This window comes from Anolis sagrei, chromosome 5 (assembly GCF_037176765.1).
Source record: "Anolis sagrei isolate rAnoSag1 chromosome 5, rAnoSag1.mat, whole genome shotgun sequence".
Lineage (NCBI taxonomy): Eukaryota > Metazoa > Chordata > Lepidosauria > Squamata > Dactyloidae > Anolis > Anolis sagrei.
The window spans coordinates 63,265,551-63,337,639 of record NC_090025.1 but is presented as its reverse complement, the minus strand read 5'-3'; positions in this window follow the sequence as shown (position 1 = coordinate 63,337,639).

The following is a 72,089-nucleotide window of genomic DNA, read 5'->3' as shown; positions in this document are numbered from 1 at the left end:
GAGGGCACATAAGTTTTTTTTAGTTTTCTAAGGGGTCTGGGGGCTTGGGGGAGGGGGTAAGGGTCTTCACATGTTCTCTCAGGCTAGTCCTGAGAGAACATGTAGAAAATCCATCGCAGAAAGCGCACGGTTTCTGGGGTGGGTATGGACAGGCCCCCAGAAACATTCATGTTATTTTAAAGTTGATGCTTCTGGGACAAGGGCATGTCTGGATCCAGCCTTAATAGCGTCACAGAGCTGTCATATCCCATGAGACCACTAAGGGATCACTCCCAGATATTAGTGGAAAGTCCACATTGAGGACATATCTATCTTTCTATGTTTGTGTGTCCCAATGGATATGAATGAATAAATAATTGTGTATGTGTGTGTGTGCGCTCGTGATGACTGAATGTGGATAACTATTTGATTATGAGCTCTCCTCTTTTAGTCGCCCTCCCACCTCCATTCCTTCTTAATAAAAAGGTCTGTTGTGGAAGTTTTGCTTTTCTTGGGTTAAAAAGAATCCTGCACTCTTGCTATATACAAAATCACCTGTTCTATGGAACATGCCCAAGCCTGATATAAATAGAAAGATGTTTAAGGAAGCAACTCTAGACAATATGTAAAAATTCAAAATGTAAAACAATATGTATATTTGAAAACACACAAACACTCCTGAACAAATGTTTATGCTTATGATAACTTTGTGAGACATCATACTCATAACATTATATTATAGATGGGCTTTGTTTTGTCTAAAGAGGATGGATCTGGTTCTTTTAGACAGGTCAAACAGATTATGAAGCCATGGGGAGGGCATGCTCTTCCTAACCATATTAGTGCTAGTAAGAACATGGGAGAACATTGTGGTAACAGAGCAATAGACTACCTTAACCACTCTCCTACTTTGTCTCCCAAGTGGGACTGAGAAAAATGCACTTGTACAAAGTAATAGTAGAACCATTGGATATTAAAGGAAAAGAAGAAGCAAGATCAGTCATAAGGTTGGTGGCAATTAGCAAACAAGTTATGAAATGAACAATGATATCTCATGAATTAATAGTCACTAATAAGACCATAAAGACAATGTTTTTTTCATGGAGGAGGTAGTTGTTCTGAAGAAAAAAACAACCATTAAAATGCAATTGGCAGCTGATTATTAATCCATCAGTGCAATGCAGCATGCTAGCTAATACCTGGCTGATCAACAAATGCTCATGGCTGCATTAACAAAATATATAAAATCAACTCTTAAACCTCAACATTAACTCAATAGCATAATTAATGATTACCTTAAATAAGTTATAGAATTCAAATGTTTTGGGTAAGAGTGCATAGAATACATAATCCTAGAAATAACACTTTATTTCGTACTCAAAAACTGGGAGGGAAGCAAGAACACATTACTCAGCCCCAGAACTATGAATGTGACTAAAAATCTGGCAGAAGTCTATTACTGGACATTGAAGAGTTAGCCTTGCAAGATTTACTATTCCATAGGAGCCAGCTGTAATAAAAATACTCTCACTAATTAATCACCGCATGACTCAATGAACTGCTCTAGTGCTTTGCCATCTCTTAACAACATGGCTTGACTTGATCTCTTTGGGACTAGTTACTAAAGGATAAGTCACTGAAGTGCATAAAAATACTATATTACCAAGGCCAGTTGGGTAATATAACTACCTATATGACTTTGTTCAAGAAAAACCAAGAACTGGAATCCGAGTGATAGTAGCACTTGTCATATTAGCTAATGTATATAGTAAAATGAGTGTTGATTCAGGTGCATGAAACTGAAATGCCTTTTCTTCCCCACATTGTTATCCTTAAAATAAAGACCAGCAAATCCACTAATTTTGATTATGCTACATTCATTAAACATTAACATAGAGTTGGAGAAACCCCAAACAACAGGATATTTTGCTGTGCCAGGGTTGTTGTTTTTTTGTTTGTTTGTTTGTTTTGCAATACTGAGTTGTTTCCTCACCCTGTTCTTATCAATACACAGAGTGTATGCAAGCTGCCATGAAAAATTTGGAGTTCCAGTAGCTGGATGACTTTTCCATTGCTACTTAATAAGCAAGTAGTAATGGATAGCCAATACTCCAGAGGACAGGAGCAGAATTCAAAACGATCTTGACAGATTAGAGAGATGGGCCAAAACTAACAAAATGAAGTTAACAGTGACAAATGCAAGATACTCCATTTCAGCAGAAAAAACAAAACGCAAAGATACAGAATGGGGGATGCCTGGCTCAAGAGCAGTACCTGTGAAAAAGATATTGGAGCCCTCATGAACAGCAAGTTAAACATGAGCCAACAATGTGATGTGGCAGCAAAAAAAGCCAATGAGATTTTGGCCTGCATCAATAGGAGTGTAGTGTCTAGATCTAGGGAAGTAATGCTACCCTTCTATTCTGCCTTGGTTAGACCACACCTGGAATATTGTGTCCAATTCTGGGCACTACAATTGAAGAGAGATATTGACAAGCTGGAATGTGTCCAGAGGAGGGCAACTAAAATGATCAAGAGTCTGGAGAACAAGCCCTATGAAGAGCAGCTTAAAGAGCTGGGCATGTTTAGCCTGAAGAAGAGAAGTCTGAAAGGCGATATGATAGCCATGTATAAATATGTGAAAAGAAGTCACAGGGAGGAGGAAGCAAGCTTGTTTTCTGCTTCCCTGGACACGGAACAATGGCTTCAAACTACAATAAAGGAGATTCCATCTGAACATTAGGAAGAACTTCCTGATTGTGAGAGCCGTTCAGCATGGAACTCTCTGCCCTGGAGTGTGGTGGAGGCTCCTTCTTTGGAAGCTTTTAAACAGAAGCTGGATGGCCATCTGTCAGGGGTGCTTTGAATGCAATATTCCTGCTTCTTGGCAGGGGTTTGGACTGGATGGCCCATGAGGTCTCTTCCAACTCTATGATTCTATGATTCTAAGTGTGATCCATAAAAAAATGGTTCAAAAGTCATTACAAAACTGGGGAGCATAGGTGTTTCATTTCTAAAATGTTTCTAAAGTATAGTTAGTAAAACCTTCATTACTATAATGAGAGTAATGAAATGTTTTTACTATTTCGTTATAATAATTGCACGTAATGGCTATAATTGGGAAAACTTCAAGGGCTCCCTTCTCCCTCATTTTTACAGCTATTGGGGTGAAACTTGCTACAATGGGAGAGCATATTTCACCACGTAGCCCACCAAATTTCAGAACGTGTCACTTATCCACAGAGTTTTGGGGAGTTTACAAAGTTTTTTATAAACAACATTTTTAATAATAAAGTGTCTCCATTTTGCACCTCATCCTCATTGATCACATCAGGTTCACTACCCAAGTCAGACCCAGAAACATTAGAAGGGGAAAACACAATCACAGATTCAGGCTCAAACACAGGCTGAGTCCCAACAGTTGCATCCCGAAGTTCACAGGGTCTATGTTCTGGGAGGATCTATGTTATTTAGACTACTGCTTCTTGGACTGTGAGTTTCAACCCCAAATGGAGTCCCCTTAGTTTAATGTTGGTATCATAACAAAATTGGGTAATGGTAAAATGTTTTCACAAATTTGTTAGCAACAACATATTGTGTTCACAGTAGATTGTAGAAAATGCTTTGATTGTACACACAAAAAGAAAAATCAGTCTATTGTCGAAGGCTTTCATGGCGGGAATCACTCAGTTCTTGTGGGTTTTTTCGGGCTATATGGCCATGTTCTAGTGGCATTTCTCCTGACGTTTCGCCTGCATCTATGGCAAGCATCCTCAGAGGTGAGGTCCTCAGACCTCACCTCTGAGGATGCTTGCCATAGTTGCAGGCGAAACATCAGGAGAAATGCCTCTAGAACATGGCCATATAGCCTGAAAAAACCCACAAGAACTGAAAAATCAGTCTGTTTAGCAAACCCTGCAAATGCTAATTTATTATCAATAAATGTTTGATTTTTATTTTATTTTATTTTATTTTATATACATGCATACCTGTGGTCATGTAAACATTTACCAGGCAGAAAGGGGTCACAAGTGGGAAAAGTTGAAGAAGTCATGATTTAGACCAAACTTATAGTGTTATGGATCAAGATTTTATGTTCCCTGTCACAAGATAATTGCAGAGAAATAGAGGAGGCAGAGATGAAGAAACTTTATTACATGAGACATCAAACCAGCATTGCAGCTGGACCGTCACCTTTGCTGACAGTCCCCATCACATGATGATGTGTGCATCTCACTGTCAAGTTGCATCCTCCCTGTGATTTTCCTCTCTCTATTAACATGAAAAACACACAAATAACTCTCAATCTCAAAATGTTCCCATCATCTAGCTTGATGCAATGGGTTGCAATGCTTTCACTTCTGTGCTGGCATGCCAGAAGTAATTTATGTCAGGGGGTGGGATTATCCTCCTCCTCCTCCTCCTCCTCCTTCTCTCTCTCTCTCTCTCTCTCTCTCTCTCTCTCTTTTCCCAGGTTGGCTGTTTTATTTTATATTTTATATTTGTATTGTCTTTTTTGTTTTTAAAATCTGAAATTATAGGATTGCACCAAAAATAAAGATTACAATAAAAATGAAGGAACAGGAAAGCAGGCCTATGAGAGTGTGTAGAAATGTGATTGCAAGACCAAGAATTGCACTAATGAAGACAAGTGTGATATCTAAGGTGTTCAACCTGATAAGTATAGAGTCATAGAATCATAGAATCAAAGAGTTGGAAGAGACCACATGGGTCATCCAGTCCAACCCCCTGCCAAGAAGCAGGAATATTGCTATTTATGATAATATGACTGTAATGTAATAGCAGGTTTGTGCAATGTATTCTTATTATAAGAGTAAATGCCAGATATGGGTAGGAAAACATTTCCAGTTTTAATTTTAATTACATGTATAAATAGATATATTTTCCAGATGTTAAGTGCATGTATATATATCAATTTGTGATATTATTATTATTATTATTATTATTATTATTATTATTATTATTAGAAACACAACAAGATGAGGCCACAGCAAACAAGATCACTCTGCTGGCTGTTGTATTAAATCACTCGTCAGACACTTCCCAAGTATCTAAGACTGTGTGATGTATTGGTGAATGATGCGTGCAGATCCCAGTAAGGTGGCCTTTTGCAGCTGGCAGATTGTGTTTAAGTGCAGGCCAAGGTCTTTAGGCACTGCACCCAGTGTGCTGATCACCACTGGGACCACCTTGACTGGCTTGTCTTTGCAGTTCGATCTTTAAATCCTCATATTGTGTCAGCTTTTCTAGTTGTTTCTCTTCAATCCTGCTGTCACCTGGGATTGGAACATCGACAATCCATACTTTGTTTTTTAACATGATTTTGAGGTCAGGAGTATTGTGCTCCAATATTATTATTATTTAGATCCACATGAAAATGTGTTCATATTTTTGTGCAATTTCTCAACTATATGTATTTTGTATACTGATTTGCCTATTAACTGCATTTTACAAAGTTCTATAATGCTATTTTGTACATCATGTTGCATTATTTGCACATCATATGTATACTTTTGTATTAATTTTCAACTGCAGAGCTGCTTTGCAAAATTTCATGCAATCTGAATTCCAAAAGATACGCATATTTCGAATTAAAACTGGAAAAGTTAGCTGGACAGTACATATCACAGTGCTATACTCTTCTTTCTTGAGGTCTGAAACTGCCATGATTGCTATAGATGCAGAAAGCAGCTTACTTCCTCTAGCTGTTGCATGCTTGGCTATGTTGACATTTAGCACAGATGAATGGTGGAGATTTTATGCTGTTAATTTTTCTTCTTCTTTCCTAGGTTCAAAATGTAATTTTTCCACTTCCTACATTCTAATTTTAAGACAATGTTTTATACATCTGGTGTGGGGAGTATTATACATTTGAATATTTGACAGCACAGTGTTCTATCAGACAATTGCCAGATATTTTCAGTGCTGGTGCTGTATATTGACTAGCATTAACCTAGCTTTATTTCATAGATTGCTGAAACGTGCTGTGCTTCTACCTAAAAATAATTAAATTGATTCCATTGACATATCATGCTTCTTTATTTTGGCATGTGAATCAAACCAAGCATGCAGCCTTCCAAGGGATGGCTATAGATATGACAACAATTACTATAGCCTCAAAATGACACAATGCTTTTTTTCCCTTTCTCTATGGCTTTGCTTAGATTTTACAAACTCTTTAAAGTTTGACAACTGCAGAATTCATAGCAAGTGTGAGCAAAGCTATTTTTGTTTCTCTACTACCACATACCTTGTTTGTCTTAATGATGTAATAGGAAATAATAATGCCCACTGCAATGAACCAGTCATTTGTACGCATACACATATGCTAGATTTTTGTATGCTTTTTACTCTGTCATTTATATATTGATCCAGTAAGCTGGATGGTTGACATGTTCCAGATATCACTGCCATATAGCCATTTAAAATAAATATTAACATCCTGTATTTTTGTCACCTATGTTTTTATAATTATCTCTTGCTTAGATGATGTAAGTACTTTACATCTTTAATGAAGCCTAGGAAGACATCAGTACTGACTTATTGGTGAGTCTCCAATTTTTCTGCAATCTGCAGCAAAATAAGGAAATACTTTTCTTCCTCGATTTTATTTACAATTGGGTCTGAATATGTACACTTATCCTACATGTTTCCTGAACAAGATTAGTAAATAAAAGCCCAGAAACTAGCCAAGGATGCAATACAATGCCTATTTATTTTGGAGAAAGAACCATAAAATTCAGTGAGTAGGCATGTGCACAGTTGACCATAAATAGGCTATCTATCTATCATCTATCTATCTATCTATCTATCTATCTATCTATCTATCTCTCTATCTCTCTATCTCTCTATCTCTCTATCTCTCTATCTCTCTATCTCTCTATCTATCGATCTATAACTACATAATCTCCAAATTAAATTTAATTGTATTGATGTTTGCATAATAAAGTTGGTCTTGGTTGCCATCATTTATCTGCTAGCCAGCTCATAGCAATCATAATATCTTTTGACAATAGTTCAGTGTTAATCTGAGAGGAAGCCACAGGGAGGAGGGAGCAAGCTTGTTTTCTGCTTCCTTGGAGACTAGGACGCGGAACAACGGCTTCAATCTACAAGAGAGGAAATTCCATCTGAACATTAGGAAGAACTTCCTGACTGTGAGAGCCGTTCAGCAGTGGAACTCTCTGCCCCGGAGTGTGGTGGAGGCTCCTTCTTTGGAAGCTTTTAAGCAGAGGCTGGATGGCCATTTGTCAGGGGTGATTTGAATGCAATATTCCTGCTTCTTGGCAGGGGGTTGGACTGGATGGCCCATGAGGTCTCTTCCAACTCTTTGATTCTATGATTCTATGATTCTATGATTTACCAAGTAAACAATGCTATGTCTTGAATAATCCAGAATCAGTTCATCAATTCTAAGATGTATTTCCCCCCATATAATCTCTAAAATAGGGTGCATTTTTGAATCATGAGTGCTTATATATTTAACTTTTTTGTTGGTATTTATTTATTTAATGTGTTAGATGTGAATTGAGAATACAGCTGTTATGTATTTTTAGGACCCACAAAGTTAAAAACTTGGCATTATATTGTCAGTGTTGGGAGTGGAATTGTGACAAAGGTTGCAAACTAGGGCTGGGCGGTTTCGTTTCGTTAATTCGTAATTCATTAATAATTCGTTAATTTTGTTGATTTCGAAGCGATAACGAACCATTCTGGAGCAATTTTTTTTAAAAAAACGAATTTTTAAAGACGTTTTGAAAATGCTTCGTATTTCGTTATTGTATTCGTTTCGTTATTGTTCTGAGGTCGTTTCGTTATTATTTCCGCATGTCTGGGCCAGTTTTATGGTTTAATTAGTGAAAAAAAATTATAATATCACACCAACAGTCAACAACAGAGGGAGAGGGAAGCTTCAGAAGTTTTTGGAGGTTTTTTAGCGTATTTCGCGGTCGCGTCCGCCATTAACGAATCGATTCGTTATTGTTTCGGAAATCAATTAGTTATTTTTTTTACCATTTACGAAATTTTGTAAATATCGAACTTTTTAAAAGGAAAATTTTGTAATTATTTTAAATATCGAAACGCAAAAAGCCCAAAAAAACGAATCGATTTTAGAAACATTTTTTTCCGTTGTTACGCAGGCCTATTGCAAACCATTCTCTCTTTTTTCTGGACTTTCTGCCTATTCTGTTTTGCGAAAGCATATATATATATATATATATATATAGCAACCAAGTTCACTTAAATTGTGGATGCAATCCTATTGCTAATTAGTGATGTTCATACCGATTTTTCTGCATGTATTCCCCCTCCCCCCATTGTACATATTTTTGTACATTTTTCAATTGTCTAAACCAGTGGTTCTCAACCTCGGGTCCCCAGATGTTGTTGGCCTTCAACTCCCAGAAATCCTAACAGCTGGTAAAGTGGCTGGGATTTCTGGGAATTGTAGGCCAAAAACATCTGGGGACCCCAGGTTGAGAACCACTGGTCTAAACCATCTTCAAGTGAGCTCTTCCAAATACAATTTTATTTCTATAGCCTCCTGGTGGTGCAGCCTCCTAGCAGTGCAATGGGTTAAACCACTGAGCTGCTGAACTTGATGACTGAAAGGTTGGTGATTTGAATCCAGGGAATGGGTTGAGCTCTCACTCTTAGGCCCAGCTTCTGCCAAACTAGCAGTTCAAAAACATACAAATGTGAGTAAATCAATAGGTACCACTTATGTGGGAAGGTAATGGTGCTCCATGCAGTCATGCTGGCCATATGACCTTACTGTCTACAGACAATGCCAGATCTTTGGTTTAGAAATGGAGATCAGCATCACCCCCCAGAGTAGGACATGATTAGACTTAATGTCAAGGGGAAACCTTTACCTATCTATAGACAGTGTAATATTGATTTTCCAAACTTTTTGCTTTCTTCTGAAACATCCCAGATGCTTCCTGGACACAGTAAGTGCCATTTTAATATCTAGTCAGGGGGTGCTGTGTTTCTTTAACTTTGAATATGTTTTTGATTATTTTAACTGATTTTTAGTGCTGTTTGTGTTTAATTCTGTTTTAATGTTTGTATATTTGCATATTTTAAACTGTCAGCTAATACTTTTTATCTGCTTTGAGTCCCTTTTGGGGAGATAAAGCAGGGTATAAATGATGATGATGATGATGATGATGATGATGATGATGATCATGATAGTTTCAGTCAGATAGAGAAGAACCCTACATGGAAGACTGTCCTATGATAATCATAGGTGAGTTAAATCCAGTAGTTTATCCTATTCTACTATTTCTGAAATCTAGAGAAATTATCTTCAGTTTTCTGTGAGTGGGGAATAGAAAACAAAGATATAGCTCTTTTTATGACCCCCCCCCCCCAGCATTTTTTCCAGAAAAATGAAAAAAACACAATGATGGGATATTTTATTTTAGAAGATTTAAAAAATGTTTAAGGCAAGGTATTCACTCACTGCCCTGAAATCATTAATAGGTTTGTTAAGAGTATCACATCATCACAATTCCAGTTCCTAGTTCTTTTTATGAGAATTTATGTGTTATGCCTACTTAGCATTTTGAAAAACTAGTGGAAAACAAAATAGTTTCCCCTTTTTACTAAAATTTATTTTTTTGCTTGTTTGTTTGTTTGTTGTAGGGAAGATTGCCAGTCCTCATCTTCACATTTACTGGAAATCCATAATGGAAAAAAAATTAATGAATGTGTGCTGATATCTATTTTCTGCTTTACCAAGCAAACAATGTTACATCTTAAATAATCCAAAAAAACCCTGCAAAACTATCTAATGCCTATTTTTAAATGAACAATAATGGAGAAAGGAATACAAAAATGATTGAAAAGACTAGAACGACCCGAGTAAGCCCGATACAAACAAGCAATGCACTGGTTGTAGTAACAGATGGAGAATTAAAGTGGCTCCGAATACCTAGATACACGCACACTAGCCTTCACTCCTAAAATAAATGTATGGCTAGGAATAATACCAAAAGCTTTCTCCTAACACAGGCACGCACACACACCCAGAAGGAGATGGTGGAGTGAGAACAGTTGAATAAATTTAAGTCTAAGAAAAATGAGAGCAAAAACCCCTTTCCTATTCTAAGCTATTTTTCAAAACCAAACACAGAAATGTCCCTGGGGAGGTGAATGAAGTTTTAAACCTAATGAGAAAAATACCTTGCCTTCCAACTTCTCTAAGTTAACAACAAACAAATAAATGTATGAGTGTGCATGCACACACACTCACACACATCGGAATGTTCTCAATCTGTTCCTAGTCCCACAGCAATCTGTAAAATACGTAATGGGGGAAAACAAGTACCAGGGAAACACATAATTTCAGAAACATCTCGTACAAGCTTTAAAATGTTAATGAGACAATTTTCATGGATTGGAACTAGACCTGTCACTCTATTTCTATTCCAGTCCATATACCATTGAACCAAGAACAATGCAGTTTGCTAGACATTTCCATACATTCCTATTATTCTGAAGTGCTTCAGAAAGCATTGGAGGGGCAGTACAATCAACTCCAGAATCCATCTCTTGACTTATTTCAATTTGTAGAATATCAAGTAAATCTACTCCTGAATTCAGCTTCAGCCAAACTGCACACACAGTATATACAATCTTACTGCAGTCTATCTGTCTGCTGTCCATCCGTCTGTCTTATCTATCCATCCCAATACATTTAAACAGCAGTGGCTCTGGATCTTTACTTCTCTATATTATTGGGCACAGTGGGTGCAGTTATTATGAAAAACAAATTTAATTTTTGATGTGTCTATATATCATTTCACTCTTTAATGCTTATCATAACCTACAACCTCATCTGACAGGGGAAGCATCGGCAGCATGCTCCACTTTGCCTCCCCTTTAAGCACAGAGCCTGCCAACTCCCATTACATATTGCACAATTACTTCCGGTGGGACTCTGTGCTTAAAGGGGCAGCAAAGTAGAGTATGCTGCCATGGTGGCAACATGAGAGTTTCCTATGTTCCACTAGGAACGATAGGGGTAAGCTGGACAGTTGATGCCCCCTCCTGGTGGGATACTGGATGCTCAGTTGGTCTATGTGGGGTGTGAGGCAACAGGTTCCCCACACACCCCGCTGTGCACCTCCAAATTTGCCACAATGCATGGCAATTCCGGCAGCCTTTATGATGAGGTCCCTAAACTCTACAGTCCTAGGAATCCAGCACCAAGGACCTAGATTCTGAGAAATTTCTGTCTGCAGACAATACCCTCCTTAAAATTGAGAAGCTTCTAGTTGAAGCAGTTTAGGAGCTCCCTCCACAGCAGGACTTGACAATCACTGGGAAAACACACCACCATTTGAAGTCTGAAGAAAACTTTGCTAAAACTCTCTGTTAAATAGCACATGGTGACTCATCAAGCATCTGATGTCCAGAGGCATCCAGCTATACATTTCTTAGCAATTGTATGTGATCCTTTTTGTTTGCAACTGTTCAAACTCTGTGGCTCTTGATGTTCCTGTCTCTGTGACTCTTGATGTTCCTGGATTTTTTTGGCCTCTGGGATGGCTGCATTTAATGATTTTTGAAGGGCATACTAGACAGACTTGACTTTAGGATGACAAATTGTAGCTCAGAAGGTTGTAAAGATTACTCCCTCATTCCTCCTAGTCACACAGGTGCCCCATTTAACATCAGCAGAGCTGTCCATGATAGCAATTGTCTCAGATGGAGAACCATGGCTGGTTGGGAGTGACAGTGACAACACAGAGTTTCCAGATGGTTCTAGGGTTTACAATTTAATCATCCATTCAATAAAACCACATTCTTCAGTACTGATTTCAAACTGACTTATGTGGTCAATGTTCATGTGCCCTATCTGCTTAATAGGCTTGGGTAACAACGGAAAAAATTGTTTCTAAACTTGTTTCGTTTTTAGGGGTCCATCGCGTTTCGTTTTTTTAAAGAATTCAGAAATTTTCCTTTTAAAAATTTTGAAATTTACGAAATTTCGTATAATTATGAATCGATTCGTTAATGGCGGACGCGATTGCGCAATATGCTAAAAAAAAACTCCAAATGGGACAGGGGGAACTTCTGAAGCTTCCCTCTCCCTCTGCTGTTGACTGTTGGTGTGATAAAACAAACAACAACTATAAAACTTGCACCAGACATGCGAAAATAATTACGAAATAATTTCGAAATAATTTTGAAATAATAACGAAATAATTACGAAATAAATTGAAAAAAATGTTTCGAATCTAATTTACTCCTCACACTATTCCTGCATGGCTCAATATTGGATCGTAAGCTAATTTAAATACAAATTAATAACGAATTACGAAATTAACGAACGAAACCGCCCAAGCCTACTGCTTAAAGCCTTCTGACAGTTTTATCCTTAATTTCAGTGCATCATGCTAACATCACTTCCTTCCCTCCCTCCCTCTCTCTGGTAATCACCGCTTACATGCAAATGTATTTGATCAATCATTCCATACTTGTTAACCAATATCCTGACCATGATTTACTTACTTACTTACTTACTGTACTTAAGGGTTTGTTGTTTTGTTTTTTCATTTGTCTCTGCAAATATTTTTTCAGTATGCCACTTGTGTATGATCATCTTGTAATGGTAATAAGTAGCTAGCAGTTTTCCTTAAACTCATAATTATGTGAGTTTCTAGTAATACTTTAGAGCTAGCATGGTTTAATAATTTTAGTGTTGGACCAGAAAGGGTCCAAATCCCCACTCAGCCACAGAAACCACTTGGTAGCCTTGGGCAAATCACATTATCTCACCCTGGGTGGAAGGCAGTGGTAAATTGCCTCGGAACAAACTTTGCCAAGAAAAACCTATCATAAGGCCATTTGATAGTCACCATAAGTTTGAAATGACTTGAAGGCATACAACAGCAACAATAATGCTCCAAAGCAATATGAATGGAACTGCATTTCTCTGAAAATTATTTGACAGTTCAGAATGAAACTGAGTTTCACCAACATGCTTTTAGTCCATGATGTAGAACCCAAATATTGTTCACATAAAGATGACCTTAGGAAAAGAAGGATTTTCAAATATATCAAGAACTACTGGAAAAATACAGTGATACTCATAAGCCCTGTTGCAAAAATGCCAAACTTTGTATAATCACGCTTTGAGAAGCATCCAAGCCTGGCCAAATGAGCAAGGTGAAAGTTGGTTCTTTATTCCTGACTCTTTATTTGTGAGAAACTAAAACACAACAAGAACATCCAGCTGAATAAATACATGTTTAAATATTATTGCATCCCAAATCTAGCTTTTATATGCCCATTTGCCATACCAAGCCATTTTTGTAAATTACACCAATGGAATGATGAAAAAAATAGTATTTGTTTGTTTGTTTTTTAAAAAAACCTTTATGTACTCCAAAATAAACAGCAGCTCTCTCAAATCTTCATATACTTTCATGTCTAGTGGAGCATTTATTAGTGAAATGGGACTTATTTCAGACTGACTGAATAAGTTCAGATATTTCTGAGTCAGGTTGCACCTCTCCCTCCAGTTCCCCTTTCACGCTGCAGATCAAGAATAAATATTTAAATAGATAATTTTAAATAAAAGTTTTCCATAATCCTCCATTGTTATATGGTTTATTATTTTGTTGATTGGTCAGCAATTCCCATCACAGTCTACATTTGTAAAGAAATCAACCTAGTTTATACTCTTGGATCACTACACAGTAGGCTTAGTTGATTAAAAAAATGGTTCAAAACTTGTTTTGGATGTAGGGGATGCTGGTGTTTTGATTCTAAAGTCATTTCTGTTTTTGTTTTTTTTAATCAAAACTTTCCAAAACTTCTGTATTGCTTTGCAGTAGGAAAAAAATAGCACTGGCACTGGGGAAATTCAGGGGATTCTCCCTCACTCATTTTTAGACCAATCCTGATGAAACTTGCTATAGTGGTAGAAAACATGGACCACTGTTAGCTCACCAAATTTCATAACTTTTGACTTATACATGGATATTTTATGCATGAGATATGTAGTTTCCCAAAGTACCTTAGCAAGCCAGACTCTCCAACACATCAATCCTAGGGGACTCTAAAGGGAGGGATGAAGGAAGGAATGTCTTCAAGTTTTGGGAGAATCTGGTCTGGAATGATCCCCACTAGAGGGAAAAGAAGAACTGGCTTCCTGCTGGGAAGTGAATAAGTATAAGTTCTGAATCACTATTGCTACAGAACAGTTGGTGGCTCCCTGAGAGAGCGCACCACCCCAGAACTGGGAGGTCACAAGTTCAATCCCTGTCAGGTAAAAAAATTCAAAGTTTTTATAAAAAACTTTTTTAAGAATAAACAAAATCTGTTCCTGGTTTGAAAGTGTTATTTCCTGTTTCATTGGGTGGTCTTTACTTAGAAAGTAGTAGTTCTACTCCAGAAACTTGTGGCAGAAACTGTGTTAAATTGGTGGAAAACAGAAATCATATACAGAGAGACCCCCATCAAGGGACATCTAGAATGAATAAATATAAGTTCCAAATTGCTATTGCCACAGAGCTGTCAGTGGCTCCCTGAGAGAGCACACTGCCCCAGAACTGGGAGGTCATGAGTTCGATCCCTGCCAGGGAAAAAGGGCAACAAGGAAAAATCATGCTTAATGTTTTACTGCCTTCTCTTTAGACATTTTGTAGATTCAATCAGTTTATGACTTTTAGGCTCTTCTGAGCGAACCTATCCAACCCAACTACACAGTCCAGAATACAGTTATTCATTAAGTGTATATTTGATTAAAATGCGTAGAGCACTTTTGGTTCTAATTTTTTTTAAAAAAACAACAATTGTATTTGGATGTATATATACTGTATACACTGAAATGTTTATTTCATATAAAATATGAACTTAAATCATACAAAGCAAGTACAAATATTCGTACTTTAAAAAAAAACACCAAAAAAACCCCACTGAATTGGCACCTTGAAGGCATCAACATGACTTGTTAATAGTACAATATACAAAAATGAACTTTACAGTTACACATGCCCTTCAGTTGCACATAAACTGTCTAGGATTACAGCTATAGTCTTTTGCAACCAGAGAAACACCACGACAAAATGGCATGGCCTGACTTACCAGGCCGTGGAGGTTGCGGTGTGGGGTGTTCCCCCCCCCGCCATTTGGCCTGAGGGGGGCTTCTTCTTCCCAGAAGCCCCCTCACCCAGCGGGAAAGTTCCCGCTGTTTTGATAAGGTGGCCCTATCAGCTGCCGGCCACGCCTCCTGGCAGGAGAGCCCACAGCTGGCCTCTCCTCCCTCGTGGGCACCCTACTTAAGGCTGCCCTTGTGCCCACCATCAGTCTCTGGGCCGGCAGCAGCTGATCGGAGAGGAGGAACAGCAGCGGAGGCAGGAGCAGCAGCGACAGCGGCAACAGCAGAGGCAGCGAGTTCTCCAGGCATTCTTGCAGCAAAACGGTTGGACTATTTACCTTTGCTTCCCTGCCCCAGCTGGGCTCCTGCTGTGCCCACCTCCTCGCCTTGCTCCTCGCCTTGCTCCAGGCACCTCAGTGCCTGCGCCGTCGGCGGCCTTGCTCCCCCCGCTCCTTTTTGGTCCGCGACCGCTGCCTGCTGCCGCCGCGGGCGCCGGGCCTGCGCCCCCCCCCCAGCTCGGAAGGGGGGGGACCCAGCAAGAAGCCCCAGCGGCCTGGGGGACCCTCGCCCGGCCTCGCCGCGGGACCGGAAGCGGCTGCGGCCTGCTTCCGGTGCGGCCGCTGGGCTTGCGGCCTGCCACCGCCCCCCCCCCCCGCTCAGCGCAGGGGGAGGCCTTCCTCAGGCACCCCGGAGCCTGCCTCTGGGCAGGCCCGAGTGCCTCGCGGGCCCCTCGCCCGGCCTCGCCGCGGGACCGGAAGTGGCTGCGGCCTACTTCCGGTGCGGACGCCGGGCTTGCGGCCTGCCGCCGCCCCCCCCCTGCTCGGCAGGGGGGGGGCTTCCCCAGGCACCCTGGAGCCTGCTTCAGGGCAGGCCCGAGTGCCCGTGGGGCCCTCGCCCGGCCTTGCCGCGGCACCGGAAGCGGCTGCGGCCTACTTCCGGTGCGGGCGCCGGGCTCACGGCCTGCTGCCGCCCCCCCCCCTGCTCGGCGGGGGGGAGGCCTTCCTCAGGCACCAACCAGCCGGTCTCAGGGCAGGCCCGAGTGCCCCGTGGGCCCTCGCCCGGCCGCGCCGCAGGACCGGAAGTGGCTGCGGCCTACTTCCGGTGCGGACGCCGGGCTTGCGGCCTGCCGCCGCCCCCCCCCCCTGCTCGGCAGGGGGGGGGCTTCCCCAGGCACCCTGGAGCCCGCTTCAGGGCAGGCCCGAGTGCCCGTGGGGCCCTCGCCCGCCCTTGCCGCGGCACCGGAAGCGGCTGCGGCCTACTTCCGGTGCGGGCGCCGGGCTCTCGGCCTGCCGCCACCCCCCCCCCCCCCGCTCGCAGGGGGGGTGGCCTTCCTCAGGCACCAACCAGCCGGTCTCAGGGCAGGCCCGAGCGCCCCGTGGGCCCTCGCCCGGCCGCGCCGCAGGACCGGAAGTGGCTGCGGCCTACTTCCGGCGCTGGCCTGGCCGAGCCCCCGGGCAGCGCCCCCCGTCCTTCCAAGCCTGCCCACCCCCGGGAGGGTGTTCCCCCCCCCCGGGGTGTGGCTTCTCCCTGCAGCCCGCCGGCAGCCCTCCGGGGGCCGCGCGCCCGCGCCGGAAGTGCTTCGGCCTACTTCCGGCGAAGGCCTCCCCTCGGCCCAGGCTGCGCCCCTGCCCCCCCCCCGGGGGTTCAGACCCCCGGGGGGGGGGTCAGCTTAGATCCGCCATTACCAGAAGTCCTAAATATGGAATTGCTTAGGCTCTGCTCCATCTCCTTCCCATCTGGCAGATGCCGGTTGGCCCCACTCTTTGTCATCTGCCATTCAGAGCATCAGGGAGACTCAGTTGGATCTCTGCTTGCATCAGCGGGAGTTGGGTTCGGAGCAACCCCCCCCCCCTTAAGGAGGATCAGCTGGCTGGCACAAGGTGGTCTTCTCACCAAACCGGGCATACGGAGAAAAGTCTGGATTGACTCACCCCCAATATACTCCCATGTGCCCCCCCCCTTGGCTCGCATAGCGCGCACCATGCTCGTCGCCCCACCCCCCCCTTCCAGAAGTTTCCGTTGGTCATGAGAGTTTTGTGTGCCACCCCTGGTCCAACTCCATCCTTCATGGGGTTCACATGCCGTGGGAGTATAGGTGAACAAAAATCCCTAAAGCAGCGTCTTTTTATGCAGTTCTCTCACTTAGGGCTTCATCCACATGGCTCCACAGAGGAAGTCGGCCAGGAAGGCAGCGGAAACCTGGACAGCGGCGTTGAATCCAGTGCGTGGCAACAGGAGAAGCAGTAATAATGCCCCCGCGGGAGAGCAGCCGGAGCCAGCCCAACCATCGCCCAGCCAGGCTGCGTCCACGCGCACGGCCAACCAGGAGGCCAGCGTGTTGGAGGGGATATCCCAAAACATGGAGGGGATCTCCCAGAACATTGCCACCATTGTGGACAGGCTGGGTAAGCTGGAATCCAAAGTTTATTCCCACCCAGGCACGGCATCAACTTCCCCCCTCGAAAGGGAGCACCAGCGGGAAAAGAGGAGGAGGCCTAGGGAAAGCGACGAAAGCAACTCAGCCGAGTTGGAGCCCAGCGACCAGGCATCCTGTGTAGAAATATCCATATCCAGCGACGAGGGGGAGGAGGTCTCGCCAGGACCCTGCCGCTGCAGTCACAGGAGCAAACCAAAACCTAAGAGGTGCAGGTCGTCAAAATGCTGTCGCCACTACTCATCCGACAGCGACTCTTCGGAGGGTGAGTATGCCCTAGCAGACTCGGTGGACAGGGAGAATTATTGGAGGACGGAGGCCCTCGTGCCAGGCCTCCCTGAGTGGGCTCTCAAGTGCAGGTCCGAGACAAGGGCCATCTCTGACCCTCCATGCAGGACGTGGGAGCGGGGCAAGCCCTCCTCCCCAGCCCTCCCCCCCGTTTTTCAGGACAACGAGGACCCCCCCGGCACCCACCTCTCCCCTCGCCTCAGGAGTAAGATCCTGAAAGGCTACTATGTCGACATTTTCACCCTGCTGAAGCCCCAAGGGGAGGAGGGCCGGGAACACCCTTCCAAGGGCAGGCATCAGAAGAGGGACAGGAGCAGGCCAGCCGAGTGGACTTTCGCCAACTGGGTGGCTGGTTATACAGAGTTTGCGGGAGTGGTGACAGCGGCTTTTCCCGAGCGGGGGTGGCACCTGCTCAATCATCAGAAGCACGTCTCGAGGGCCAGAGAGCTAGCGGGCGACGCGGCAGCCATTGCCTATGACTCAGCCTTCAGAAAGAGGGCATCCCAGAGTGCCAGAGCCAGATGGGACCTTATCAATCACGATATCTGGCTCACCGAGGTGGGGCCCAGCATCAAGGGTAAGCCAGGGTCAGGAAGGTCAGACAGGGCCTGGGGAAGGCGTGACTCCAAGAGGGCCATCTGCTGGGAGTTCAACATGGGGAAGTGCCAGCGGGCACGTTGCCGTTTCGAGCATGTCTGTGAGTATTGCTCGGGAGGGCACACCAAGATGACTTGCAGTAAACAGCCGGGCACCTTGCAGCCCTTTCGATCAGGCCGGGCTGGCGCACAGCCCGGCAACAGGAAGGAGCCTGGAGGAGCCAACGCAGGACAGGGTAAGTGAATCTCTTCCCAGTCCCTTTGCCCTAGCCAGCACCCCCGTTTGTCTCCCACCCATGGTTCCCTGGCTCAGGGCTTATCCCGACAGGGCTGCCGCGTCCCTCCTCGAGGAGGGTTTCTCTTCCGGTTTCCGCATCCCGGCTATGGGACCTAGGAGGTCCTACACCTCAGGCAACTTAAAATCGGTGGCCCAGATGCCTGAGGTGCTCAGTGGCAAGATCGCTAAGGAGCTTGCCGCAGGCAGAATTGCTGGTCCTTTCCTCGCCCCCCCTCTGGATAATTTCAGGGTCTCCCCTCTGGGAGTGGTCCCCAAGAAGGCCCCAGGCGAATTCCGACTCATCCACCACCTCTCATACCCTAGAGGGGCCTCTGTTAACGACGCCATCCCTCCCGAGCTCTGCTCAGTAAAGTACGCCTCCTTCGACCATGCGGTCAGCTTGGTGCAGGCCAAGGGACCTGGGGCCCTTATGGCAAAATGTGACATCCAGTCGGCTTTCCGGCTCCTCCCTGTCCACCCAGATGATTTCAACCTTCTGGGATTCAAATTCAATGGCCTGTGGTACTTCGACAAGGCCATGCCCATGGGCTGCGCAATCAGTTGCGCAGCTTTTGAGACCTTTAGCTCCTTCTTGGAATGGGTAGCCAGGACCATTTCCCAATCCAGCTCCATCACTCACTACTTGGACGACTTCCTTTTTGTGGGAAAGCAGGGCGGCGGTGAGTGCGCTCGCCTGCTCAGCACGTTCATGGCCTTGGCTAAGGTATTTGGCATCCCCTTAGCTCAGGAAAAAACCGAGGGACCCTCCACTTCCATAGTCATCCTGGGGATCCAGCTGGATTCCGTCAGGGGTCTATCTTGCTTGCCAGCGGACAAGCTCTCCGCCCTCCGGGCCCGCATCGAAGAGGCAGCTGCAAAAAGGAAGGTAACATTGAGGGAGCTGCAGGCCCTCCTGGGCCACCTCAACTTCGCCTGTAAGGTGGTGTCCCCAGGTAGACCCTTCTGCGCTCGGCTGGCGCGGGCTACGGCTGGGGCACGTGCCCCCCACCACAGGATCCGAGTGACCCAAGGTATGCGCGAAGATCTCAGGGTGTGGATCCAGTTTCTGCGGAGGTACAACGGGGTTTCCATGTGGCAGACCAGGTGGGAGCTGGGGAGTGAGTTGCAGGTCCAGTCAGACGCGTCAGGGAGTATTGGTTTTGGGGGTTTCCTGCAGGGTCATTGGTGTGCAGCCAAATGGCCAGACAGCTGGAAAAAAGGTAACCTGCTTAGGGATCTAACATTCCTTGAATTCTTCCCTATCTTGGTGGCAGTGCGAATATGGACCAACTTATTTAGAAACAAGAGGGTGCGCTTCTGGTGTGACAACCAGGCGGTGGTCCGGGTGGTCAACCGGCAGTCCTCCAAGTCGGCCAGGGTCATGCGATTAGTCAGGCTTTTTGTATTGACATGTTTGGAAGCTAACATCACCTTTTCAGCAAGGTACATTCCAGGGGTGAACAACGAGATAGCCGATGCGTTATCCCGTTTCCAGGAGGACAGGTTTCACTCTCTAGCTCCAGGTGCAGACCTACTGCCCGCCAGCTTCCCCCCAGACCTGTGGACCCTTGAAGACGGGAGGCTTGGGCAGGACTGATGGATTCCATCGCACCGGCTACGCAGAAGGCATACTGAGCGGCTATAGTGAAATTCAACAGGTTCAGGCTGGAGGTCGGATACGGCGGCAGATGGCCAGTTTCGGAGGACGAGGTTCTGCACTTCCTCATACACCAGAGGAGAAACGGGGTGACTGTGCATGCAATGCGTCTCCAGCTGGCGGGGATCGCCTTCTTTAGCAAGGCAGCCGGGTGCGGTGACCCCTGCCAGTCATTCAGAATCAGGAAGCTCCTCAGGAGTTGGACTAAGCAAGCGCCCAGGCAGCAGGACACCAGGCGCCCCTTGTCGTACAAGATCCTCAGTCAGATCATCCCAGCGCTCAAGAGGATCTGCTCATCTTGCTACGAGGTGAAGTTATTCACTGCAGCCTTTACAACGGCTTTCTTTGGGGCCCTTCACCTGGGGGAGGTGGTGGCTAACTCTAAGAGGGACCTCTCAGACAGGGCCCTGCAGCTCAGGGATGTGTCCATCCAGGCCAAGGTCCTGGCCCTCAGGGTACGCAATTCCAAAACAGACCAGGGGGGAAAGGGGGTCACCCTGTCCATCCAAGGCTTGGATCCAGGGCAACTTTGCCCTGTGAGGGCTCTTGCTAGGTTCCTAAGGACTCGCGACCCATCCCCGGGCTTCCTTTTCATCCACCGGGATGGGAGCCCACTCACCCGCTTTCAATTCATGGCTGTTTTCCGGGCGGCCCTCCGGCACCTGGGCCTTCCCCAAGCGGAATTCGGTGGGCACTCCTTTAGAATTGGGGCAGCTACCGTAGCGGCCAATGGTGGTGTCCCCGTTGACATTATCAAGGCCATGGGGCGCTGGAAATCCTCTGCCTATTCTTCCTATATCAGGCCGGGCCTTCTCCTCGAAGGAACCCGCACTGCCGGTTGTTCTTTTTCTTGCACCCACAGAGCAAGCAAGCGCAAGAAAGGAGATGTGAAAGGCTCGCGGAGCAGCTGTGTCCAGCAGCGGCCAGGTGCCAGCACGCGGAGGAAGCAAGCGGAGGCATGGAAGGGCAGATAACAAGAGATTTGACATTCTGCCTACCCCTGCATTGTCAACTATGAAGGCGCGTTGAAAGGACACGGAGCCAGCATAGGACTGTACTAGGGAGGGTTGAGCCCGGGGGAGTGTTTTTCCCCTTTATTGGAAGCAGCAACCAGGGTTGGCGGCAAAGGGGAGTGGGGTCCACCCCCCTTTTTGTGGCGTGGGCATGGGCCCTGGATCCGGTTTGGTATCCCCCCCTCAGCGGTGAAGGGGGAACGCCTGGTGTCTCAGGGGTGCCGAGTGCATTGGGCCCGGTATTGTGCCGGTGGCACCCCTGTGTGGCTTGCGGTATCGGACAGCAGTGGGCTGCCCGATCTTGATCCAGGACCCATGCATGGCTGCCAACCCTTGTTCCTGTTATCAATAAATGAGTTGTGGCCATTATTTATCCCAATACCTTGTGTGAGTGGTTTTTCTTGGGTTGGCGGGGGGAGGTGTATCGCCCGTGCACACGCAAATGGCATGGCCTGACTTACCAGGCCGTGGAGGTTGCGGTGTGGGGTGTTCCCCCCGCCATTTGGCCTGAGGGGGGCTTCTTCTTCCCAGAAGCCCCCTCACCCAGCGGGAAAGTTCCCGCTGTTTTGATAAGGTGGCCCTATCAGCTGCCGGCCACGCCTCCTGGCAGGAGAGCCCACAGCTGGCCTCTCCTCCCTCGTGGGCACCCTACTTAAGGCTGCCCTTGTGCCCACCATCAGTCTCTGGGCCGGCAGCAGCTGATCCACCTACCCACCCTGCATGGTTCCGGGAACTGTTTATTGTTAGTTTGTTTTGTCAGTTGTCACAGTTACCTGTTCTTGCTGTTGTTCATGCATTTCGTCACAACTCTGGTTGGCGTGGGCATGGGCCCTGGATCCGGTTTGGTATCCCCCCCTCAGCGGTGAAGGGGGAACGCCTGGTGTCTCAGGGGTGCCGAGTGCATTGGGCCCGGTATTGTGCCGGTGGCACCCCTGTGTGGCTTGCGGTATCGGACAGCAGTGGGCTGCCCGATCTTGATCCAGGACCCATGCATGGCTGCCAACCCTTGTTCCTGTTATCAATAAATGAGTTGTGGCCATTATTTATCCCAATACCTTGTGTGAGTGGTTTTTCTTGGGTTGGCGGGGGGAGGTGTATCACCCGTGCACACGCAACCGATACAGCATACATTTCTCATAAACTCAAAACATTTCTTTTAAAATGAAGAAAAACTATGTCTTAGGTCTATATTCAAGCCCAAATATTTTGCGCTCTCTCTGTGTCTAGATACATGTCAAAGTTTAATGGGTTGCAGCCTTCAAATAATAACACTGAAAGGCAAGATTATGGGATATAAATGGCATATTACTGGCATTATTTTTGCATCACAGTTCTCACGACCTTTGCAAACCTTTCTGCCTGCCTATTTATTTAGTGCATAGGCTTTCCAGCTATTATTGATCTGCAAGTCCCAGATGCACTGACCAACACATGCTAAAGTGAGGAATGCAGGGACTTGAAGTCCCACAACATATGAAGGATCACATGATTCCCAGTTCAATTTAGAGTGACATTTGCACTGGTGGCAATTTAAGAATGCAATGAACTCAGCATGACTAAATATATACATCCCAATTTCCCTGCTTAATTGGGTTAGGAAGTGGCCTGTATGCCATCATCATTTCTGGAGTAAACAATTTTATCATAGTTAACAACTGTGCTTTTCCAAATTTTACACTAAATTGTTTTTCTAAAATGACCTCCACTTCGTGATGATAGGTAGGATCTATATCAGGGTGTGTGTGTAACCACAAGCAGTATAGTCCTGACAAGGTCACATTTTTGCTGTTAATGCTGTTCAGATTTAGAAGGAGAGAGGGGCCATATTGCAGTGGAACAGTAGCATGCAATTATATCTGCATTATTCTATATCATAATAAGCCCCTGAATGTGTAAAGAGAGAGGGAGAGGGAGGGTCAATATTATAATGCTAAATAGTGTGCGTTATTCTTCCCAGAAAAATAGAGTGTAAGAAAAATAAAGTTAAGAAAATAAGTTCACTAACCAAAGGGAATATAAGACCACCTTGGGACCCCCCCCCCCAAAAAAAGGAACACAAATTGCAGTTTCTGTTGACATTTCAGATTATGAAGCTTTGCCCTGCACTGTGAGATGGCAGATTGCTTTCGATCAGTCACTTTGGATTACATCACACATCAGAAGAATGAATATTATCAGATCAGTCACATCGCATTAGAAGATGACATATCACCTTGGATGTTAAGAAATGGAAGTGTAGGGAGGGGACGCATGTTAGAGGTTACAGTTAAGGAGATCTCTGCTTTTAAATTGAACTAAAATTATTTGTAAACTAGGTGCATCATAGCACAAACATATCTTACTCAGCAAAGACATTATTAAAATAAATATTCAATTAGTTAGAATAAAAAAATATGAAAAGTATATGAATTTACAAATGAAAAACATGATCCTGGGGATCTGAAAGTGAGCAAACTCAAGCTTGTTCAGGTTCTTCGGTTTTCATTTCCATTTTTTTTCTAATTCATTTACATACAGGATTATGAGCTCTTCCCCCAACCCACAGACATTTGTGTACAGCTGTCTATTCTCCAGAATGTATACATTTTTGATAGGCATTTTTCTCCCATTGTGATGGTGCATCTTTTTTTTAAAACAATTCAAAATTTCCAAAATGTATGCATTTAAAGCAATATGTTGCCCAAATTGCAAGAGTGCAGAAAAATATGGACTTCTGATTACAATTTATTGTCAACTGTTCATTTTCATCTGAGAGGAATGAATTACATCCATTCTGCTCAAAAGAAAACTGAAATAATTTTCTCACCCACATGCATATTTTAGAAACATCCTCCGACTGTATTGTGCCTAGCCATCTTAAACAAACTTCATTAATTTAAAAAGACCAAGTTGGCATAACAAAAATAGTCAGCAAATGTGGAAAGCTTGCTTTGAACCTGAAATGGCTTCATTTCAACAGTTTTACACATTTCACGCCTCACTCACCCAGACTGATGAGCCATAGTCTGAAAGAAAGTAAGCTAAGACTGAACTATTGACTGAACAATGAGTATGGATGACCAACAAGTTATGCATCAGCAGTAAAGGGCTAAGTGGAACAGAAAGAAAGGTGTCAATCAGGTTAGAAAGACCCATGAAGCTTGGAACTGGTTTAGAAGTACCACAAAGTTGAAGCTTCTCTTCAGATGATGTTTCTCTGCATGCCCACACCTGCAGGCTATATCTGTACAAGAAAGAAGACAATTAATTTATTAATATTATAAAAAGATAGAAGCATGGGTTATGATAGTGTTGATTTGCTTCTGCCCTTTCTCTGACCACTGAGTTGTTTTTTATGTAGCACAAGCACTTCTAAAAAGAGGCAAGAGTATAATGAACCTGCAAATACAAACATGAATGTCTTTGGCATGCAACCTTTAATTTTTGGGAAGACAGGGAGAAATAGCCAGCCTCTAGCCTTAGTGAAGTTGTAGTGGTAATACCTTAGAAATAGTGAGATACTTAAATAAACTTAACTGGATATGCTTTATGCCCCCCCCCCCCAAATCTGGCCAGGAGCCCCCAGTGGTGTAATGAGTTAAACCTTTGTACCAGCAGGACTGCTGACCAACAGGTCAGTGGTTCGAATCCAGGGAGAGTGAGCTGAGCTTCTTCTGTCAGCTCCAACTCCCCATGCGGGGCCATGAAAGAAGTCTCCCACAAGGATGGTAAAACATCTGGGCATCCCCTGGGCAATGTCCTTGCAAACGGCCAATTCTCTCACAACAGAAGTTGCTCCTGACACAACCTCTGCCCCCTCCTTCCCCGCAATACTGCCTTACAGAGCAAGAGCCACTATGAGCAATGGAGATATTTTCTCCTGGCAATTGAGGATAGAGCATGTGAATGACCATATGATTAACATTTATAGCACACATGATAAAGCAAAATGCAAAAAAGATTGTAATTTCACCTTTCTGGGTTCAAAAGTGGCTATCTTCAGACACATGAGGTTTTAATGAATCAATTTTGTTCTTCCGATTGGGAAAAGGCCTCTGTCAAATACCTAAGAGAGCTGCTACCAGGCAGGATAGAAAATAGTATAGAACAGTCTCTAACATTCATATTTATTTGACTCCTGAGCACTGATGGTATTCATTCTGCCCACAACTCTCCCCTGAATATTTGCATGTGTTATGATACTTGTTTCTCAGCCAAAAAAGCAGAGGGATGGTGATCTTTTCAAATTAAAGATTTTATAATTGTTAAGATCCAGATAAGTATCCTACATTGTGGCTTCTCACAAGCAACTTGATTTTAATTTACCAATGTGATGCATTGCCCTGTGCTGTGTTATGGCAGGCTGCATCTGATCAGTCACACTGGATTACATTATACATCAAAGCAAGTGTTATCATTCCAGTCACATCACATTAGAAGTGACATGTCATGTTGGCAATTTGAATCGGAGTCTTTTGAAGGGTAATTTTCAAGTGCAAGATTAAAATACCGATCCCAGTCAAAGGTCGGCAGGTAGGTAGGCTTCTGCTATCTTCTACAGTTTTTGGCACTTTGTTATTCCAGATGTTGTACCCAGGATTGATTTATACAAATGCAAGACAATGAAAGGTGAGAGATCAGACAAGGAACACAGAGTTCATGAGACAGAGTCCTAAAAACATCAATGTCTGAGTTGAAGCTGAAATTATGCACAAGCACACGTACAGCTGACAATACTATCTACATGTACTCATATCTATCTGTAAAGGGAAGAACAGTTTGCTTCAAATAAAAGGCAGCAGGTGGCTTACTCACACCTCTCAGATATATTTCATACAAATAATTGAAAAATTAGGGATTTTTTCATAATATATTATTACTTATATTGATATGATATGTGAAATACTAGGTAAAGTTTTGCTGATTTTCACCATTTTGGTTCTTTTCAGTATTCCATTTCTCCAACCTTATTTTTTCCCCCTTTGATTTCTACAGGTTTTGCACTTCTTTCACACAATGTCCTACACATTTTCTATGCATTATTCCTATTGCAAAAGGTGCAGGCATCTTTTGCAATAATTATCACCTAATATAATATTTTCAAAGATTCTTTTCATGAATTTGTGTATGCATGTTCCCTCGATATGAACATTTTTGTACACATTTCTCATTCCATCACAGAATTTGGGAAAACGAGACTAGTGATGCATTACTGCATTTCATTTCACATGCTTGTTTGGGCATGTTACTTTTCAACTATAATTCATTGTGTAACTTGTTGCTATGCCTCTATGGGGTAGTACATTAATAATAATGCTAGCTACCACAAAACAGTCAATGCTTATAATACTCATTACTTGGTCCATTGCTTTTTCAGTACTTCCCCCCTCCCCACCTTTTTGAGAGGGTGAACAAGTGGAAAATGGTGTAAATGAAAACAAAAGCTCATGAAAATGCCTGCTTGAAACACCATTAAAATGCTCAAAATATTTATTAAATATAAGCAACATAAATAACTGGGAAACCTCAGTCATTACACCAAAAATGGCTTTCCTACTGGTTACTTATGTCATCTTGTGCATTTTAACATTTTCCCTGATTGTTGCTTGTTAGATGATTTACATTTTAGGTGGTTAAGGTGAAATGTGGGGATATTTGGTGTTCAATGCGTGAATTATGGATGAACACATATAATTCTATTTCTGGATATGCTCTAATAGTTTATCAGTTTTTTCCCCTTTCCTATAATGATTATGGATTTTGTATCCTTTCTTGTAAGTTGATTCAGCTTGGACAGTGGGAGGTAAGAATTAGATAACTTAATTACATTCACAGACCAGACTTTCCTGTTAAAAAATTAACAAGAACAAAATCAACTGGTACTGATCACTCGCCCAGAAATATTCCAGGTATAATCCATAATGTATTTGATGGAGCCTGCTACCAGTAATAAAATTTAAAAGTGAAAAAATCTGTTCCTAATAGCAGGAGATAGAATATGCTTGGAAATATTGACAAGGTTAGGATAATATCTAAAAGGGGGATATCACTGTAGTATATGCTATTGTGTAGGTTTACAGATGGAAATATCTGACTGCTTCAACCATGCCTTATTAGCATTTCTCATGTAAGAAGGCTGGTAGTAAAGTGCTAAAGCAAGTCAGGGGATCTGTATGGTGTAAAGATAAATGGAATTGCCAACATATTTACACATAATTTCAATGAAAGAATGAGTAAATGGATGTGTGATATGCTAACAATTAAACTAATAACATTGTAGCAACATTCTGTATCATACTAAATTAATTGATTGATAAATTAAAAAAATCAGGTTAGCAGGTTGAATCAAGATTGAGATACCTCAATTTAAGTCTTGTTGGAAGCAGCATGAAAAGGTAGTTATGACTTTACTGAAATCCTCCATTCCCTTTCTGTGCCTCACTACAGTTTGAATGTAAGAGCCAAAATGGGTCAGTTGGTCCCAGAACTGTGATGATGTCCATTATCATATTCTACTTATTGAGAATGGCAGGACATTTTCTCTATTGATGGTTGAATATTATGCCGGAAGTTTCTATAAATAAATCAGATTTACTGTCCCAGACAGTAATAATCCAATTCATGAGAGGACAATTCCCATGCTGCGGCAGCTTCATTGGTTGCTGATCTGCTAAATGCAAAGTGCTGGTCATTACCTATAAAGCCCTAAATGGTTTTCATACAGACTATTTGCAGAACTGCATCTCCATATGCAAACTGGCTCATGCATTGTGATCTGTGGAGGAGGCCCTGCTCTACCTCCCACTCCCATCTCAAGCACAGTTGGTGGGAATGAGAGAGGGGACCTCCATGATCACCCCTTGCCTCTGAAACTCCCTCCCAAAAGAACTAAAAACCGTCCCCTCTCTCCTCACTTTCAAGAAGTTGCTAAAAACCCATCTATGCATTCTGGCATACACGTCTCGACTTATATCCTCACCTAGATATCTTAAACATTGTCAAGATACTGGAATTGACTTCAGTCTGTTGCTTGCTGCAAATCTTCCTTCATTGTTTCATCCTGACAAGTCTCTTTCCTATTTTTGTTTTTCTTTTGGGAATCTTCCTATAAAAATGCCATGACTTCTACAAATAGTCTCCTCATTTGATGGCTCAGAAGGGCACGGTCTACCCCTATATGATGTTTTAATATATGAGATGAAATCCTGTGTTTAGGCACATTGTTCCACTTTGTTGTCTTAAAAAAAACCTGTTGTCTTAAAAAAAAACCTTATTGTTGTATCCCTGTCTTTGTCTATAAGACTGTTTGGGCACTACAGTACAAACATTCCAGGGGCACTTAGATGTTGAGGAACATCCCTTCTCTCAGTCCCAACCACCAACATAAGCATGGTTGATGGGGATGTGAGGGAGGACCTTTCCAATGGCTGCTGCTTGACTCTGGAACTGCTATTCCTTCTGATTCAGAAATGCTTTTAAAGAAGAAAGTTTTGAAGACTGGGCCAGGAGGTGCTGTGTAGTGTCTTATATATTTACATAGATTTTCACTGGTTTGAAAAATTATTTTAATACTTATGTATTTAATTCTATTTTAGTGTTTATGCATCTTTGAATTTAAATTATACAATATATTGTTTTTAGCATTGTTAGCCACCATGAGCCTCCTTTAAGAGAGAAAAAAGTGACATAAAATATATAAAAAGGAGGAGGAGGAAAATGTAACTCAAAATACAACTAAGCAAAGATGTGAACTCTGGACATATTTTTCTGACATTGATTGCATGTAAAGTAGCAGAGGAGCATTTTCAAAACATGGAGGGTTTTCTGTGGGATGTGAACTCTAGTTAACTTCTTTTCTAATTTCTGAATTGGATTATACCTTAATTATAACTTATTAGAGCCATTTGAATGACTTCATTTGTTATAATTTAGAAACTGCCGTGTCTACATACTTAACTGCTCCTCTGTACTAATAAACTGGTAACAGGGATGGAGGGGAATGGAAATAATAGATTATTTCTGGCCAGCAGTGACTAGTAGAGTTGACAAGTGCTACTTCGGTACTGTCTAGAATTCCCTTAGGTGTACAGTCATCCTTGCTCATCATTAGGGAATAAATAATTGGGTCTGCTGGCAGGGACTACTGTGTAAGTAAGATGCAGGGTACCTTTCAGTCTGTTCTCTAGAGAGCTAGGTGGGAATAGATGTGTGTATGAATGATTGATAGACCTTTTTTAAAAAAATGTACAGTTTTGTTTAGATTTTCTATTGAGGTTATATACTCGTATATTGTAATTGACTTGAGGGCATACATTTTTTTAATTGTCTGCATTTTAGTTTACATTGTACAAATGTTTATATTTTTTTTTCTGTAGATGTATCCTAGTTCACACCAATGTGCAGATTCTTAAGGCAAGAGGTATTACACACTATTGGCAGTTTCAGGAAATGTGATTTTTGCAAGTTTCTCATTCATTTCTAGGCAAGAGTGTGTGCTAGTGAGACATTATTAGCCCAACTATTTATTTCCTTATGAAACTTTTTCAAGTGCACATTGTGTATTTGGGATGGAGGAGCAAGTAAAAACAATGTCTTTAAAAATGTATGTTTTCATCCTTCAGTGTTTGCTCCCAGCTCACAACGGAAACATGACTTTCTCAAAGATGAAATGTTTTAACCAATTTATTTTATCGCTACTTTGATTAAATTCAATCAAATTGGTGGAGTAGGCTGTGTCTCCTTAATTGCTTCTTGGCAACTAGCCAATTCACTCCATTATAATTATAATACCCTTTATATCTAATAAGCAATTTGATAAAAGAAAATTTATTTTAGTAAGCTCTCTTTATCAAAGACTTTCCTAGAGTTAATGTTGGCAGACTCACCCAGTAATGATGTGAAACTACTTTCTGTTTTTAAACACAAACTAAATTCAATCCAATTGAATGATTTTTTTTGCACCAGACCCTAGAGTCTCCCACTGGCTCCAGTGTACAGAGTACAAAGTCTGTACTTTATTTAAGCATCACCAATTTTATGGCTTTGGTTTTACAAACAGGGTCTTTGCATTTAATTAAATATATGGCCATCTATTTGAAACAGAACTGCTTATCTTCTAATATCATTTTGAAAGTTTTAAAATACAAAAACAATTTTTAAAATACAGATTTAAGAAAGAAAGCGTGGGGGGGGGGGAATGCCTTGGATGATTACTGTTTTGATACTTAACCCTTCTATTACTGATAGACTCTTCTTTTGCAGCTAAATAAAAGTAGGTAGGCAGTGTCCTCTTCAAGCTAGGAAGAGCAACATCTGTTGAAATTGGCTATGCTGACCATTGATCTATTTGTTTGTTTTTAATTACAAATTGTGCAAATTTCAACCTAGCTTGACAATGTTGAGATGGAAACAAAATGGTATTTTTAAAAATATTAAATGTCAAACTCTGTGAGAATTATTCTTCCAGAAGGTCTGGTAGTCATATTGCTGTTTGGGGACATGCCTACCTATGGCAAGTGTTATGTGCTACCCACTCCATTTAAATTAGGACCAGCATGGTTTTTATCAATCAACATCTCAGCATGTGACAGTATTTCATTGAGGTACTCAGTGCCCATTTCATGTATAGTGCCAGCATGTGTTTTTCCCCCCATATGCCTTATTTTAAGCTGGGTAGACTTTGCAGTGGAGGAGCAGATTTGAATTGATTTAATATATAAGTCTCCTTTTCCATAAGCTTTATGAAGTACTCATAAGACTGTATAGATTTTGATGGATTGGTCTGTTAATTAGTATTTGTAGGCACCATAGTTTGGGCCAGAGCAGTAAATGTTCTTAGAGCTTCTCAATGAACATCTTCAGGCATCTCTGAATGAAGTGTTTACTCACAGTTACCTTTTTATCTCTTTGGGCTGTGACCAGCAAACCACATGTAAGAGCACAAATGTTATAGCTAATGGACTTCACATTAACTTTATCTCAGCAGCTTAATAAAGATTGGTGAGTAAGCTCCACAACTGAAGCATTTCTACAAATAAGCCCTGTATAACTTATGCACTAATATAACTTTTTAATGATATACGACACATAACAAAAGGACCTTTGTGGAAAATATCTAATTACATGCAAATTAATACCAAAAGAAACTTTTCTTTTAGATATCTTGGATCAATATAATTTAGGATTATTGATGTTAATAAAAAGGCAAAAGCACATTCAGTTCTTAATTAATGTCGTTAGTTATAGTAAGGGGGATGATGGCCAAAGAGTAAAAGCATGTGGGTCCTTTCTTGGCACTACACCTCGTAGCCATACAATGGCTGCTTCAATTGGATCATGGAGCTATCTAATTATAGTTGCATTGCCATGTGGAAAGTTACGGTCAAGGAACAACTGAACCAAAATTGGATCTGTGTCACCCCAGAGCATTAGAGGTGTGCAAAAAATTGGATGACTCAGAGTTGTAAGAAAATCGGAAGTTTTGTAAGTTGGAAACCATTCTGAAATGTTTGTGTGGCCCTCACCAAAAACTTAAGAATTGAAACTGACTTCGTATTTTTTGGTTTTTTGTTTTTGTTTTGTAAAGCTCGGAAGGGCCCCAAAGTCACTTTCATTCAGTGCAAGAAAGCAAGCTAAGTTAGTGAAAGGAACCATAAGAAAAGCTACCTGCCTCCTTTGCCACTCCTCTCCCTGTAAATTAATGGCTTCTTGGTCTGAAGACTTAATGGCTTCTTGGCATGAAGGCAGGGAGCACTGCATTTTGGGAACAGCACAAAACTTGTAGTTGAGAAGGGGACTAGACGTATACCAAGGATTAAAAAGGATCTGCTCTAAATTACATTTCCTAGTATGCATCAGAATCAGAAAGCACCAATCAGGAGAGGAGAGATTTGTACCTCCCTAAACAGTTTTTATTGAAACTTAAAATAATCTCTAAAATCAGCAGATGTATGAGTTTATAAAAACTTGAAAATTCACCAAAACTCCATGGATAAGTGAAATGTTATGAAATTTTGTAGGCTAACAATGTGTTTTACCATTGTAGCAAGTTTCACCTCAAAAGCTTTTAAAAAAAGAAAGACATACGAACCCCTGAAGTTTCCCCAATTATAGTAATTTAATTATGCACATGCAAAGTTTGAGAAGCGAGAAGCCATATGCTTGCGCTAAACTACATTTCCCAGAATGCAATGCTCGGTATTGGACTGCAGCAGCCAACCGACTTATTAGAGTCAGTCTAATAATAAATAAATAAAATTATTGAATTTGCAATGAGGACTAAAGTAAGTAATAATAGTATAAATCTGTGCTAAGTTGAAGTTATGTGATCATGTGTCATATAGACAGACAGACTTTCTAAGGGATTGCTGTTGCTTTTTGGGGGGATAACTTGTTTTTTTCTAAAAAATTTAAAATATGTAAATGTGTGAATCTTTCTGAAACTTCTGGGGATTGATGCCCTGGTTATCTTGTGTATACTATAGAATTCAAGTAGATAGCTTTTGTACCTTTTTTTTTTTATAAAAAAAGTTTATAAAAAATTGAAAATTCCCCAAAAATCCATGGATAAGTGAAATGTTCTGAAATTTGGTGAGCTAACAGTGGTAAATATGTTCTACCATTACAGCAAGGCTCACTCCAATAGTTTTTAAAATGAGGAATATAGGATCCTCTGAAGTTTCTCCAATTATAGTAATTTAATTATGCACATGTAATGAAATACTAACAAAATTTCATTAGTCTTGTTATAGCAAAAAAGTTTTTCACTAAGTATATTTTAGAAACACTTTAGAAATGAAGCACAAGTGCCCCCCAGATTTGTAAGTACATTTGAAGCTAGGTTCCTCGTTAGCTCACCTGTGACCTCTTTTGATGAAGGATGAGACTTATGCAGCCCTGAAGTGTCAGAAGGAAGTTGCAGAAAGCTAAACTGAAGCAATTGATGGCACTTTAAGAATGGTTTAACCTTTTAGGGCTATACTTTAGAAGGTAAATGTAGGAGAGTGGAGCCAAGCTAAAAGGCAGATAAAAGGAAGCAAGAGCTCAAATCAAATCATTTATTTCGGTCATTGACCAGCACAGGAAATAGAGTCACATTTTCATACAAACTTGGTATGTTTGGTACATTAAAAATATAAATATAACTACTAAAGCACAATATGGGTGAAGGAGCAGAAGGGGAAACAGGATAAAAACATACAATGCCCAGATCCATCACCAAATTGCAAGAGCTGTATAAGAAAAGGAGCTCTGAGAACAGACCTCTGATATTAATAATAAAGTAAATACATCAAACATCTGATCAGAGACTCTTTGCGAACAACCCAGTAGAAACAGTACACTCAGTTCAGTTTAGAAGTTTTAGAAACTATATGGTGGAGGAGTGAAGTATAATGCTACTGAAACTACTTGCCTTTAATTTGGTGAATGCATTCCCTTACAAAGGATAGGTTCTATATTGTTTTCAAATTTTACGACGTCAAAAATTTAAAAAGTTAAATAGTTTTTTTCTTCTAGTGTATGTCAATGGGATGATTATTAATTAGGGTTTTCAAAACCTGATTTGAATTTGGGATTAATTTTGGACTGAAATAGATCTGATTGATCTAAGCTACTCAAAATCAAGTCAGGGTGGAATACAAATCTCCAAATGGGTCTCTGAAATTAAGGAGACCCATGAACAGCTCTTATAACTGTGATATATGGTTAACACATCATTGTTAACCCCAATGCTTCAAATCTTGATTCCCCTAGTGGGTGGGAAGTTACCCTTTGGACTACATTTTCCAATATCCCCAGTCAAATGGTCAGTGCAATTCCCAGAATCCTCATTTGAAATATTAATCCTTTCCCATTTTAATTCTTCATTAGTTGTCAAATATTAGTAACAGACTTATTGCTGAAATTTCCTTTTTGTTTGAGTTTTCAAAGAAAGGACAGAATCTCTAAGAATTTAGATTGAAATGCTGCCTATAATGTACTTCTTTGTCTTAAATTTGGGCGGCGTTATACAAATGTCTCTGAACTAGTAGATAACCTGAAGATTATGCCAAAGTCTAATCAAACATCTTCAATCAACCAAATATCTTGTAAAAACCATTAAAATACAATGAAGGCATTACATGTTTTAATTCCAGATATCTATTCTTGCAGGACTGCAATTATAGAAGCTGTATAAATTAAATACAAATGATATCCCATCCAATCCCAACCCAAAATGCTTGACAACAAAGAGTACATAAGCAGAACTTGGAAAAGTTAAGTAATATGGGCTATAACTTCCAAAATCCTTCAGATACCACTGGGATATGTGAAATTTTCCTAAGGGCCAGAATGAAGACACATGTATCATATATGATGAACTTGAGTTTAACGATTTCATCAACTAGGAAGAGTGCAGAAAAGTTTTGTGTCCTCTTGGAAGGATGCCACAAGTGTACTCTGGTGACTGGTAAGAATAAGAGGTGTAGTGAATCTCTTTTATGGTGCTGTTTTCAGGACATAATGTGCTGGTTTTATGGTGTACTGCTACAGCCTGTGCCTGAACTGCTGATGAAAATGCAATTTAGGATCCAGGGCAAAATCTAGCAGTAGTTCAGTAATTTAATCATATATATCATTATTTTCATCTCATATCGACATTAAACAATGTTAAATTTTAAAAGAAGAGATTTTAATCCATATTCTGTAAAGCTCAACTTGTCATCTGAGTTTCACTAGTATATAACTACAGTTAGACAGAAAGGAAACAAAGGGGCTCTTTGATTCCCTTAGGACTTGAATTACTATGTATTTAACAACAGCATGAAGCATAGGTGCAATGCTTCTTTGCCTCTAATAGGTTGTTTATACAGGATCTCTTATCAATCTTCACTAACTCATTCCTAAAGACATTGCTGAAGATTCTCTGTTTTATCACTACACATCATAAATTCATTTTAACTTTCAGAAATGATATCTGTGCATTTGGAAACTCATCCTTGTGCTACTTTTTACAGCTGCAAGAAAGCCATTTCATTTCATATCTTCCTATTCCAATCAAATCTCTGATTCTGTAAGACATGAGCAAGTCTGTTGATGACTGGGACTCTTGAAGGGCTTTCATTCATAGGGTCATCATAAGTTGAAGCTGACTTAATGGCAAATAACAACAGCATTTCCAACCAAATGTAAGACAGGAAATATTTCCATTTGCCAGGACCGCAATCCATTGCCCTCAGATCATCACAGATAGGTTGTTTTTTTCCCCATTCAGTCCTTTGAAAATTTGTTTTAAAAGTAAATGTGCTGAAAAATGTTTTAAATTAGTATTTACTAAGATGTTTTCTTTATTGGCTTTATAAACTTTTTAAGTATTACATTTTAATGGGATTAGATTTATTGTACATTGTAAGCTGCTTTGCACCACATATCAAGAGAAGAGTGGGGTATAAATTGAATGAAATGAAATAAAATAACAAAGCAGGTCCAGTTTTACATATGTTAGCAGGTCATATGTTATTAATTAGGGAGGGTGTCTGTATACAACTCTATGCTGAATACTGAGCAATGACTTTCCCAGCATGAGGAGCCAAGCCAGAAGCAACTGATGGATATAGTCATGACTTTACATTCACTGGGATTAAGGGCAAAGATCTCTCTTCATAGTGAGAACTTCAAACTTCTTTGTTCTTTTTTTAGCTCCAGGCAACACTTTTCTAGGAATATCTAAGTTCTCGAGCAATGTTATGGTCAAATGCTGCCAGAGGTTGACCAGAGAATTGCATTGTCTTCTCTGGGTCCTCCAGCCTGACTTCCTTACCACTTTTCAGCAGAAGCTGTCCATGGAGTTGTACTGGAGTAGCTAGAGATTCGAAAACATTCAAACATCAAATCCACACTCAACCCCCCTCCCCCAAAGTCAAACCCATGAATGTGGAAGGACACTCTCACTCAAGTCCCTGGATTAACTGATCTTGCTGGGTTACAGTTTACAAAGCACCTAGAACAGTAGTTCTCAACCTGTTGGTCCCCAGATGTTTTGGATTTCAACCTCCAACAATCCTAACAGCTGGTAAATTGGCTGGGATATCTGGGAGTTGTAGACCCAAACACTTGGGGACTCACAGGTTGAGAACCACTGACCTAGAAGCTATTCAAAGAGCAGAGAAGTGGTGTAACAGAGATAAGGTCAATAGATTGCACTCTTTGCAAGCTGGGCCGGTGACACAAAGGAGAATGGTTCTGGAACCTGATTTTACAGACTCTTTTGTAGAATTTTGGCCTCTTCTATGTTTTTGGCACCAGCTGTTACAAACCCAAGAAGCATGAGGCTTATTTCCCAAGGTCTGAATTTAACCAAGAGATGAAAACATCATTTTCACTAGACAGATAGTGAAAAATTGCACCACATTCTTAATTTCTTTATTCCGACATGGTGAGAATAGTAAGGCTGTCTCAACATGATTCATTACAAAAGATCTACAAAATAGTTGCCTTCAGTGCAAGATCAAGATAGCAAATGCTTTTTTTTCCCCTTTCCCATTTTAACAAAATATTTCTGGCCAAGGCTTAGCCTTTAGTGAGCTTAACTGTACACACAAAGCAAGGAAAAAAGGACAGGCTACGTAAGGAGAAAGGCACACATAACTCATCCTACTACTTTTACTAGTCAGTGCAATGAAATGTTATTATATTTTGTACATTTTCCAGAGTGCAATAAACACAGTTTCAAGATTTTTCCTGAATTGTTCCAAGCTGCTGACAACTTTCTTGTAGAAAAAAGTTGTTTGCTCTCATTTCTGAAGTGATGATGAGTGATATTCTTTTCCCAATTTTAATTACCATACATATATTGTATATGTTGAAAAGATTGGACAAAAAACACTTTCCAAAACCTGGATTAATTTATGCATGGTTTAGCACTGTAATAGGGATCCAGTCTGAAGGGGGGTCAGAAGCACTTCTACCGTGGTAGCAATCCCTTGCCCAAATTGGAAAAAGAAAGGCAACCTTCCCTCTCTCCTCAACTTTATTTTTGTCTTAGCAGTATTCAACAGCAACACGGGAGATATATTTTGTGTGCTTGAGGTAGAGCTAAATAACAATATGAGATTTTTCCATAAGCTTCCTTGCATAGAGATTGTGGCAATGTGGCAGGCATTGTAACATGGCTTCCTATAAAACTTTATTATTTATTTATTTACTGTATTTTATATCACTTTTTTCACCCCGGGGGGGGGGGGGGGGGGCTAAAACCGGTTTATAATGTATTAATGGCAAAATTCAATGCCAGATCTACATGTAAAAATTCATAACATCTAAACAATAACATATAACTATGAGTTAAAATCAATTAGGACCATTAAACATAAGCAACATTTCAACCTTAAAACATAGCATTAAAGTCCCCCCCCCCCCCCCCCCCGAAATTCTCATGGTGGTCTGCGACAAGGCCTTACCGGTACATTATTTAAACTGTTATGTTTATTCATATCATGATCTGATCACCATGCTCAATATATCCCATATGCATGGGGGTATTGGGGTAACGATACAAAAGGTTTGCTAGGATAGACTCTCTTTCACTCAGACTCCCCCCCCCCCCCCGAATCAAACTCAGGTCCCCCCGAATCAAAACCCTCGCTATGGGCCTGGCCTCCCCAGAACATCTTAACCATGGTAATGGGTCAGAGAGGGAGATACGTTAAGAAATGTAAGCTGAGCTGCAACTGTTTAGGACTTTATAGGCTAAAGCCAGAATGTTGAATTGTGCTTAGAAACAGATGCTGCAGTCTCTCTACACATAAGCTTATGTAGATAAACCTTATTAAAAATGGTTGTTGCTCTGCTCCAGCTTCAACTCCAGCTCCAACATCCAATATGGTAGGAGCACTTAATCCTTCCAGCTACTCCATGTTGCTGATGAATGCTGCTTAGGCAAAAAAAGAAACAGAGAAGGGGGTTGGGAAGATGGGACAGCTGTTTTTGGCCCCATCTATACTGGCCATTTAATGCAATTTTTTAACAGGCGTTGAAGAAAGTGGTTTTGCTATGTATATGATTATATAGGAAATTCTGGAACATCTTTTGGCACACAAACCCACCCCAATTAAGGCCCCATCTATCCTGCCATTTAATGCAGTTTGCAACTTCATTATATCATCAGTGTAGATTCATATAGTGCAGTTCAATGCAGATAATCTGCCTTATATGAGTCTATACCAAACATATGAGTCTATACCAACCATTTAATGCAATTTCAAACTCCAGTATATGTCAGTGTAGATGAGCATTATGCACAAATTATATATGATAAATAATAGTGACTAGTATGGGAAGGAAAACATGTTCTTTACAACCAAAATAATTAGTGGTTGGGGCTTTCCCGTGCTAGATAATTATGCAGGGGATTGGACTGGATCTTCCTTGTTATCTATTCCAGCTCTATGGTTCTAGCCCCATTTGGCTGATGCCAGGCAGTTAGAATGTAGCTTATTTTATTCTGTTTATTTTAGCCCACTAAATGAATCTGTTCTTTTCTCACCTAACTCCTTACTTCCACTTCCCACCTGCCTTATATTCTGAACCATTTCCCTCAAACTTCCAGATGCTGATACACCTATGTTTCAAAGGGGCGTATAAAGGAGTTGTAGTTGAATGGAGCAATTGTTTTCTTAGGCAGAAGCTCAAACCAAAGATTTCCTGAATTATTATCTTGAACAGGGTTGAGCCTGAAATAATAACTTATTCCAAACCAATGAACAGTAGAACAATTTCCTGAAATAGTTTGAGAGTCCTGTCATAGTGTGGATTTTCAAATATATATTCAGCTACAGAACAATCCATATATAGATCCAATCAAGCAATCTATCATTTACTTTTATAAATTGGTATCAAACAGGGATGTGAGGAATATTTCTCATTCTCAACAAGATAGACTTCCTCTATATGTCAAGAAAGCTTGCATGGGGGAGAAAAAAAACCCCAGCTTCCTTGAGTATTGTTGCTACATGTGGCATAACAACAAGATAAAAGAGTCATATTTGTGTAGTGCACACAAACAAATCTCTGTAAAACTAGTCACTTTTTTTCCTTTGTGAAGGAAAACACAGACACAAATACCCAGTGTAAAAATTAATTAATATAAGCAATTTATTTGATACTGAAGATGTCTAAAGTGCCATGCAAGAAAGCATCAACTTTCTTAGTTTAGTTATGTAGTTTGCATAATCTGTGCAAAAAATGAGAATATTCGAACCACTGTATATTCCTACACACAAAAACCAGGTGATTTCCTTCTTTCCTCCCTGTGGAGACTACTGCAGCATATGTTTGCTTTTAAAAACAGCTGATCAGCTGATTGGGCTGTGAAATGGCCATATAGCTGATTTAAAAGAAGCGCAAATTGAGAGCAATTAGAAATCCCTGAAACTTTTCATTTTAAACTTTAGAATATTAAACAGAGCTTGAATAAAGAATTGGAGAAAGAGAGAAATCCAAAGGAAGTTTTTTTTTAAAAAAAAATCCTCCATTATGTGCTTAACCTCATTTGTGCACATGTAAATCTGTTTGTAAATAAATGAATAAATTTGATCGATCAGTCCTTAGGCCATATCACCATATCAAACTAAACAACAAAGCTCGATACAACTTAATAAAACTCCATGTAGTAAGTTAAATAGACACTTATAATACAGTAAGTATGATAAAACCAAATATATACACCATATCTTCTTGTATTTATATTAAGATATTTGCATGTGTGCATATATGATCCAGTGCATAACAGAATGGTGTTTTTTTAAAAAACAAACAAACAAACAAAAAACAAAAACAAAAACCTTCCACCAGATTTCCTCCATCTGCCAACATCTTGTTCCAATACAAAGGAATCCTGTGAGGTCAGTGGGGGGAGAAATTCCAGGACCCGCAGGTATGTGTGGCTGGGGGCATATTCTCAGGTCCACATTTTTTTGATGTCTGGAAGTGCCCTAACTTTTCACAATCTTTGTTTTGGAACAGCCAAGAATCATTTCCCTTGTTTTGCTGTTTCCCACTTTGTTGGCTTCTCTCCCCAGTGGAATTAAAGTTATCCTCCTTCCCTTAGATTCCTAACAGAAAGCAGCAGCAACTCTTCAGAACTGTTATATATTATAGATGGTCCTCATCCCCAAGAACTGTTGGTAAAGAAATATTTGCTCTGGAAAAAAACATCTGTACATACCCACAGACTAGACAGGAAGCTTCAAGAAGACAGCTGTACTTATGCACAAATTAGAACTTAGGTATTGACCAGCTTTTATACTTTCCAAATAATTTTAGACATTAAAAAAGCTAACATAATTTGAAATATATATTTTGAATAAAAGATCCTTAAGGTAAGCATATAATTATGTATTTCAGTGTGGATTTTTGTGTAGAATAAAACAACACCTAACAGATCAATGTAGAAATACGAGAGAAAGGAATTATAGTTCAATGAACAAAAAAGAAACATGGATTAGAAATGAGCTGATCTACTCACCTCTTTTTGGAGACTAATTACCTCAGTTTATAACTTGGAGGCCAATTAGCTCTGCTAGTGATTCCACTTGCTCATAGTCTAAGCAGTCATTAATGTTCACCCTCAAACACAGCATCAAAACACAATGACAATCACACAGTATAAATGCAAATGAAAATACAAACCTCCCACCTATCATAATCATAAGTATTCTTAGTATCAGAGGCTAATTGCACAAAATAATAAGAAGTAAGGGAATTGAAGAATCTACAGTCCTTGAAATTAAGTGGATATGAAACAAAAGGCAAATTTCGCTAACCTGAATAAACAAATCATTTGTGGAGATCTTAGCTGCTCTTTTCCATTATTTTAAAGAAGAAGAAAGAAATAAAGAAAAATGGGGTCAGGAAATATTAAAAACAATAATTCAGTTCTAATATATATCACAATGCACTGAAATCCAATTTCCTTTCATTCTACCTTCCACTGCCTAATAGGACAAGTGTTGGAAGAAAAATAACCATAAATCATGCAGAAGATAATGAACGGTGAGTAAAGTGATTTTCTGTATTGGACATCTGAGGCTGAGTTCTTGTGGTGTTTTATGCTAACATAATTGTCCACTATGCTGGTTTGGTGCACTTTTTTGCATGCATGTGTTTGCAATAGCCAAGGAGAAGAGAAAACCGAATGTTATGAATAGAAAACAAAACTGCCCTGCCCTCTGAGTAACTTGGGAGCATACATGGCAGCTTCCCTTCCTGATTAGACCTGCTTTTCTATCTTCCCCAGTTGTTGCTCTTCCCATGGCTGTTTTATTGATGCAAACCACTGTTGTCACTGCACTCTCATTATTGATGTTAAAGTCACAAACAGGATCTCTGGACAAATATATGGTATCTTTGGACATTCCATGTTGCATAATTATTTTTAAATCAAATTTGGCATCCATGGGATGAAAATAAATTGCTTAAAATATAGAACTACCAATGGAATTTGTTTGGAAGTTTGACATCACCAGTACCTACAGCATTTCTTCTTTCCATTCAATGTCAAGGAAACTATTTCATACTAAATGAATGCCTGCCACTTGTAAAAGACTGAACAAAAGTGACCAAATTGAAGCTCAAATAAAAGTGCTCCTGGGCAGTAAATAAAAAAGCAGATAAAGGAATAGGAAATAATAGGGCTGGGCGGTTTCGTTTCGTTAATTTGTAATTCGTTAATAATTCGTTAATTTTTTTAATTACAAAACGATAACGAACCATTCTGGAGCAATTTTTTTTAAAAAACGAATTTTTAAATAGTTTTGTAAATGCTTCGTATTTCGTTATTGTATTCGTTTCGTTATTGTTTTGAGGTCGTTTCGTTATTATTTCCGCATGTCTGGGGCAAGTTTTATGGTTGTTTTTTGTTTAATTAGTGAAAAAAAATTATAATATCACACCAACAGTCAACAACAGAGGGAGAGGGAAGCTTCAGAAGTTTTTGGAGGTTTTTTAGCGTATTTCGCGGTCGCGTCCGCCATTAACGAATCGATTCGTTATTGCTTCGGAAATCGATTCATTAATGTTTTGTAATTTTTTTCACATTTACGAAATTTCGTAAATATCGAACTTTTTAAAAGGAAAATTTTGTAATTATTTTAAATAACGAAACGCAAAAAACCCCCAAAAAACGAATCAATTTTAGAAATAAAATTTTCCGTTGTTACCCAGGCCTAGGAAATAAGCTTGTTGCACTCCCTCTTGAATATCAGATTCCAAGCTCAAATGTACTGGACTCATTCCTTCTCCTGGATACCCACATTTTGACAGTGTCTAAGTATACATTTGCACAGTTAAAGCTAATGCATATACAGTACTGATTGGACAATGTGAGACCTGATACTTTCATTACATTCTGTTTGGATTAATGTGATACATAGTATTTGGGAATTCCTCTGAAAATGGTTTGAAAATATAAGCAATTCCAAATGTTACAGTCAGGCTCCTGGCTGAGTCATGAGTTAAATAAGAAGTTGTTTATTTATCTTATAACATATTTAATTTGCATTGAACCTAGAAAGGAGCAAGTGGGAGGGGACCTGCTGCAGGTCCAACTGAGGTCAGGTGTTAACCTGCTAATCTTCCTTTGGGTAAACCAAAGAAATAGATTGTTTCCCTTCTGGGTATTTACTTGAAGGGAAATCCAGGGCACTCTTACCAAAGTCCCAGGACTTTATAAGTCAGCAAATCCCAGGTCAGCTTTAATGGCAGATTTTCAAGTCCAAGGACCTAGACATGCCATTCCAGAGCTCTACCTATCACCTAAAAGGGATCAAGGTATGCACTGAAGTAATAGATTCTCTCTCTCTACCTGCCAGTGACAACCTATGTACAGACACTATACTCTATGTGGTGCATAAGCAACCAGGCAGAGGTCACACTGCTTAAGGCAGGAAGGTTGGCCATGAAGCAAAATCCAAAAAGGGTGTGTTGAGAGGTGGCAAGAAATTAAATATTAACAAGCTCCACCCAATTATATGCAGCATCATGGTGTAGAGTGACCCATGCAACAATATCTGGCCTCTGTCCCTTAAGGCCACAAAATGTGTACTTTCTCCTGCCATTTGCAGTGTAACTCTTCTGTTGTAAAACTTTCACTGTTCTTGATCTGTTTCTAGCTTCAATTCAAAGTGTTGGCTATAAAACCCAGGATGTAGATTTCCCTTCCATGGAAAATAGGAGGAGCCTGTCTTTATTCACTTTATTCCGGAAATTTTATTTAATTTTATTTAAGGGTTTAAAGAAGTTTTCAATTGTTTAATAGTTATTGTAAAATCATGTTTCAAAAAGATATTGCATCATTATCTTCATTATGTTTTAAATGCATTTTGTAATACTACTTTGTAACTGTTTTTATCTTCTGCACTATAATTTCATTATTTGTGTTGCTATATGCCACACAGTAGAGAAAATGAATTTATTTGATAAACACGGCTTTTGTACATCATCATTATTAATAATTCTTCTTATTATTATTATTTCCCCATTTCATGGCTAGAGGCAGCATACGACTTATGTTGTAAGTTTGCTTGGATCTTATATTGGTGATAAGGTGGCATATAAAATGAATACATTAATAAATAAAACATGGCACTTATAAAATCAATATTACTTAAGAAATATTATCTGCAACATATCTTCAATCCAGAGCTATACCATAAATGTATTCTATTTTTTATTATCATTCTCATTCAGATAGTTAAAAAGTAATAGTCAAAAATTCAAAGTGGAAGAAAATTGCATTCCTCTAGGTAGGATGTGGGTTTTTTCACATGTCAAATGTCTGGGAAATGTTTGTGAGTGTTCCATCTTGTGTGTGTGCACTCTTCCATTCAGTGGCCTCCCTGCCTTGCTGTATTTTAAAACCTGGGCAAGATGTCACAAGATAACTTTTCCCATGGCAGTTTACAGATAACTAACCACCAGCAGCAGCCCCCTTATCTACCTCACAGAAAATAAGGTACGTTCAAAAATAGAGTGCGTCTTCTATAACAGAGGGGAAGAAATCAGAAAACTGTGAAGACAAACTTAGGTAGGAAGTTCATCTCTTTTTATGATAGTGTCCTTTGCACAACTTCAAATATTATATAGTGTATATTGGGGTATATACCTAAGATGTTTCATAAACTGAATTTCAAAATATACACTTAACTTTTAATATAAAATGTGTCTGTCTTTGAAAATGCTTGTATAATAAAGACATGCTGTACTGCCCATCTACTGTGATTAACAATAACTTTCTAGTGAATTAATGCACTTGGTGGCAAACTTGGTGGAAGTGATAGATGTACCTGAAAGTACAAGAAGGGTAAGGCATATTTGAGGGAACATAAAGGAAAACTGTCCTTTAGTGCTCTCCAAAATAAACATCTGGCACATGTTTAAAGGGGGATTGTGTAGGACAGGCATTGGTAGCAAGCCATGCTGAGTGTTGGAGCATGGGAAGTTGTCCAAGGAGGCCACCTCCTCGTGCCAAGTCTTGGCATAAAGGTCAAGTCTTTAGTTAAAAACCAAATTGAGTAGTTGACTTCATATCAGGTTCTTCACACACACACACACACACACACACACACACCTTATCAATGCTGGCATGAAAACCTTTCCTACAAAATTAATTACAATGGGCTTGAAATCCTGTCATGTGAAGTGAAATGTGACTGAGTGGCCATTAACAATGCATAATGATACACATCAAAGTATCAAGTCACGGGGAGGCATCTAGTGGGAACTAAAGTCAGTGGCATTACTTTCATATTTATTTGACATCTTCATTAATGATCTGGAAAGGGGAGTAAACAGGAGGTTAATGCAATTCACACACTATACTGAATTAGGAGGCATTTAAGAAATCAGCCAGGGCATGGAAAGAACAGAAAGGGGAAGATATTGGAAACACAGCCTTAACAACAAAATGAGATTCAGTTTGGAACACAGCAATATAATAATATAAGAGGGAGAAATATAATCCAAAACAGATCTCTTGAATATGGGAGTGAAACCTGAAAAGCAATAAAGCTTAAACAGCCATAGAGATGGTAATGGAGAGCAAATTAGTCAGGAGTGTATAATATAATACAGCACAAAAAAAATCAAGCAATGGAAATCTCAAAAAAGATTGTGGGAAAAGATGGCAATAATATTAGCCAATGCAAGCCAAGAATAATCATGTCTAAAATGCTGTATATGTTTAGATAATAATAATAATAATAATAATAATAATAATAATAATAATAATACCCTGCTTTATCTCCCCCGGAGGGGACTCAAAGCAGCTAGGTATGGTTTGTTACTTTCAAAGCATGAGAATTTGGAACTTTTCACCTAATCCAGAGGTGGAATTTTTAAAGAACAATTACAAGTGGAGCAGAACACCACAAAACCTCCTTATCCACAGATTCAATATTCGCGGATTTCACTTGGCTACTCTCTAAAGTATTACCCCCTCTCTAAGGGTTCATCTACACTGTAGAATTAATGCAGCTTGACATCACTTTAACTTCTATAGAATCATGAAAGTTATAGTTCGATGAAGCACCAGCATTGTTTTCTAGAAAAAGCGAAGTTACAATTTCCATTATTCTATCACATTGAGCCCTGGTGATTAAAATAAAATGGTGTCAAACTGCCTTAATTATAAAGGGTAAATGTACCCTCAATTAAACAGTAAAATTCAATTGTATGATTACAACCCAAGTAGAGTTAAAATATAGGTTTTACTAGTATCCATGGTTTTGAGTGTCTATGGGAGGTGTGTATTTGTGTATATGTGTGTTGGAATGTATGTCCCTCAGACATGGGACATACTTTATAGTGAGCATTAGTCTGTGTAACTATGTCACAGTGTCTGAGAAAATGGTACAAGCTTCACTAATTATGTGCTTAAATGTTAACTATGTGTAATTCAGTAAGAACTGGCAATATTCCTACAATTCTAGATTTCAGTAAAGAAAATTTCAAAATTCTTTGCTCATCCTTCCACCTTAAAAGTTACCAATAGCTATAAACGTTATTAAAGCAGACTAGGGGTGTTTGCTAAGTTTCTTTTAAAAGGAAACAATGAGAAATTTTAGCAATATTTTGCCTGCTGTGAGAGTTTTTGAACATTATGCAGTTTTTCAAGCCTATTGGAAATCCAGATCTAATTCTGTTCACACGCAATTGTTTCAAAGTAGACAAATACTGTTTCTTATTTTTTTTATGAAGAAAATGCTGTTTTTAGAACAAAATAACTATTTATGCAAATAGTGTCAAACTTCAATAGTTCTCATCAGTTCTGGGGTCTTCTTGAGTGATTCTCAAAAATTCTGTTTATATTTTTTGGGGAAATATTACTATTTATTATTTGTGACTCTACCTCATTTTAGAAGTTTTTGAGAGTAAAGTTCCTTTTTAATGATGCTTTTGGATATACATTGCTGGGAGTGGGCTCCTTCCTACTCTTGGTGGAAGAGAAAAACTTTTCAGTTGCACTTGCCCACCCTCAAGGTGTGAAGCTGTAATGATTCATCAGTTTCATGTCTGTAGCAAGGAACAATCTGGAAGAGTAACCTTTCAGAGTTACTTTCATAGGAACTAAAAATACATTTAGAGCTCAGGGTAGTTCCAGACAGCACCAAATTGCACAATTTAGTCAGGGGCAAAAAACAGGAACCTGACTAGATGTCCGGATACAGACCTGTTGGTCCTGGGATTTTTGCCTCCATCATCCACACTTGCTGCTTTGTCCCTTCCCATACTGCATGTGTAACCAAAAGCAACCAGCTTTCCACAGCCACTGTTCTGTTGAGGCTAGTAAAATTGCACCAAATTGCACAATTTAGTTGGGGGCAAAAAACAGGAACCTGAGTAGATGTCCAGATACAGACCTGTTGGTCCTGGGATTTCTGCTTCCATCGTCCACACTTGCTGCTTTGTCCCTCCCCACACTGCATGTGTAACCAAAAGCAGCCAGCTTTCAACAGCCACTGATCTGTTGAGGCTAGTAAAAAAAAAATGGTGGCAGAGCCCATGCCATTATGGACTTCCAAACCAACTGAACAAGCCAAAGGTGAATGTCCATGACAAATACATGCACAAGCCTACACTGCACTAAAAATGACACCTCATGATAATGCACATTAACCTGGAATAAACCTGGGAATCCAGGTTTATTCCTGTTTAAAATATCACCTCCGAAGTTCTGGACCTTTCAGTAAGTTCTACTTCTTTGGACATGTCATCAGTCTCCACCGCAATCCTGTCTCTGTTGGCTTGAACAGCCCATGAAAGAGAATCATAGAGTTAGAAGAGACCTCTTGGGTCATCCAGTCCAACCCCCCACCAAGAAGCAGGACAATCGTGTTCAAAGCACCTCCGACAGATGGCCATCTAGCCTCTGTTTAAAAATCTCAATAGAAGGAGCCTCCACCACACTTTGGGGTAGAGAGTTCCACTGCTGAACAGCTCTCATGGTCAGAAAGTTCTTCCTAATGTTCAGGTGGAATCTCCTTTCTTGTAGTTTGAAGCCATTCATCCATGTCCTAGTCTCCATGGCAGCATAAAATAAGCTCACTTCCCCTCAAATATTAAATATGGCTGTCATGTCTCCTCTCAGTCTTCTCTTCTGCAGGCTAAATATGACCAGCTCTTTAAGCCACTCCTCATAGGGCTTGTTCTCCAGACCTTTGATCATTTTAGTCGCCCCCCTCTGAACACATTCCAGCTTGTCAATATCTCTCTTCAGTTGTGGTGCCCAGAACTAAATACAGTATTCCAGGTGTGGTCTAACCAAGGCAGAATAGAGGGGTAGCATAACTTCCCTGGATGTAGACACTATACTCCTATTTATGCAGGCCAAAATCCCATTGGCTTTTTTCCTGCAGCATACCATTGTGGGCTCATGTTTAATTTGTTTTCTAGAAGGACCCCCTCCCCCTCACCTCATTTCCTGGCTTTAAAATGTTAAAAGGGACTCCTTACAGAGCCTGGAGGACTGTGTCAAGGACTGTGTCATGTCTAAATGATGCATGAAGCTGGGGGGGGGGGGGATTCCACCTCCCTTTTCCAGAACTCCATTGTATCATTTAAATGTGACACAAAGGAAGCCCTTTGAAGTCTGCAGGCTTGGTAAAGAGTCTTCTTAAACATTTTAAAGCCAGAAAAAGGGGGGATGGAGTGGAGGGGTGGTGGACATAACACCTCCATGCCAATTCAGCATGGGAGGTAATGCGTCCAAAGGTGATGTTTTGATCCCTTCTGTGGGCACAAAATTTGTATGAAATCAGCATTTTAAATGCTTATTTCATGTGTATTTGGGCCAGTGTAGAAGGGCCCCGAGTCCTTCAACTGAATCCTTGGAGAACTATGGCAATTTAGATTGAGATGCTGCATAATAAACTTATGATGATGTACTCTTATTTTTTGTCATTTAGGAACCTATCCCTATTATTTTCATGGGATTTCTGCTCCTACTGCCAAATTAACATCAGCCCTTACAGAACCTAACTGAGGTATTGCTGCCCTTTTATTCAATTAATATCACATTTTCAATGGCTTTTGGTTAGTTTCCTCTATATTTTACACTTGTAGCAAATTATATGATGAACTCTTGAATTTGTGTAGGAATTTCAGAGAGGAAGAACTCTTCTGTGTTTGTGAAAGGTATCCTTTGGCTACCCACGAGACAACCTTCAAGAACAAAGAACTGTCCTTCTTCTTAGGAATTCCTTAACCAGTGCAGGAGTTCAAGTTTGACAGATGCTTCATCTTCTTCCATTGTCTAGCAGAAATTAAAGGAATAGCTTTCGCCAGATCTCTCCTTCCATGAAATAATTTAAAGCAGGCTCTCCTCTATTAGGTTGGAAGTTGGCAACCCTCTTGGGAATTAGCAATTTCTGGCATTGGTCATGTTATACTTGGCTTCAAATACTATAATCCTCTTGTGAGTGACTGGTTTGCTTGTGTATTTTGTGTATTTTCATTTCCTAGAGACGCTCATCTCCTGCTGTCTCCACCATAGTAACTTTGGAAGTTGTTTGTTTATGCATTGCATTGGGTATCATGCCAAGTGAAAATGCTTAATCTCTAATTTATAGCTTGCATGACTTAAGTTTAATTTGAAAGAATAAAATGGTACGTTTGCATACAGGCAATGGGAGAGTCTAGAATACGCAATGAAACAAATAATTCATGTCATTCTTTAGACTAACATTTAGCAAATATGGTGACATTTATGCAGTGTTAAATGATTGACACCTCTTAATTCTAATGTAGGAGCTAGTCTAGCATTTCTTTCAGATTGCTAACATATCTATGTGACATTTCTTTGCAGTAAATCTGTCAGTGTTGTAGCACTTCCCATACATGAGAATGTTCTCTCTCTAACAAAACATTATTGCAAGATTTAACCTTGTGCAGAAGGTTGTTATGACACCCATGCTTAGTGAAATATGGCTGAGAAACAAAATAGTGACATTGTGACAGAAGACAATTTATTTTTAACCTGTTCCTAAATTTTCCTAAAACAGGACTCTCCTCTATTTGTGAAGAAACAAAAATATAAATAGCTACATGCAAAGACAGTCTGATATTTTAGTTCAGGTGGATGATGGTAATATGTAATATTAGATTTAAATTTCATAATTTGCATACTATGTTTCCATTAGAGAGATAGCATAATATCATGGTTTCAGTGCGAGGCTACCAGGATTCAAATTCTCATTCAGACATCAAAACCCAGGGGGTGATCTTGGACAAGTCATGCTCTCTTACCTTCAGAACATGGTAAAACCCCTCTGGAGAAATCTTTCTAGAAAAGTTACCAGGAAGCTGGGAATAACTTGATGGCAACTCCATATTCACTGGGGTTAGGAGTACAGGAAGCCATGAAAATGGAAAACCCTGAATAAAAACATTGTTTACTTGAGAGAACACCTCTTAGGGGATTTCTAGATCTTTCAGCATAGCAACAGATTTCTATAATCAACTTCCCTTGGAAAATGATCATAGAATCACATTTGAGGACCTAGAGATTATTAGAGAGGAGAGCATGACTGGAGGAAGCTGACCATAGAGTCACACTGGAGGAACTAGAGATTCTTAAAGAGAACATTTTAATCAAATATATGAATAATCAAATCCACAAAAGTAAAACTCTTAAATATGGAGAGATGACTGTACAATATTTCTATTGCTCTTACATGTAATATTCAGCAAATAAATTTTATACAGCACAAAATAATCCATAGCAACAAGATCCTTCTGAGAATTCAGGTGCCAACTTTATCCTTACATCTATCTTTGCAATCCCATCACAGAACCTAACAATGTCATCCATTAACACTAGGAGGGCATTCACATGCTCATTCCCTAACATGATAACTGTCATTTCTTGTCAGCAATGCCCTTCTATATTCTATACTGGGCAAACAGAATAATTTCTGTGAAAAGCAGAAATCTGACATATGCAATGGTAAAATACAAAAATGTAGGTTAGAATTTGGAATATATTAAATACTTGCCCAAGTTCCACCAACAGTTAGGAAATATTCTCTCTCTGTGTATGTGTGTGTAGAGGTTAGATGTAAGTAATTTGTAACATTTTTCACAATTGCATACACACAACAATATTATTTTTACCCCATATAACACATTCTATTGATTACATTCTATCCTTTACAGTTCTTAGCATCTATTAGTTATACCTCTCCATTTCCCCCCTGTATGTTAGAACTAGGAATATATTGAATACTTTCCAAGTCCCATCGACAGATAGGAAATGTTCTATGTGAAGAACAATCTGGCTCTCAAGTTTCTACAGTGAGAAAAAGCAAACCCTCATTTTATTTTATTTAATTATCTAGGGTGAAAGTGGTGCAGAACAGATGTTGAGAAACTATGTGAATTACATGGCAAACTGTGGAAACAAATATTGCTGATGTAGGGAGTTTACACATAGTATACTAGTGGCTGAGTCAGTTCACTATATACTTGAAATGCTGCAATATAAAATGAGTGATAATTTATAAAAACACAGGCCAGATACTGTATCCAGGGTCATATTATATCTCAAATTTAATTCTTCTGTGTGTGCATCCTGGAGGAGGAAGTTATTAAATAAGGAGGGAGATAACTTCTCAGAGGGGGCATTACTGTTTTTCCATTTCCTTTCTATGCAAAGCAAAAATCATGAAAGTCTAAGGTTTTTAAGGTAGATAATCAATTTTGATATCACCTGGTTTCTCACTTGCTGAATATCCAGTGTGCAGTGGACTGGGAGAAAGGGATACATTAAAACCAACAGGAAAAATTGATAAGGAGGAATGTATTGTTGGGGGTTCTCATTTTATGCTAAACATAAAATACAGAAACAAAACTACACAGATTCAATGTTCTCGGTGCACCGATTTGGTAGATCTCTTCAAGCATTGGGAGGAACACAAATCATCATGGTGTAGTAGTAATCTTTGTTGTTTTTGGAAATGAAAGATGTCTCCTGATTCCTACATGCTCAGTCCACATTCCACACAAAATAAGAATGCACAGATTTAAAATTTTAAGCTTGTTGATTGACTTAGCCTTTGACATATCTTAGTGGCAGTGGGGAGACATGATAAAATGTGTCCTTGAGGAAATCCCATGCTCTCTTCCTTTTCCCTAAACATATGAGAATTAATGGGAGACAGTTATTGCACGAACACCATTTCATTTTTTTTCAAAATTCAAAAACTATGTAAAATAGAAAGGACATTAACTAAAAATGCCAAAATAGCTGTCCTTCTTTTAAAAATGGAGTAAGTCCTTAATTTCTGGAGTCTTCATGTCAACACCATACAAAGTTAAAACACAGGTCTCAATGAGCTTTATTGAAGTCAATAAGATTCACTGTTAAGATGCAGAAAGAAGAAGAAAGAAGAGAACATAATTAAGAGACGTGGAGGAACAAAGAAGCCTTGACACCATAATAAAGTATCCCCAACTCTACTTAGGGAAATTTGCCAAATCCTTGAGATCACCATAAATCAGTAATGACTTTAAGACACAACAACAACCACTATTGTTTAGATGGAATCTCTTCTCTTGTAATTTGAATTTGCTGGTTTGACTTCTGTTCTCAAGACTTGCAGAAAACATACTTGCTGCATCTTTTACATGAGATCACTTCAGATATCACCTCTCAGGGCCCGTCCAGACAGGGCCTTTATTGCAGGAACTCCCACAATAGAGGAGGGGCTATCCAGTCAACGTTCTGGGCAGTCCTGCATGAATTCCCTACAAACCAGGAAAACCCTGGTTTGTAGCAAATTAATTTGATAGTGCATTTATTCCTGCCTTCTTGGATCTGGCTTTTGGTTGTTAACATGGGCATTTATGTAGTTTCATTAACTCAAACCCAGAACCTCAACCAATGGCTGATACCAAATGAGAGACTCCCCCCCTGGGCACACAGAAGACTGGGTGACTTATAAGGCGCTGAACAGACTGCGCTCTGGCACCACGAGATGCAGAGCCAATCTTAAGAAATGGGGCTACAAAGTGGAATCCACGACATGCGAGTGTGGAGAAGAGCAAACCACTGACCACCTGCTTCAATGCAACCTGTGCCCTGCTACATGCACAATGGAGGACCTTCTTGCGCACAACCCCAGAGGCACTCCAAGTGGCCAGATAATGGTCAAAGGACATTTAATAAACTACCAAGCTTGCAAATTCTGTGTTTTGTATGTTTGTTTGTTTTGCTTTGTTAGAAATCTAATACAATTTCTTGGTTGCCCATGACACGATAAATTAATAAAAATAAATTAATTAACTTATTAGCTTATCTTGCAAGTCTTATTAAATTTGACCAATCATATTCATTGCTGAACACCAGCTTACATCTTTTGTAATGTGAAAATGTGGAACACTATTGTCCATTTCAATGTATGTTTACAAATCTGACCAAATTATTTTGAGATATGGGAGAGAAAATTCCACAAGTGTTTTTATGCTTTCTAGGAGCCAAAATAGAATAAGAAATAGAATAGGTTAAATCAATTATTTGCTATCCTTTCATGACATCCAAAACCTGTTGTCTGAAGTAGCTGCTTACTCTGCCTTAAGTATATGGTTGCCTCTATCTCATGGATCATACAGATGATATCATTTCATATTCTGAAGCAAAATTGAGGAGTTGCAATCATGTGTCACATATGTCTGAGTTCCTAAACATGTCTGAATTAGCCCTTTAAGTTAAGATAAATAGGGTAACTAGCAATTATTGAAGCTCTGGTTATTTTGGTAAAGGAGAGAGGTTAGAAAAAGAAATAGAAGGCAACCAGTTAAACAAAAAACCAAAAGACTTAACCACTTAAATATTTGCAGCCTGCAGACATCACATCCTACATTATTTTGCATGGTATTAACATGGCCCTGTGACACAAACAAATGTTCTGGAGCATTTTCAATTGGTATTTTAAATTCAGACTCGAAAACAGAGCTAGTGAAGTGTCTTCATGCTGTAGAGTGAGTGCTGATACTCTGTTTGCACAGCAGCTAAATCTAAATATTGAACAATGGAAATGTCTTATTGACCGTTTCCATTCTAAGCAACTTAACCCGAGAGAAACCTCAAGCACCTAACAGTCGGGAAAGTTCTATTTCTCCTGTTTAATTATGGCACGGTCTTTTATTCTGCAGTATTAAATATGCATTGACAAGTAGGCACAATGCATATGCCATAGTGGCACAATTTACATTTCTCTTACACAATAAATTATGTTCCCATGAGCCACCATGACTATGAGCCATTATCTCCAATGGAAATAATGGCTTATGGGACTATGGCCTGTTCCAGTGGTATCCATCAGGATTCAAAAGACCTCTGTAATGAATCCCATAATACAAGTACATGCTCATGCTGAGCTCCAAGGGAATGAAGAAATATTTCTAATTTCAGGAGTACATCTTACTGTATTTTGCATAATGACTGCGAATGTATTAAATCAGATAAATGAATGGGAACAGCTTTTAGTGCAGCATTCCATCATGGTCACATAATAAATCAACAACCTCTGAACCTTTGATCCATTTGGAGCATGTTTAGAGCCCTTGTTAACCCTCATGGGCCAATTTGAATAGAAACAATTTTAATGAAGGAACAGAGATTTTAATAATTTATTATGTGATGGGAGAAATGGAAATGCACTAGCAAAGATAAAGCTTATGTGAACACTAACAATGTCCAACAGCTTCAATGTAATCTTATTCCTAGCAGCATAGGCAACCTCCCTCAACAAATTGGATTCTGATAGTCATTATGCAAAACGGGGGATCAGTTTGTCACACTCATTATCATTCTAAGCACACTTACTAGGAGCATGCCCATTGAACAAAATGGGAGTGTAGAAGAGTGTATTTTCAGTGGCTACCTGCATTTGATAAAATGCCATTACCCTTCTACAAATATTCCCCAGGGATGTCCTATTTCAATACTAGAGCCAAAGGGCAGGTTAGAAATGTCTCTATGGCAGCCAGAAGGTTGCAAAGGCATTTCATATAAGGTAAGCACTAAAATTTGGACAGTCAGACTACATGACCTGGGAAGGAATGGAGATGTTGGAGGAGAAGTTTATACAAATTATCTCATATTTAGCAGTAAATCTAGTAGAGGCAGTCCCCAAGTTACAAACAAGATAAGTTCTGTAAGTTTGTTCTTAAGTTGAATTTGCATGCAAATCAAAACAGGTACATTGTAAAGTATAACTCTAGCCAAATCTGTCTGTCTGTCTATTATTGGATCGTATAGGAAAGATTTAGCATCCCTATCATGTTTGTTTTGCTGTCTGTGGGCCTGTTCAGAAGATTTCACCTCACTTTCTCTCCCTTTGATAACTGAATGTTGGTTTCTCTTCAGAGGATGCAAATCTTTCACCTTTCTAGGATTAGTTTTCTCTCATTTCCTGTTGTCTTGCCCCTGTTCTTAACTATGAGCAATGTGTAAGTCGGATGTTTGTAACCTAGGGACTGCCTGTACTGGCAAAACTATTGCATTTTGGCAACATCATCCCTTTGCTGCTTATAGCATTAATAATTATTTATAACCAATAGTACACAGTAGGAATTATTATTCAATTTCTCTTTTAAAAATAATTGTGCTGGATCAGATCAGCAAACAGGTGCCTGCAAGCACGAAATGAGCACAAAACCAGCACTCCAATTTTATTTCAAGTCATCAATGGTGAGAATTGTATTCTCCTGATACTGCAAGTGATATATAGATTAGATATCACGACTCACTACCACTGTCAGCCTGATTCATGATTGTGTTTAGTTCTCTTTGAAAGCCATCCAAGTTGATAGCCAGCATAATGATTTGGGGCAAAACATGTCATATTTTAATAATGGGTTGTGTGAAGATGTAGAGATTCACAAATATCCCTTCACTTAGCTTCAGTGGATGGCCCCTAGTTTTTCTACTGTAGGAAAAGTAAGAAAATCACTTTGTGTTCACATGCATAATTTTATAGAGTTCTAGCCTATTCTCAGATACCTTTAGTTATCCTTTACTTGGAGCAGTGTTTCTCAACCTGGGGATGGGGACCTTTAGGGGGTCACGAAGGGGGTGTCAGAGGGGTTGCCAAAGACCACCAGAAAACACAGTATTTTCTGTTGGTCATGGGGGTTCTGTATGGGAAGTTTGGCCCAATTCTATCATTAGTGGGGTTCAGAATGCTCTTTGATTGCAGGTGAACTATAAATCCCAGCAACTACAACTCCCAAATGCCAAGGATTATTTTCCCCAAACTCCACCAGTGTTCAAATTTGGGCACATTGAGTATTTGTGCCAAGTTTGGTCCAGATCCATCATGGTTTGAGTCCACACTGCTCTCTGGATGTATGTGAACTACAACTCCTAAATTCAAGGTGAATGCCCACTGAACCCTTCCAGTATTTTCTGTTGGCCATGGGAGTTCTGTGTGCCAAGTTTGATTCAATTCCCTCACTGGTGGAGTTCAGAAGCTCTTTGATTGTAGGTGAACACTAAATCCCAGCAACCACAACTCCCAAATGACAAAATCAGTCCCCCCGACCCCACCAGTATTCTAATTTGGGTGTATCGGGTATTTGTGCCAAATTTCATCCTGCATATCAGATATTTACATTATGATTCACAACAGTAGCAAAATTACAGTTATGAAGGAGAAACAAATAATTTTATGGTTGGGGGTCACCAGAACATAAGGAACTGTAGGGAGGGGTTGTGGCATTAGGAAGGTTGAGAAACACTGACTTAGAGTTTAACAACTGTCCCTCCAGCCAGACAGCCAGCTGATGGGATCTTCTCGGGTACTTTCATTTTTCTCCTCACTTTTTTCCTATGTTAAAAATGATAAAATACTCTTGTACTTTCTGGGGAACATATCCATTGGTTTCAGGACATCTATGGACTATTTTAGACATCTTTGGGTTTTGGGGAAATGCCCTTCTGTTTGCACCATAGGGGATACACATTGCCTACTCTTGCTTTAAATTAATATGAAAAATTGCATAATCTGAGCTGCAAAGATTACCAAAGTAGATAATCCATGCATTACATGAGAATACATGAAGAAGACTTTATTAAGGGAAACAAAACTTTGAGAAGGCCACTTTGAATGGAATAAGCCAAAGAAGCTGGAGCAATGCACAATGCACTTCATATTCACTTTTTCTTCATACTCACTGCTAGTGCCAAGACACTCTTACTACTAAGGAATTCCTTACAAAGTAATCAGAGTTACCCAATTTTCAAATCACTACAGCACACTAACTCTAGCTGAACAAAAATATATAGTAAAAGGAGAGAAAGGAGGCTGCTAGTCTAGCTTTCCATGGAAGGGAATTTCAGAGGATGGAAGCAGCCACTGAAAAGATTCTCTCCTATATCCTCATCAAACAAGCCTGTGATGGTGGCAGGGCCAAGAGAAACCCTTCCCTTGAGGACATTAACTTTGCTCCTTCAGGTGCTTTGGAAACACTGGTATAGGTAGATAAGATTTTTCAGGTAGGGTTAATTAAGACAGGTGGGTCTTTATAGGTCAAGTCCAGCACTATAAATATGCCCAGAAATAAACTGCCAGCATGTGAAGTTGTTTAACAAATGAATTGTATTGTTTAGTGTGCTTAAAGAAGAAAGAGACATGTCACTTTGATTGTTCCTGAACAAATCATACCCGAACTCTCACTAGAAGCCAGAATGACTGGATGGAGAGTACTGAACTTTGTACAAATCATGAGATACATCTTTCATTTGAAAAAGAGTTCAGTATACTGAAAGGCAGTAGGAAAAAAAAAAAGCAGAGCACAAGTGAATTGATCCAATGAAAGAAGCCATTGCCTGAATTTGTAGGAGCTTAGTAGGATTGTTGATAACAAGCATTCTTTGAAGTCTCTCAGTCATAAAATTGCCCAAAGTCAAAAACAACAAAATGTATTTATTTCTTTACCAGCTATTTTTGTTACTGCCAGTTACAGACACCCAGCAAAAACATAGCTATGTTGTGATTTTAGTTTCCTCTCAATGCTCTATTTTTACAAGAATTCTGAAGTAGTGATACTGTATTTCTTCAATTCTAAGATGCAATCTATTGTAAGAGACACACAAATTTCAGTACCACCAACACACACACACACAATTCTAATACGCACACTGTTTTTTTTAGATATCTATATATGGGAAATTGCATTTTAGAATAAAAGAAATATGGTACTACAATATTATCTTTTAGAACATGGATGGGGAATAGTTGGGCCTTCAGATATTGCTGGACTGCAAATCCCATATTTCTTTGTCATTACGTATGCTGAGTAGAGTTAATGGTAACTGTAGTCCAACAACACTTTGGTACATATATATTTCTTACCCCTTTCTAAAACTCACAATGGCATATGCAAAGCATGTAAGACCAAGGTCCAATTTTTAGATTTCCATTATTTTCTGATTTTGTTATTATCTGTATATAGGGAGAGTACTGAAGAGGCTAGAGCTAGGAAAATAAAAAATTACCAGGAAAACAAAGTTCAGACAAAATCTTGCACGCACCGTGTAGCAGAGTGAGAGAACCAAAACTTACAGAAAAGTTCAAAGAATAAGGCTTGATGACCTGAAAGCTAGAAAGAGGGGAGATGAAGAGAAAGGGACTGAGAGAGCCTTGAAGTTAAAAAAAAAAGCCAGCCAAAACAGACAGTTCAGCAGGAAAAGTGGGGGAGGGGAGGAATACATGCTACTAAGAAGGAATATAACTTACTGAGGAAGCAGGCACAAGAACTGATAAGAGAGAACAAAGGAAAAAAAACATTCACTGAACTTTGCACATGCTCAAAAAGCTCTGACTATAAAACTAAACTACACATCAATTCAGTGTGGCAGTTTCCTCAGTTGCTCACCCAGCAAGGTGACTTGATCAATTAAACCTGTTGAAAAATCTCCTTGGCTTCCAAAGTTTGATTTGGTAAAAAATACTCTGAAAGTTTGGGGGCTAATTAATAAGGGGGCACAGCAGTGAGCCCTAACAATAGAGTGTAGATCTGGTTCATTTAAGAAGAGTGTTGACCCATGGCAAGCATCCTCAGAGGTAGTGAGGATGCTTGCCATAGATGCACGTGGAACGTCAGGAGAGAATGCCTCTAGAACATGGCCATATAGCCCGAAAAAGCCTACAACAACCCAGTGATTCCTGCCATGAAAGCCTTTGACACAACATAGAACCAGAATGTTTGACTAGTTACAACAGTTTGTTACCTACCTCAAGTTTTGCTTCTCCATAGGAGTGTAATTGAAATCCCACAGATGGTGTTGGATAAAGGACTATATTACTAAAATTTCACTAGTGTAATGAATTTTAAGATGTCTTGGTTTTCAATGAACAACTAAGATAAATTAGCCATATAAAATGCCTCTTCATGGTAGTCATGAAAACTACTAGAACTTTTTTTTATAAATATGGATAAACACTAGGGCTGGGCGGTTTCGTTTCGTTAATTCGTAATTCGTTAAAAATTCGTTTTTTTATAACGAAGCGATAACGAACCATTCTGGTGCAACTTAAAAACGAAACGAATTTTTAAATTCATTTCGTAAATGTTTCAGATTCGTTATTGTATTCGTTTCGTTATCGGTTTGAGGTCATTTCGTTATTATTTCCACATGTCTGGGGCAAGTTTTATAGTTGTTTTTTGTTTAATTAGTGAAAAAAATTTATAATATCACACCGACAGTCAACAACAGAGGGAGAGGGAAGCTTCAGAAGTTCCCCCTGTCCCATTTGGAGGTTTTTTAGCGTATTGCGCGGTCGCGTCCGCCATTAACGAATCGATTCGTTATTGTTTCGTATTTGTTTCGTTAATGTTTCATAATTTTTTTAACATTTACGAAATTTCGTAAATATCGAACTTTTTAAAAGAAAAATTTCGGAATTCTTTTAAATATCGAAACGCAAAAACCCTCAAAAAACAAATCGATTTTAGAAACAAATTTTTCCGTTGTTACCCAGGCCTAATAAACACCACTGCCTGTATTTTTAGACTGTCATTATGGTAAAGGTTATGATGACTGTCTTAATGAGCATTTACACTACAAAATTCAACATTCATGTAAAATTATCACCAGGTCAGGATGCTTTGAATATTGCTTCATGTCTCCTTAGAGTGCAGACTTGCTTTCCTTGGAATGGCTTGTGAGAGTTTGCTATAAATCCTGAACAGATTGGAAAAGTCAGTCCATTGTAGATAGAAGCTGAGGAGCTCCTACTTGAACTTCTGTATGGCATTCTGTGTGCCCCCTGGCTGTCACCTTCTCTGAAATGAAGCACTAAGTACTGTATAAGGAAAAAGTCTCATGGCTTGATAAATTAACTTTCCTTCTGTAGTCAAATATTTGATTTGAAAACACTTTATGCCAATCTTAGTCCCAAGAGGACTTCGTTCTTTTAAAAAATTTAGCCTATGGCTAGGAAATCTGTAATATGCGTTAGACATGTTCAAATATGAAACATTCAATTTTAGAAAATGGATACAAGCCACTAGAAAGGCTGCTTGAGAAGATATTAAGTGTTACTAATCAATAAAATTCATTTGATTGTGCAAATATGTATGAGATGGGCTTGTTATCAGAATATAACATGTGTCATAGGAAAGTAATCAAACCATTCTGATTAAATTCTGGTACTCAGATGACAATTTTAATATGAGGTGAGTTTTATTCATTCACACATGGCTGAAATCTATATTACAAGTTTCCAAACAATTATCTAGCTGGTAATGCAACAGACGCAAGCAGGAAGAGGTGTAAAGAATGAAGTTGCTTGATTACATTGCCTACTGAAAAATGTTTGAAAGTTGAGAAATACATTTTTTTTTTAAAAAAAATCAAATAACAATAAGACTGTTACCAACTAGAAGTAAAAAAAAGAAGTAAAAAAAAAACGGAAATAAGCATATGGACGAATACTCTTATGAGTGCTAAACACAGATATACTGTCCTTTGAATAAATATATTTCCTTCATGCCACCCTAGCAAAAGAAATGATTGTGTTATCTGGAGAGGTACAACATTTATCTTGTTAAGAATTAGACACCTTTTGTGATATATATGGGCATTGTTAATAATAATATGCCTTTTGGCTCACTTTACTTCTGACTAGGGTCATAACTCTGCTAGGACATCTTGACTTTTACCAGACTTGTAGAGTGTCTTCCAGTGCTGAGAATGATGATAGAAAATTATTTCCTAGTTGCGTTTACTTTCTTTGACAGTTGATACCATTCAGACATAAGAATCATTATACAAGTTGAGTATCCTTCTTCTGAAATTCTTGGAACCAAAGGTTTCTTTAGTTCAGATTCTGGATTTTGGAATACTTGCATATACATAATGAGATATCATGAAGATATGACCATATCTAAACACATAATAAATTTATTTTTCATATATACCATATAAACATAGCCTAATATAATACACAATATTTTCAGTAATGTTGTGCATGATGAAAAGTTTTCTGTTTATTGAAACATCAGGAAACAAAGGTGTCTCTAGCCAAGCCTGTGGATAATTGGACTTGCTCTCAAACTGGTTTCAAGCTGTATTCTAGTGTCAGTGCAGATATGTCCATAGAGAGGCCCACAAACACTTCTGGGGCAAATATATTTTGGAATATGGTAGGTGTATTGAGTCTGTGCAGAAGGAAGGCAAACTGTATGTAAAATTCTCTTCTAATTTGCTCATCAGAATAAGGAGGTTGTGTGTGTTTAACCACTACATAAGTTTAAATGTTATTTTTCCAGTAAGCTGTTGTGATTATATATCTAAGGCAACTACAAAATTTAGATTGTAAGGCTGAGGAAAAATTAATGTCTTGTAAGGTTCTCTAAGGGATTTTGTGGCTAAAGAGAAAGTTAAATATGACAAACAAAAAAAGATATGTTACATCAAAAAGCCACTGGAATACCCACAGCTACTCCAGCATAAGCAAGTGAAATGGAATTTTAAGGGCCTCAGATGTACATTTGGATGAAGATTTAAATATATATTCCACTAAAGATTAAGGGAAAAAAGAGGTGACCCATTAGATAATCAGATCTGAAAGTATGTTTTGGGGAAACAATTTGTATTGTCAGTCATGGACAAGTGGTCCCTTCTATAAAGCTGTATTCTTTGATTAAGGTGATTAACCAAAACTCCTCCTGATGTATATTTTTAAGCAGCTAAATTAAAGGCAGTTGGTGGCACTGATCTCATTGTACCAAGAAAGGGAAGTTTAAGAAGAAAGTAATTTCATAGAAATATAAACCTGTGTGAATGAAATATTCCTGTAAATATTGTATTGTGGTTATAAGCACATAAATCATATATCTTATTCTAAAAATCTAATTGTTGTAATCATAAGAAATAAGTTGCAGGTACATGTCCAATAAAGAGTGTGTTCTATAAGGACAGACGTATACAACGATTATATAAATATAGCTGTATCTACCAATAGAAATACATATCTCTACATTGACAACTTTTCAAAATCTGTTGAAAATTTTCTTGTGTGTATTTTACTATTATTTATCTCCTAATTTAGTTATCTAAATAATGTTTTAATTTACAATCAGTAACATTCAACCAACAGAAAGATGATAATTGATAGCGGATAGACAGACAGACTGTTTTGCCCACATGTAAGAATGTGTCTACAAACCCTGCAGTTTATTCAATTTGTCTGCTTTTAAAAGGGACAGTCATTTTCAATTTAGAAAATGAGGGCTTGGGGTAAGCAGATGTAGTTAAATGACAGCCAATTAGATTTGAACATTGGGCCATTACCTTTTTCATATGTAAACCATGACAGTTACTGATTTGTTCTGTGACTGTGGGCTAACTGAATTCACAGAAGGAGAGCCTGTGACACCTCTGTCGTCCTGCAATAAGTCACCTCGCCTTATTACTTGTACTGCAAGGCACAGTCATCCGCATCAGACCTGAACTACTTGCTTGGATGGGTTTGATTTAACCAGTCTGCAATACAACAATATATTTCTAGAGTTTCCCCTCTACAGATTCTGGAATGTATAAACTGTTTTCCTGTAAATATTCTATTCACTATTCCTCAGAGAGTTAGAAAGGTTATAAACAAAAAAAATTAATCAGAGAATGACAGAAAGGTTTTGTTTTGTGAGGGGAAAATTGCTTAGGTCATACTTCAGGCTTATACACAGAAGAAACAGGCTTTTAAGTGCCTGTTTCCCATCTGAATGAGGAACTGTGTTCATGCACGCAGATATTTCATGTGTGATCTCCAAGTTCAATTTGCCATGTGGGCTTCATATACATAAACCACATTAAAATATCATGATTATTATCTATCAGTTATGGCTTTTCTTCTTTTTCTTTTTGCACAAGACTGGTCTTCACTCACTTTAGCTAACAGATTATACTGAAAATATATTGCTGGATTGTATGTCCACACCACTGAGGGCCTTTCCACACTGACATAAAATGTAAGATAAACCAGGATTAAAAATGGCCACATGTGGGTGCAAAAGTCCACCCCATTGACAGGGAACAAGTTATACAGGCCAGCTGTGCCAACATATGGACATAGCATGAGAAGACACCCACCCATGCTAAAGCACATTGAAAAAATAGGAACAAGAGAGTAGGAAGTTACCAAAAAACAGGATAGGTAATTACGGAGACAGATAACTTATTACTGTCATGCCCCCACAGAGACCTTTGCTATTTTCCCTGAATTGGACTTCCCTTACATAGAGGACTCTGTCTTTTACAGTATAAATCAGTGGTTTCCAACCCTTTTTTTTAAAGATCAGGGACCACTTTGACCAGGGACCTCTCTCCAACCAAAAGGATCATGAATCGGTTTTTGGTCAACTTTAGATTTGGTTTGATTATTTGGAGTGCTGATTCAGAAATTTGCATTAGATTGACCACATCAGCTCTAGTTTCTGATACAGAACTTATGCCATCAAGTAGTTGCCATCTGCTCGCCCACAGAAAACCATATTTAATAAGCCTCAACACTGTAAGAGAGTTTTGCGAAAGCAGTCACTCTCATGGTAACAGTGTAGTAATGATGAGGCCAAGAAACATATTTTAGTTCTTGTGGACCAGCGGCTTCTTTGCAGCCAGCCATTTCCAGGAAGGTGCTGGAGGAGTGAGGATGCAAAATACATTGAATGTTTAGAAGTTGAGCAGTGGAACAGTTGGTATTACAAAGCTAAATCTTGCCACAGGTGCACAGATGATAAGAAAGAAGAGACACAGAAGACAAAAGCAAGCAGGGATGACAGTTAAGTCAAGCCTTAAACCTTTTCCTACAAACTTTAGTTGTTAGCCCCATGAAGAGTTAGAATTTCGCAAGGTTTGGAGCACCTTCCAAAGATAACTCATGGGCATAGAACAATTACTACTAACTATCAGTTTCCTTTTTTCTCTCTCTTCCTCTTCTGCTTCCACAGCTCTGGTGGATATCTCAGCTTAAAAAATACTGTGAATTTTGGAACTTCTGTGGTTAATGTACAGAAGTTATGAACAAGATAGGTCTTGTAGGTTTGTTCTTAAGTTGAATTTGTATGGAAGTTGGAACAGGTACTTTTAAAAGTGTAACTCCAGATCTATCTATCTATCTATCTATCTATCTATCTATCTATCTATCTATCTATCTTTGGATAGCACAAGGAAGTGTTAACATACCTGTGGTGTTTGTTTTGCTGTGTATCTATGCCCCACTTTCTGTCCCTATTATAATTAGATTTTGAAAAAAAATGTCTTGTTGTGGAAACAATGATTAAGAATAAAGCTTCAGTGGAGACACCCTTTCCCCATGGCTGCAGTGAACTTTTCTTCCTAGGGATAGGTTTTTTCACTTCCTGTTGTCTCACCCTGTTTTGTAACTATGAGTAATTTGTAAGCTGGATGTTTGTAACTTGGGGACTGCCTCTAATCACCTTTCTGGCTTTGAGCCAGTTCCAGACCTCTTTGCTTAATCATCTTCACAGCAAAACTGGTTTCTCCCAAACCAGTTCCAAACTGACCTAAGCATTTAGCATAGAAGTGCCCAGGGAGACTTAATTCATGTCAACTTGAGAGCAGTTAGCAACAAGAAAAGGCAGTTCTAAATGAGAACAAATAAATTTCAATTGTATTTTTTCACAACAACTAAGTTTATCAGGATTGTGCCTACTATTCAATTGCACAGTCAATTCCTCAATTAGTGTCTTTTCCTTGTAGAACTCAGTCATTTTACTTTTTATCTTTTTCCCCCTTTTAACAGTTTCATCTGATAAATAATGATAATAATCCATAAAACATTTCTTGAGAAATGTCATCTTTGCTAACATATTGTTTGAACAGAGACTGTGACTGAATGCTGATTCATAGGGATAATAAAAAGGTTTCATTGACACTGCAGTTTAAGTGCCTTGTCCTTAACTGAACTTTCCAAACTATTCAAAACACAGGGTTTTTTTTTTACTTCTCTGAATTCTATACAAAACCTAACTTGAATATAATAATGTATATTTGGGCATGAAAAGCATGCAAAAATGGATATTTGTTTGTGAAAAATCAGCTGTGGTTCCCAACCTTGTTCCCCTAGATGATTGGAACTTCAACTTTCAGAAGCCTCAACTAGCTTGGCCAACTGTCTGGAATTTTGGGAGCTGAGATCCAAAACACCTGGAGGACCAAAGGTTGGGAACATTGATGTACATCCTGTATATCCAGGATTCATCTAAAAAGCTTTCAGAAATGGGCACCACTCCCCAGAGCTGGAGATGAGCACCACCTTCAGAGCCAGAAGGGGAAGCCTTTACCTTTATCTGTGTTTTGCTGTTTCTAGGCATTTAATGTTTGCCTTTGTGTTTGTGTATGCTGAAATCCACCCAGAGTCCCTTTGGGGAGATGGGGTAGAATAGAAATAAAGTATTATTATTATTATTATTATTATTATTATTATTACTTGAAACACAGCAAGATGAGTCCACAGCAAACAAGATCACTCTGCTAGCTGTTGTATTGGATCACACGTTGAACACTTCCTAAATGTCTATTATTATTATTATTATTATTATTATTATTATTATTATTAAATGCATAACAGAACAATAAAATACAACAGGTGTACAGTATGAAAGAGAATTGCACCAAGCAAAAAAAGAGCAATAGCATGTGAAGGAAAGAAAAACAAGAAAATCAAGCAAATTCTTAATGTTATAGGAGATTTATAATGAGCTGCAATGCAACCTAAAATTGTTATTCTATTAATAGGATGCTGAGAAAAGAATGATGGTCTCTATTCAGAAATCATCATGTACTTCTACCGTCTATCTTTTTTACAGCCTAATGCTGAAGATGAGAAAGTGAGACAATGTGGAAGTTGGACTATAATTTCTATCAGATAATGATGAGGAATGCTGAAAAGTGTAGTGCAACAACTTCCAGAGTGTGGAATGGCTGCTTGGTAACTAAGGGAGGAAAGGCAAAGGCTGGTGAAGTTTATTTCTCAAGAGCGTTAAGAGGTACATTGCTTTCCCTCTATGTTCCTATTGAAGTCTCTGCCTTGTCTTGGCCACTGTGTAGTTGTGTCTAAAATTTTGATTGACGAAAGAAAGTTTGGATGTATAAAGTGAGTGAATTTGATAGGTCCCACTGGCAAAAATCTGGAGTTTTAGCAAGGGGGGGAGGGAAATTGACAATTATGTTGGACCTAAAGGAACAGTTTGTCCGACCCTGTGCCTATTGCCCCAGAAAGAATTCCTCAGCTGGCCCTTTGTATCTGACAGAGAAGCAGAGAATAGAATGTGCTCACTGATGGAAAGGGACCTAATCATAGGGAGAAAGATAATAAGGTGCATGGCAACAACAAAGGATCCTTAGCAGTATATGCAGCCATAAGAGGACATCAGGAGTTTTTAGTAATCTATAGCTCATTATAATAGACACATTACACTAGGGCCAGGGTTGCTATGCTAATGAAGCAGAAATAATAAAATAAATGGTTATTATGAAATGTTATACAATTGTACATGTGTTAAGAAATTTGATCTTTTTTCCAAATATTTTTTATTAAATATTTACTAGGAGTATCAGGGTGGAGAGGTCAAGGGAAGGAAAAGGAAAAAATTGGGGATAGTAGATTATTTATTGTTAGTTGCATCTTTACAAATGTCTAATATGTAACAAGGAGAAAACAAATAAGGTGAAGATTGTTGAAGTATGGGGAGTTCTTTTACAAAATTACTGTGGCAACCAAGTCTTTTGTCTCTATTTCTTTAACATATGTTTTATAAAATATTGAGGATTCTAACAATTTTAATTTTAAGTTGAACCTTCTTATGTCTTCTCACATTTTCTCCTGTTCTTCATTTATTATTTTTCATTTCTTCTTCAATGGAAATTGAACTTAATTTTTCATAACAGATTATTTCACATTAAATCTTTTCTTAAATTATTTATTATTAATACCTACAAAGAAAGTACTACAATTTTCATTTAAATTGTTAGTAGGTTAGTCATTGTATCATTTTATCATTATCATGCAATCTCTCTTTCTATATTACATCAAATATATTTTCCATCTACAACTCTTGGGTTCAAAAATTCTTCTGATATAACCATAATCATTCAGTATGATGTACTGTATATACTCGAGTATAAGCCAAGTTTTTCAGCCTTTTTAAAGCTGAAAAAGCCCCCCTTGGCTTATACTCAAGTCAAGGTTATAAGCCAAGGGGGGCTTTTTCAACTTTAAAAAGGCTGAAAAACTTGGCTTATATTCAAGTCAGCTTATGATTGAGTAGATATGGTAGTCCATTGTTAAGAACATTCCCAGATAACTCCTGAAGGCCAGATCTCTCCAACTTCTCTTTCTCAAAATTTTGTGAGCCTATCTAGCCTTCTTTTATCTCAATCTGTTTCTCTCTCTCTCACTCTCTGTTCTATTAATTAGTGACATGGTTGGGATGTATCTTAAATGACCTGTTAATCAACAACAATAGAAGTATTTTCTTTGTTCAGTGTGCCTGTTTTGTGGATTATGCAGTAAATAAACATGTGTGTATTTCTCCATTTGGGATGTTTATTACTGGCACAAAACACACCAGTATACTGAATGCAGAGTTTTCTTGATTACAAAACTGACAAAGATCAGAAATAGATCCCACTCTCCCTGCATGCTTATCCAGACTTTTCTGAAATGACTATGCCCTCTCTATCTTCTCTATTCAGATAGATAAGCAGTGTCACAGTTACAGTACTATGTTACATCCAGATTATTTTTTATATGTATTGTAACCTCTAGAACACATTACTGAAATAAAGTAATGACATTTTGCATTATCTACCTAGTAAAAGTAAAATTCATATACTTATTGATTTCACTGTAAATGCTTAGCACTTGCATTGGCACCCAACACTTTCTCTTACAAATCTGATTTCATAACTGAAAAGGATTATTGATCTTGCTCCCTATAGTGTTACCTTTATTTCAGTATTCCTAAAGCTAGGACAATTATTTTCTCCAGATAACTTAAAAGAACCAGTTAACCAGGCAAAGGCCACTTTTTGGTAACAATAGCTCCTGTATCCCCCTCAAATGCTGCATCACAGGGCTTGAAAATGTCCCAGTGCAGGTTTTTATTTAATGGCAAGAAGAACTTCAGGTGATAGGAAGAAAAAAGAAAGTCCTACTATTCCAGAAGATGACAGCCAGTCCTGCAGAAAGTCTTTGAGCTTCATCAGACCAATGTTTCACCCCCATCCCAGTTGCTGATTGACTTTTGGTGTGTGCTTTCAAATTATTTATGTCTTGATGACGCAGCCTGAAACAATAGGGCAAGACACATGACATTTGATGGCATAAGGGCCACCTTATTTGACTTATTAATTGTTGAACCCTAGCACCAAGACACCCTTTCACCCAGCACCACACCAGTCCAGTGATCCAGTAATAACATTGTTGTGGCTCAGCTGGAGCCTCAGGCAGAAAATGATGGGATTCAGATTCATGAAGATGTTCCTGGTGTTTTTGAAGAAGAATCTGAGGAGGTTCAGTTTCCCATGGCAAGGAATGTTTCAGATGATGTTTCTGATGTTAGTGAAACTAGCCAGGTGCAGTTTGAGGAGGATGGCTCCCAGCCTGACAATTCTCAGGAGGCTAGTGAGCTATCTGAGTTTGAGAGCTCTGAAGATCTAGATAGGGAGGATCGCTTACAACTCAAAGTTCGCCACAGTGTGAGGCTTGCTAACAAGAGGGAGGTTAGGGGTCAATGGAATGTGTTCATGCTGGAAAGTATATTAAACGAGGGGTGTGAAGGCAAATCTTTGTCAGTGCAACTTCTGTTAACAACCTGGTAACTTCTTTGGATTGCCTTGGCTTTTGGGCAATGTTCTTGGCTTCATGGGACTCTGTCATGCTGTCAAGGAATCTTGTTTGATTGATGTTCTTTGGATTATGGTTCATGCTGTTTGCTATTGAACTTTTGGAACTTTACTTTTGCATTTAAGACTTTTCTTCAATAAACTACAAAACCTTCAGCCTTTCTGTGGTTTGGTGTTTGGAGCAAGGTGACTCTACTCTGAGCTGCGCCAAACATGTTCATTGGAGAAAATATATAAAAAGGGGAAAGGGGCAAATCTAAAAGAGATAGTCAGGATTTAAAATGCAATACACAAAATAAGCCAGAGTTCAGTGGCAGTAATCTAAAAATTCCAGGCTAAACCCCAAAACCAAGGAATACAAAAGCACATAATTAATCCAAGGTATTAACATGAACACAGGGACCTGTCCAATGTAAAGTTTCCAAAGGTATATAAGCATAGACAGGAACATGAACCAGTATTCTTAACAATACAGAAACCAGGAACTTGGAAACATGAACAGGAGACCGATCCCTATTAGCAATGCTGTCTCCTCTGGGATACTTGAAATTGAATCATTTAAGCCCATTGAGAGACCCATGACATCATGCCTAACACACCTGGACTTCAAGGTCTTATCTCAAATCTGCTGGGAATATCTAGTTTGACTGTTTTTCACACCCTGCATTCTCAAGCCTAATCTACACTCCTTTGAAAACTCCTAATCTTCCCAAGGGAACTGGTACTTTCAGTTTCCCGTGTTGCCTGTGAACAATCTGAAGAATTCCAAACATTAGCCTTGTCTGCCTGCAATTCTCCTTGAACACTCACAGATGCCTCATTTTGGAACCCATCATCCCCTTCATCCTCTGAACATTCAGGAAAATCCCCTGACACTTGCCAGACTACAACACTAGCTATTTAGGAATAAAACCTCAAAAGCTTGCTAGAGAGGGTGAAGGCAGACCTAAGGAACTCCCTGCCCTCTGCAAGCCCGAGAATTTAAAAAGGGAAAGTGAATCCCCATATCAGCTCTAAGGGCAGGCTCCTTCCCAGCTTTCAAGCCCCAGAAATCAAAGGCCCATTCCAGAGCCCCATCTTTACCCAAATGGTCCCAAGGTGTACACTGACTTTTGGTATTCTCTCCAAAATGTGCCAGTAAAATCTAACTAAAGAGACCACCATGAAGCTAATTCCCCCATCCCATAGAAGAAAAAAACTTCCCGAAGAATGGGAAAATTCCTACCTTACTCTAATAGGCAACCAGATAAACTCTTACTGCACTGAGGGTGGAAGGTGTGTTGTGCAAATTCAAAGAAGGCCTGTGTGAAAGCTGCCAAGACTTAATTAATTTGTGGTCTTAGGTTCAAATTATAGTGAGCCTAAGGCATTCGCCTTATCATCATGAACATCAACATGCATATACAGCAGCACTGATATGGTTCAATTTAACCAAAAGAAAATAAAAAGCAACAAGGGAAAATAGAAAAGCTGATTTAAATTAAAGAGGATAGAAAACATGGGAAAAACAGAAGATGATCTTAAGGTCTCTTCTAGGAATTTTGGAGACTGAACTTATTTAATAATGTTTAATAAACAAGACTTGTTTAATAATGTTTTAAACATATATTTCAGAGGCTGATTTTGCTACCCTTACACTAATTAAGGTTACCACTGTGCATCATAGCCTTTTGAGATAGTGATCATACAGATATTAACTAGATAAGTACTGTGATCACAACATACTTTCCCTATACATAGCTATAGGACTGTAATGTTAATTATTATCATTATTATTATATTTATGAAATGTACATAATAACACAGCATACGGGCACATTAGGTCCAAGTGTCTGGGATTCGTCTCTTAATATCAGGCTCTTCCCAGGGGGTTAGGATATTACAGGTATTTTCGTAGAATGTGCGCAGTTCCGAGAAGTGCTGCCTTTTGCAGCATGTGGATTGTTCAATGTATTGTCGAAGGCTTTGATGGCCGGAATCACTCAGTTCTTGTGGGTTTTTTCGGGCTATATGGCCATGTTCTAGAGGCATTTCTCCTGACGTTTCGCCTGCATCTATGGCAGGCATCCTCAGAGGTAGAGGTCTGTTGGAATTAGGACAATGGGTTTATATATCTGTGGAATGGCTGGGGTGGGGCAAGGAGCTCTTCCCTCCCCACACCTAACTGCAGCAGGGAAGAGCTCCTTGCCCCACCCCAGCCATTCCACAGATATATAAACCCATTGTCCTAATTCCAACAGACCTCTACCTCTGAGGATGCCTGCCATAGATGCAGGCGAAACGTCAGGAGAAATGCCTCTAGAACATGGCCATATAGCCCGAAAAAACCCACAAGAACTGATGTGGATTGTTGTTCTGTCCAAATTAAGGCTTTTCCAGTGCTTTTTGAGCTTTCTTAGAATGCTTCCAAGAATACCAGCCACTATTGGTACCATTGTTGAACTCCTTTGCCATATTACAATTTCAATTTGTAAGTCCTTGTATTTTGTTATCTTTTCCAGCTGTTTGTCCTCTACTGTATCCTGGTACTGCAATGTCTATAATAAAAACATATTTCTTTTCCACAACCATTACATTTGGTGTGTCATGCAGAATCTGTTTTGCATTTTAAAATCCCAGAGTATTTTTCTTCTTCATTTTCTGTGGTCTTTTCCAGCTTGTGCTCATACCAAGTTTTACTGCAGGGTAGGTCACACTTCTTGCAAAGGTTCCAGTGCACTATTGCTGCTAGCCTGTTGTGACATTCAGTATAGTCAGTCTGGGCTGTTTTCTCGCAACCACAAATGTGGTGTTCCATTGCCTCATCAATCTCTTTGCAT